Source organism: Simochromis diagramma, unplaced genomic scaffold, assembly GCF_900408965.1.
Source record: "Simochromis diagramma unplaced genomic scaffold, fSimDia1.1 OVJJ01000669.1, whole genome shotgun sequence".
Classification (NCBI taxonomy): Eukaryota; Metazoa; Chordata; class Actinopteri; order Cichliformes; family Cichlidae; genus Simochromis; species Simochromis diagramma.
Genome location: NW_024387458.1, coordinates 3635122 through 3705876, shown reverse-complemented (window position 1 = coordinate 3705876; position 70755 = coordinate 3635122). Strand labels below are relative to the sequence as shown.

General features: G+C 41.5%; 4 protein-coding genes across 29 annotated transcripts in view; 3 read left to right on the top strand and 1 right to left on the bottom strand.

Annotated features, from left to right (window-relative positions):
• The window catches only part of LOC120723014 (transmembrane protein 150A-like), a 26473-nt gene extending 11562 nt beyond the window's left edge, over positions 1-14911 (top strand). For both annotated transcript variants that reach the window (XM_040014248.1, XM_040014247.1), the window contains 5 exons: positions 154-240; positions 1777-1844; positions 4797-4924; positions 12044-12221; positions 13472-14911. In XM_040014248.1, coding sequence (XP_039870182.1) covers positions 154-240; positions 1777-1844; positions 4797-4924; positions 12044-12221; positions 13472-13716 — 706 coding nt within the window. In that variant the 3' untranslated portion in view covers positions 13717-14911. The remainder of the gene's footprint in view (positions 1-153; positions 241-1776; positions 1845-4796; positions 4925-12043; positions 12222-13471) is intronic.
• Positions 14912-14954: 43 nt separating this feature from the next.
• Positions 14955-20470, bottom strand: LOC120723013 (S-adenosylmethionine synthase-like). The gene is made up of 9 exons (XM_040014246.1): positions 20253-20470; positions 19034-19111; positions 18409-18531; positions 18181-18293; positions 17934-18077; positions 17381-17599; positions 16987-17169; positions 16406-16539; positions 14955-16308 (listed from the first exon to the last, which is right to left on the bottom strand). Exons 1-9 carry the CDS (start codon positions 20335-20337, stop codon positions 16206-16208), a joined length of 1182 nt encoding a protein of 393 aa, XP_039870180.1. The 5' UTR covers positions 20338-20470; the 3' UTR covers positions 14955-16205.
• A 5117-nt stretch (positions 20471-25587) lies between these two features.
• LOC120723050 (serine/threonine-protein kinase pim-2-like) lies at positions 25588-28654 on the top strand. Its single transcript, XM_040014334.1, has 9 exons — positions 25588-26096; positions 26200-26370; positions 26472-26630; positions 26816-26910; positions 27007-27054; positions 27151-27372; positions 27459-27645; positions 27744-27893; positions 28040-28654. The coding sequence occupies exons 1-9, from the start codon at positions 26033-26035 to the stop codon at positions 28129-28131; spliced, it is 1188 nt and encodes a 395-aa protein (XP_039870268.1). The 5' UTR covers positions 25588-26032; the 3' UTR covers positions 28132-28654.
• A 7969-nt stretch (positions 28655-36623) lies between these two features.
• On the top strand, positions 36624-70302 carry mapta (microtubule-associated protein tau a). 25 transcript variants are annotated; one of them, XM_040014312.1, is made up of 16 exons: positions 36624-36734; positions 46130-46262; positions 50850-50942; positions 51542-51613; positions 53432-53452; positions 57951-57979; positions 58857-58997; positions 59265-59325; positions 60502-60755; positions 62377-62469; positions 64267-64359; positions 66154-66246; positions 67389-67470; positions 67975-68081; positions 69326-69476; positions 69934-70048. In XM_040014312.1, exons 2-16 carry the CDS (start codon positions 46148-46150, stop codon positions 69936-69938), a joined length of 1410 nt encoding a protein of 469 aa, XP_039870246.1. In that variant the 5' UTR covers positions 36624-36734; positions 46130-46147; the 3' UTR covers positions 69939-70048. The 25 variants fall into 25 exon arrangements, with proteins under 25 accessions (XP_039870246.1, XP_039870245.1, XP_039870244.1 ...); XM_040014311.1 differs by lacking the exon at positions 69326-69476 and having other exon boundaries at positions 51545-51613; positions 53435-53452; positions 69934-70302; XM_040014310.1 differs by lacking the exon at positions 69326-69476 and having other exon boundaries at positions 51545-51613; positions 69934-70302.
• Positions 70303-70755: the final 453 nt, after the last annotated feature.

Sequence of the window (70755 nt, the reverse complement as noted above, 5' to 3'; positions counted from 1 at the left end):
AATCCTAAAAAAGGAGATGGGGCTGATAGTTGAAGGCCTCCCATCCTACTTTAAGAAATTCGAGCAACCGCAAGAAATTCGGCGCTCTGAGAGATAACGACTGAATCATGTTGAATAACTGAAATAAATGGATGCACATGTGTGTTTTTCTAGGGTTTACAATGAGTCCTGTGTGGAGCCGCTTCCATTACAGAGGGGACCTGTACTGTGTTGCACCCTGGACAACATACCACTCATCAGGTCAGTGAGCCCACCTCTGCGGGTGTTACAGGTGGACTTTAATTTCCATGCTAAGCTGCTGCTGCTGTTTGCTTACCTGCTAAACTCCTGGTTTCTTGTAACATTTGGGAACTTCAAAGAACAGAACAGCTGCACGTTGCAGTCATTCCTGCCCTATCCTTCATTAAACCACAAAGAGGAAGCAGACTGACGGTCCTAGTTCTGCTTTTGCAGTAATAACAATTTCACTGAAACACAAAAAAAGTTATGCTGTACACATGATCTGACCACAGATGTCAGATGATGTGACACAGCAAACCGCCCTGCTGTGGTCAGTGGTTTATTTTCGAGGTTGGCTGCTTTTGTTCAGTTGGAGCAAGCACGTGCTTGATTTTTGGTCCTTTTCTAAAAAAAGAAACAAAATTTTCCTGTTTTACTAAAGCTACTAATTGAAATAACACAAGAAAAGCTGCAAAAGTAAGAGGACAGTCTGAGACTCTTTGTGTTGTCATTTTTAAAACACACCAGCAGAAATGTGGAGCCACGGACATCAAACAAAGTCTTCAGAAAGTCGTTGAACTCACAGAATATATTTATGCAAGCCAAATATCAAAGTGTCAGAGCTGGAAAAACAAAGTTTCATCATGATAGATAAGGCAGAGGAAATGCTACTGCATGACTGTTTTAAAGTGCAGGTAAAGAGGCTTTAATAGGACATGAACCAATAAATCCAAGGTAGTTTTTTATTTTGGGGATTAAATTAAAGCAAACTCACACATCTAGCCCTCAGTGTAAGCTCACTGACCCAGTGTAAGCATCTGACATCCATGAATTAGGAACTAACAAGCTACGAAAGTTCAGAGTTTAAAAACCTGCCTGCTTCAACCTGTAAATCCTTGTGAACTGTCAGGAATCCACGAGATCTGCAGCTGTTCATGGGGCTGAAAATCAGTTTTTGTTTCCATGCAGCGTTACAAACAGCAGCTGAAACTGTTGCTTCAGGGTTTGCAAGTCTTACATGTAGCTCCAGAAAGTGATGTCGTCCGCTTCTTTAACTAATCCGGTTTCAGATAAACTGCAGTGATATTTGGCGAGCAGCTGCAGTGAAGATCGTGATCTTAGATAAGTTCGCACTTGCCCGAGCGAGGCTCCTCCTCACCTCTGCAGAAAGAAAGGCTTTTGTTAAGTGCTTCACAAGTCTTATTTCCCCCCCACAAAAACATCCAGGGTGCTGAATAAGTGTTGCTGACAAGATTAAAATCTAATTGGCTTATTGTGTCTAGATGGGAAAATGTTTTGGATGCTTTTGAGCTGGAGATACAGATGTGTGTCCTTCTTTCTGACCTCCTACAAAGACTCTATATTTATAGAAAAAATGCTGGCAGGTTTTTAGTATCGCAGAGCAGCTAAGCACACAAATATGGGTTTTCCAGTTGTGCACAGTAAAAAAAAAAAGTAAAATATGGAGAAGGGGGTATATGACAGCAAGCACAGGGGGTCGTAGTTTGAGTACAGCCCATACTAACCACCCTCCTCTCCTCTGTGTTTCCATTGTAGTAAATGTGGAACTCTGCCACCTGAAAGCTGCTTTTTCAGCCTCATATGCAGCACTGGATCCTTTATGGGTAAGAACCAGGATGGTTTCGGTCTACAAATATTCAGCTTTTATAGTATTTTTTCTTTTTTTACTCTCGTACATATTTACCCAACATCTTGGTTGAACAGGACTTGTTTTTTCAGCTGGAGAGGCTCCGGCCAACTTTCTGTTCCCCAGAATCCACGGCCAGCTCTGGCCTCAGCCCTCAATCTGAGAGAAAACTTCAATCTAGGCCATCGATACTGCTTTTTTCTGAATAAAATGACCCACAAGCATTCACCCTCTGACCATACGGACAGCTACTCCGTGTGCCAAAAGCATTGATTTTCTGTGGTTTGCTCAGGGTTCGTTGCCCGGTGTGCAGAGGGTATATTGGCTCTTTTTCTATATTTGCTTTAAAAATGTTTGCCAGGATTCTGATAATGTACACTCAGGGAATTCACCCTGATCAACTTTTTGGAAATGCATAAATGGAAGTTTGCCTCAAAGGAATGCAGTTCTTTCCAGATTTGAAAGCGACTGTAGGAGCCTCAGTCAGACACAATTTCCTGGTGTTGGGAGCTTCCTGTGATCCAACGTGAACTCACACACATTTTGCAGTATATTGTCAACCCTTTGACCCGAGTGTCCTGGACTGAAGCTGCCTATTTGCTCTCTATGCAGAGCCATTTATTTAAGGCGACCTCTCCCCTGTGAACACCAGGTTCGTGCTGCTTTTCTGAGAAAATGCTGGAATTTGGGCAAGTTTAAAAACCTGTTAACCCGTTCCAGCTCAGGCTTTTTCCCTGAACCAGATTTATCTCAGAACTTGGCTGTTAACACACAGTCGCTGTTTTTCCATCCATGGGGCACAAAAGTTTTTCAGGGCTTCATCTTGGTGTTTTTTCATTGTGGCAAAAGACACGAAAATCAGAGAAAATAGTCTGAAACAGCGACAAAGACTTGAGAAAAATAAGCTTTAGAGCTTAATAGAAAACTTTACTTCTCTTGTTTTTCGCTCTCTTGCTTTTGTCACTTTCTATTTCATTAGACCACAGATGCCGGATACGTAGCTCTCAAAATCTGTCTTAAATTGGCAAAAGCGCATCAAACATTTGTGCCCTGGTGTGTAACTTTGCGATCCTGGTCCGTGGTGTCCCGACCCCGGGCTGAGCAGTGCTCTTTCCAAGTCAAGGAATGACAACATCTTAATTTGACTTGAAGGATAATAGATAAATACTTAAAGGAAGGACCTCCTGTTCTCTTTGCAGGAATACAAACAAGTTCGTTCCTGTAATTACCATTTTTATGGATGATTTCGGTGAAGTCTGCAAAAATTAGGGTTTGTGAGCGAGCTCATTTCTCCCACATCAAAAGCTTTCCTTCTTTTTTTATTCCCCTTTCATAAACAATGCTCAGTTTATATTGGTGGGGGAGTTTGTTTAATTCAAAGGTGTTGTGTGAGGTTAGAAGAATGGTAAATGTCAAACTCTTGCTGTGCAGCAGCCCAAGAAACGCACGCCTAACCCAGAACCCAAAACACGGAGTCTTATCGTGGCGTGCACTCGATCGCCACAAACGGACCACTGTGCTCGCTGCTGGACAACCCACGGGAACATCAAAACAGTCGCTCTCTGCAGTTTGCAGGGAGATGAGTGCCAGATGTGAACGGCATGATCATCAGACAGGAGGGTGGGAGAGCCGTGTGAAACTGCTGCGAAGCTTTGAAGGCGACGTTTCATAAACAGACATCAGGAATCTGCTCACACAGGGATGTGCAGAATCATCGAGCTTTAGCTTTGAGCACGACTAAAGGTTTATTCTGTGCAGTTTGGGCATTGGAAGTCTTATAGTTGCAAAAATGATGGTGTGGCTAAAGCAGGGACCTGAGTTGGCACACACCTTGAAATTTGATTTGCCTTTGCATGTTCTTCCTGTGCTTGCATGGCGTTTCTCTTGGTACTCCAGTTTCCTCCCACAGTCCCAAAGATATGCATGTTAAATTAACTGGTGATCATTTCAATGTCGCAGGTGGAGATAGTAGCTTTATCTATAATCATACTGTAAGGATACTAGTACTGATTCCCCTGCACATCACACCTTCAGCAGCTACTTCGCCCTGGAAAGCCATGCCATGAAGCTCCTGGTGCACAGCTGTTGTGCTGATGTTACTGCCAGAGGAGGTTTGGAGCTCTGCATTTACTGATTCAGCAGAGCACTGGGGATTTTTCTAGATGCTTCAGCACTCTGTGTCCCCGCTCTGTAACTTTACATGGAGGATAACCCTTTAACCCTCAGATTAACCCTTTACATCACAAATGTTTGTCAAGGCAGACCGAATGGCTAAGTTCTTCAGTTTATACACCGGTGACAATGGCACTGAAAACACCTGAATTAAAAGATTAAGAGGTGTGGGCTAAAACCTTTGTCCGTACACTGCCTGTCAGTAAAATAAGAAGGAATTAATGTTTTAAAATAAACAGTGTGGAGTACAAAATGCAATATTTGCATCTTTAACGTAGTAGAATCGAGGCAAAAAGTAGCATAACATGGAAATACTTAGATAAGCTGCAAGTATGCTGAACTAGTACTTCAGTGAAGTACTTGAGGACATGTACTTTGTTATAAACTGTAATCCAGTGATGCTAGAATTTTGTAAGACTATCTGTGCTGTTAATCTGACTCTGTAGTGAATTGAATGGACCAGCAGCGTCACCCTTTTAGTACAAATGATGCAAGCCTTCTGTCTGCTGCCTCCAAGCAGCCTAAGCAAATCAGTTTCAGAGAGGACTAAGCTTCATGCTTGTTGCCCTGAGGTTATTTTTCTGCTCTGTAGAGATGGAGCTCATCCCGCTGGAGTAATCATAAACACCTCAGGTAGAGTTTGTAGTGTGGGCTTTGTTCCTGGAAGAGAAAAAAATGTGATTACATAACTTTTTGACCAACAAAAACGGTCCTTTCTTCCCGATTTGTCATTTCCTTTTTTCCTCGCCTCCTCCAGTGATGCTGATCGGCCTGCTGCGCTACGCTCACGTGATCGAGAAGCACCAGAACTGCATCCTCAACACCGCCGGCCTCTCCGCCGGGTGGCTCTGCGCGGCGGGGCTCATCATGGTGGGAAACTTCCAGGTAATTAATCCAGTCAGAGTCAATGAGATCAAAAAAGTCTGGATAATGTTTGTCAGCCCAGTTTTTCATAGACTCACAGCACACGAGCAGCAGTGACAGTAAATATCTGTTCACGCTGACCTTCGCCCACAGCTCTCATCCCTGCCTGTGTAATCATTCACTTCATGTAAATCAAGGGTGATAATAGTGGAAGTTTTTTATTCTTCTGCAAACTTTAACTCCTCTCTTTAGGAGAGATGCCTGTAAAAGAGTCGCACGTGGTTTTAGGCAGACTCTGTTCAGAGGATAGGATCCTGCAATTATTCCTAAACGACTTAATGTTTATCCTCACAGTTAAATTAACTCAAATTTTATGAACTTTGTTCCAGTTTCATTCAGAATCCTGCCAATTTTCCATCTGATCGACTTTACAGACATTACAGGGGAGAGAAACTGGGATAGTGGGCTTGACAGGCCCCAAATCATTCTTATGCAATCGTTCAACAACATCAATTGAGGGGTGATATTTATACGTGAAAGATACAAAAGCAAAAATCCTGCAAAAAAAGCTGCAAAAAGTAAGTTACATAATCAGAGATAGAAATCTCACTGTGTGTGATTCACGGCACCTCCGGCTATTGTGCAGCTGCTTTCTTTGAAACTGAGGTGGAAGCTTGTAATCCATGTGTAGCCTAAAAACAAACTAATCTGGGTGCACTGTTTTTTTTTCCTGCAACATAACACTTGCTGGTTTTAGAAAATGTATTAACACCTGGGTAACTTTGTGCTTTTCCACATTTACTGCAGTGAAGTAGGAGGTAGAACGGGCTTGATGCCATGTTCAGGCCACACAGCAGAGATAAGACTTCATGATTTATGGGTCAGTTGAAAGCAGAAGGCCTGAATGTAACAAACAGCATGGAGGTAATTTAAGTGATGACCATGAAGAAGGTCAGACTGACCTGCCTCCCCTCAGCCAGAACAGAAACTCAGCTAATGGGCAGCTAATCTCTGAGGGAAGAGGGAAGCACATACCAGTCTGTTGAATGAAACAACTTTCACCTGCATCCAGACTTTGAGATACCATTCAGGATCACCACTTTGTTCATTTAAGTCCACTGTAAACCAAACTATGATTTGAGGGACCGTATTTGTTTGGAATCAAACGCTCTTTTCAGGACAGATTTTTTATCCTGACGTGAGAAAAACAGAGTTACCAGGATAAAAGACCTAACCTGCATGCATTTTTTCTCTAACTCCTCCCCTTATGTTGCACCTGAAGTTGACTGAGACTCTTCTTTCATTTTTTCATTCATAAAGTTGATGTTAAAGCTCATATCTCATTAATTGTGTCTGTGCAAACACTGAGTTAGCAGTAACCTTTATTAAACAGTTTCTCCTCTGCAAGATCTGCCATGTATCAACTAAAGGCTCTCATGTAAATAGAGAAAACCTACAGTAGAGGCTCCAATGCATATTCCCAAGGACTGACTAATACCTGGGTGGTGGGATTATGGTGTGTTTATACATCCATGGGCTCCAATGTGGATTGAAGGCAGCTGTGAAAAGCCAGAGTGGGGAGAGGAGGCAGCGAGGGGAGCAAACAGGAGCGAGTGTTAAAAACTCAGAGCTGTGTGTAATTTTCACGCGTTGTTTATACAGTTAATGTTCCAAGAACATCAGTGCAGCTGACACGGTCACATCGTTGTGATGTAATTTATATTTAACAGCCGTGCCAGCTTCTATATAAAGCTCAGGGCAGATTTCCTGGCTTCAAATAAATCATTTTGGGTCCTTAAAAGTCCTTAGAAAGGTTGGTTTTCATAGTCAAGATTAGTAAAAATGTATCCATGTGTACATCGCTGTGTATCTGTCTATAAAAAACAGAAAATCCTTAGTAGATGTTAAGAAACCAGGAACTTTTCCATTATTTCATTTTTTCTTTAATCTATTAATCTATAATCTTACATCCATTACCTACCTTTTTGTAACATGGATACTCATGTGTGCAGCCTTTATCAGTAAACGTAAAGCTATAAAACTTTATAAAAATACAGTTAAAAGTCCAAAATTGACACCTTTGGGCTGGTTGTGGCTGAGGACATAGAGCAGGTCATCCGATGGTTCGATCCCTGGTATCCAAGTATCTTGGACAAGAGACTGAAGCTGCTGTTTGAGCAGAGAATAATTGTGTGTTAGATTGAAAGGACTTGGGTGTAGAAAAAGTTCTTGTAGGCGAATAAGTCGGTGAATGAGGCGTGCTGCGGTCCTTTTACTGTTCCTTCACATTTTTGAATGCTGTGCAGTGGATTGGAGAGTCTGCTGGTCCGATTTTGGCCCCTGGGCCTTATGTTTGACACCTCTTTCCTACAGCAACATTAACTTTCATAACTATTTTCACAAACCTGTTACCAAGCCCTTCTCCAGCTTCACACAGCCTCGTCAAGCATCAAAGACATGAAGTTACACAATGACCCAGTGTGCACCTCAGCCTGCGGTGCAGCCCATTGTTCAGCAAACGTGGCTACGTGCACGCACTGCAACTCTGTCTCTCATTCCCATTTCAATCGAGTCTTCGAAAAATCGAGTTACGACCTTACGAGCTGGATTATGTCCTTTTGCACCGCTGTGAATGTTGGATTGGCGTATACGGGGTTTCTGCTGCGTTGCGGTTGCAGAGCCTCTGATGATCCTCGCTCCTGCAGACTCGCAGCTCTTTGTAGAGCTTCCAAGCACATTTCCTTTTGATGTTCTGTTTGTTTTGTCTGGAAATTGTCTCGCTGTGGTATTGTGATCATAAAAACAAAATTTTGGCTGCGTGTTGTGCGTCTGTGTTTCTGCCCTCGGTACACTCGAGCGTGGTGTAATGTGAGGGCGCGCTCTCACGACAAAGCGCCCGTTCATTTTTCAGAAAAAAGCTCAATCTTTGGCTCACCTTTTCTTCTGATTCATAGAAGATGGCTTCATTACAGAGAAGAGCTGCAACACATGCACCAACGTGTAGGTTTTTACAGCAGATGCTCAGAACACACATGCATACATTAGGGTCGCAGCGCGAGCTCCTTTATTTCTTCGTGCTTCAAGTTCTGACTTGCACGAAATCTTCTGTTAAACCTGTGCTGATTTGGTTTTGCCAGGAATGCAGCACCGGTGCAGCGTCTGAATGTCACCGCGATAATAATGAATGTTTTTAGTTTGCAGATCAGAGGAAAGAAACGCATAAGAAGCAAAAGAAAACTACGTGCAGTCAACTGTGTCACTTGATTTCCATGTTGGACTTAACATTTGCGATTTACTGCAGAACATGTCACTGAGACATGTTGGACTTTTTAATCCAATACATTTATTTTACAGCTCTAGATGTATCCTATACACTCAATTTAATATGCAATACATGTGAGGTGTGTATGGTATATTAAGGATTGTTTAATATTACTTCACAGCACTTCAAAGACACAAATTACATGAAAGATTTTCCTTATAATTTCTGCATTCTTTGCCTTTCCTAATCTTCTTATCACATATTATGACTTGTCACTGCAGGCAAACACAGGTGCATTACATTAACTTTAATTTAAACCTGTAATCACTGATTCAGATACTTTAGGGGAGACAAAAGTCATGTTTGCAAATGTAAAGGCTCTGATGTGATCAGTGTGCTCTGGTCCATTTTGTACTTTGAAGGATTGTTGTCCTTGAGCTCAGAACCAGCTGATTCTTGCTGTGTGATTGCTGATTTAAATAAATATATATATATATATATATATATATATATATATATATCAGGCCCATTAGCTGCTAAATGCTCCACTGCACTACATGTAAACTGCACTGATGTAGCCTGATTTTAACATCATATTCACCCCTTTGTTTTTAAAATATTTGTTTTTAAAATAACAAACAGGGATTTAACTGACGGTTTTTACAACCACCATATAACAGTTTTACATATTTAAGTGGCCACTTTGGAGTGGAAACAAAACTGCATCATCTTTGTTGAAACGCGCTAACATGATGCACAAAATTGAGCACATCGTTAGTTCAGGCAGGAGGTGAAGCAGTCGGACACATCATGAACAGATCAGGTGGAGGAGGGTTGCAAAGTGGCTTGCAGAGACACAGCAGCTGTGGGCCGGCTAATATAGCAGGTCAAAGATTCACCAGTTGGATGAGCTGTGGTTTGATGATCAGCTGATCTGGGACTATAGCTGCACAACTAGTGATAGCATAATGAACTCACAGGGCAATGTGAGTGTGTGTCATCTTGTACTGGTTGTACGTAAACACAATGTCTGCACTGATTTTGAGACTAAATAAAGTACAGATCCAGCAACATTTGTGCAAATAAAGTCCCAATAGAATAAAGTAGACAAACTGTGGGCTGATTAAAAGATCAGGAGTACTTCAGCTTCTACTGTGCGTGTGCATGTGGCGGCCGTCTGAGCTGTTTTGACATAGAAGTGATAATATTCAGGCACGTGTGCACGCTGCCAGAGGTCACAGTAATGCAGGGAGGCTGGGGTCTCAGGTTACTGCTGCCCTGTCTCTGCACATGTGGGCCCCCTCAAATACATCTCAGAGTCACTGCACAGTGCAGCCTCAGTTCTTTTCATCCATTCGCCCACCATCGATTAAGGGCGACCCTCCCCTGCTCGCCGATTGGCCGTGGCGCCCTCCTCCCTCCCCCTCTATGCTCGGTCTTATATAATGAATCGCAGTGTTTCCCACAGTGTAAACATGGCAGACGTCTTGAGTGATATGGGCTCATATACTGTAGAAGCACGCATGGCTCTGACACAATGATAAACAGCTTCATCCAGTCTGTTTATGTCTCAGAGAAAGAAGGGTGAATGCTGAACTGGAGTTTCAGGAAATCACGAATGATGCGGCCAAGAGTCTGCGTGGAAAAGGAAAATTTCTGCAGCATTGTTCTGCATCATGCGTCGTTCCACAAAGAGCTTATTGTGGTCTCATTCATCGGTGGTATGTCTGCATTTTTAAACCTTTATCATCCCATGTCCCAGGTCTTATTCCACAGTGCCTGACACAGTAATTCATATATACATTTTCAAGATCACTTCAAGACCTCCAGGGAGTTATTTTAGCTTTGAAGGCTCTTTTTTATTAATCAGAAGAGATTTATGACCTTTATTCCAGTCGTCACAATCACCAGAAAAACCCAAAAAGTTAGCACCAACAATAAGGTTTAAATCACACATAGACACTGAATAAAGATGGACGTAGGAAACACCATCGAAATGTTTGCAGAGACTTGCTTCTGCGGCATGAAGCTGAGCAGATGACCTGAGCAAAGTGTGGATCTGACTGAGAAACCCGAGAACCCTGCAGGCCGATACAGTAGTGCAAAAACACGTGGGAATAATAAAGCACCATAATTCACAAAATAAAGATAAAGCTGTGTTAAACACATTTTGTAGTCCATGTTCTGGGTGTTGTAGTTTCTGTGCACAGTGCTCATCATTTCTCCTTCGCTCCTTTCCTTCGCTTCGTGATGTTTTCCGTCGAGGTCGAGGAAAAGTGGTTAGGAAAAGCAGGTAGGCGGTCCTTTTTTGGACTGTTCTCTTTACACTGTTGTCAGTTTTACTTCTTGTCTTTCTTCGTGACCCCTTCTTGGTAATTGTTTGTTTCTAATAAGTTTCCTCAGGACATAAACCTCCTGCTGCACAATTCCTCGTTTTCTCGGTATTTTTCCTTGTGTTTGTAGTTATTTCCTTCTGTGTGACCTGTTGCCTGGATTGTTTGGCCTCCCTGACTGCCCTTTGGTGTATGAACATGGCTTGTTTTTAGGATTTTACACAGCCTCAGCTTACCTGTCAACTGTCCTGCATTTGACTCCTCTTCCTCTGTTCGTATGTGAAGATTTATCTATCTTCCTGCTTGCCCTTCTCTTTGAATCAGTTTTATAATTAATGCTGAGATGAATATGAGAGGATACGACCCACATAAAAGTAGCTCATGAACAAAAAACTTTCAGATGCTTGGTGTAAGCACAATTATAACTCAAGCTGAATGAGTATTTGTTTGTTCTCTGGGTCTCTTCCCTGTGGTCAGACGGCTTAAACCGCTGCTTTTTCTCCATGATAAACCACAAGTCCAGGCTCAGGAGATGTGTCGTCATAAAATCAGCTGCTGTATTTGAAAACGTGCTCTCACAGACTGCAGGAGAAAATATTAAAAATGAACTTCCTCCGTCTGTGATGCTGAAACGAGATGAGCTCATGGCAGTGACGGGTAATCTTCCGGCTTGTTATGTGTGGAGTTCGAGCTGACACCGTGTCGCCTCCTCCAGTGCCAGAGATGATAATGGTGATGATCCAGCTTCCTTTGTAAATTAGTATCATTACAGCTTCCTGTGACAGATGATTTGGTAACAGTGCTGGGTCACAATGACCTCTGTTTGTATTTCTATCAGCTTTGTTTTGTCCTGATGTTCCCACAAGAAGACTGTGAGGTGTAAATGATATTCTGCTGAGTAAAGGACTTGTTTAAACTTCCATTTCAAGATTTGTACTAAAGTCTGAAGGCGTATTTGAGAGAAATACATCCAGTAATTGATTTATGTTACATTTGTTAATGTAACACAAATTTCCAAGAGTCGTTAAGATATTTTGGTTTACACAACAAATTTAAACCTCACCCAGTCAACAGGGTGGCAGTGTTCATCCTCCGGTTAACGTGATTTTCAGTGCAGAAAATCAAATAAAGCCTGGTGCTGAGCTCACATCAGTCAAACAGTGGCTGCTATATGATCATGTTGAGCATTATGAAAGACAGTTGGTGATATCACATGAATTTATTTTGTCCTAAACACAAAAGAGGAGGATTTTAGTTGCATTTAAAATAGTGCTGTCAGCGTTAAAATGACGTTAACGCCATAACTGCATTAATGCTGCAAATCACAGTTAGCGAGTTAGCGTGGATCGCCCCGTGCGTGGGGCTGGACGGCGTCAACGCGTTAGCGTGGGTAGCTCGTTAACGTGTTAGCGCCGTGCTCTCATAGTTCTCATAGCGGATGAGAAAGACCGACTATGTCTTTCTCTTCCGTGCCGTGTTTCTACTTCCAGATCCTCAGTGTAACAGTTTTTGTTTATCCGCCTGTTTTGTTTTCTTTTTTTTCAGGTGGATTTTGCTAAAGTCCTTCACTACGTGGGAGCTGGGGTCGCCTTCCCCTCCAGCATGCTGTTTGTGTGCCTTCAGTCGGCTCTGACCTACAGACTGGCCAAGACCCAGGAGGAATACTGGATAGGTCACATACGAGTGGGGATGGCCCTGCTGGCCCTCATCGCCCTGGTGCTCAGTATCCTTGAAGCTTATCTGTGTTTCTTCCAGCACTACAGTACATTTTTAGTGAAACACTTCCCTAACACATATGTTGCTTGCATTTATTTATTTGCTTGTTTAAAACCACATTCGGTGGCATAGATACCCTGCAGGGTTGTGTCAGAGCTGGATGAGAAAGATTTATTTCGAGACATGGCACCCTCTAGTGGCTGTAGGACCTATGGCAGCGTAAGTTGTAGATTTATGGAGCCACAGAGACAGGAACAAGGAGCTCAGGGTGAATGGATGGGTCAATATAAGATTTAATAACTATAGTTTTTCTTTCTCTTTCATGATGGTTAAATGAGCCAAAAAAGGTCATATATTATTGCACATTATTTGTTACTTTTCTTAAAAGTAATGAAAGTGACTTGTTACAGTACTGATTACATGACTTTTGCATTAAGAAGAGAACTTAAGACCTTTTTTAACATATTTAATGACATAATTGTAAGTGTGTTAGCACTTTAGTAGTTACTTAATGATCCATTATACTTAACACAGTTTGTTCCCCTAAATTTACTAAAAGATGCATTTGTAGCTAATCAAACCTTTAAAACAGCATGAATGGGCTGCAGGGATATATTAGGGAGAAAAGGGTCATTTTGCTTCACAATAACTGGCTTTGTTTGTGCATAAATCCTGAGAAACTCAGCTTTGTGCAATAAATCAGCACATTAGTATAAAACTAATTTCTTGTCTGTCTGCACACGTGACTTCATAGTGTTTAAAATCCAGCACATTTATAATGTATGGTATGTTGCATTGCCCCCTGCTGGAGAGCACACAGCCTTACAAACATGACTGAAACCAAATGCTCACTTGGAGTTTTTGGTCATGAAGATTATGTGTCTGATGAGTTTATTGCTGTCGAGTCTGTAAGGAAACATTTAGGGATAAAACATCTGCAATGCACCTTTAAAAGGCAGATCATCATGGTATTGATGGTATTGATTGGAGTCTATGTGAGGCTTGCATTCAGACACAGGAAACCTTTTACTGGCTGTTAATGGTAAAGGTAAACCATCACTTTTTTTTAAGGTGGGCCTTTGTGTTAGAGGGTCAGGTTTGACCACAGGTCAATGTGATGGTGAAGCCATCTTTATATTAACGGCACAGGACCGAATTCAAAGTAGCGACCAGTACGTCTCAGTACGTGAGCAATAAAAACAATGTCAAACTGAACCACTGTGCAGCCGTTGCTCGCCTTAACCCTCTGATCACCAGGTGGGGTTTTTTTCTGCCAGGAGAGCTATGCCCTGCAGCACGCCTCCGCCATCTTTGAGTGGATCTACTGCTCGATCATCATGTTCTTCTACGGGACTTTTGCCTTTGAGTTCGGGGGCATGTCGGGGGACACCCTGATGGTGCTCTCCAAAGGCGGGGCGATGCAGAGCTTTTCCACCTCTGACCACAAGACAGAGGTCGGCGGAGCCGGCCACCACCAGCCAGAGAGCTTATCGATCCTGTGACTTAACTACGGTGTGTTTGAGAAAAACTGGAGGTGAAAGAGTAACAGAGTCTAGAGCCTGGATGCTGCAACCTGCATATCACCACACTCACTACTACAAAGTGCCAAAGCTGCTCTCCTCAGCAGTGACCAAAGACTGACAGACTTCTGTCCTGCAAAGCGTTGCACAAAACCAACAATGCCTGTGCGAACACAAACACCAACAAAGAAACACACACGAGCACACCCACAGTCCTTAATGTTTGGTTTAATTGTCTCAGAGTAACAATCGGTCTCTGAAAGTGCCTCAGATGTCGCTCCTCGCTGCGCGCCGTCAGTCCTGGAGCCTTGCATTGTTTCTACTCAGGAAGTTTTGTTACACAATCAGGTTTCTCTCCATACCTCCGCCGCAAGATGAGGGTTTCCACAAACAGCAGACAGCAGGTGGGCTTCATGTGCGACAACTAGCCTCTCCTATCAAAGTAGCTTAAAGATGTAAATGTTATTCTAAGCTGAATTTCAACACTTGGTGCAGCTGCTTAAGGCAACATTGCCCATGTAGCTCTCTCATATTTCCCAGATAAGCTCAGTTTTGTTTTGTCTTTTGTTGTTTCTCATTTCAGCTCATTGCCAAAAAAAAATGCTGTATAATTTCTCTTTAATGGGACCAAACTATGAAGGTGAAACATTGATATGTTTAACATCTTTAATTTCATCATACGCGGAAATACTTTATTCAAATTGTATTTCTTAGAATGTACACTGAAAGTAAAACAATAAAACAGTTCATATGAAATGATGCAGTGTGTGCACACATAACGGGTTGTGGTTAGCTTTAGATATACAGGAATCCAGTGACTCAGGTTTATTGAACTTTAAACTGTAAAGATCCTCGAGGTCCGTTTAGAGCAAAGCTTCACTGCAAATCAGTACAAAGTTGTTCTGATTGAATAAACATTTCCATCCTGATGAAACTGAAAAGGCTCCCATGCAGAAGACATATTGGTTTGATGAGATGAATACCAGAAATTGTGAAATTTTGTATCAACACATATTATACGACCAAAATGATGACTGGCATTTAGAAGAACTGTTCCATCCCTCCTGCAGAGTTCTGAAGCAAAACCAACGCGCTCTTTTGGCGCCACATGGTGGCCAAAGTAACTTTTGATTCTTTTCCCTAATTTGTACCCATCTGTATCTAACAGAAAAACAAACGAACAAAAAAATTCTAAACTGATAGTAAAAAATATATATTTTGGTAAGCATGCAGGAAGAAAAATCTTAATTTTAAACTTTAATAAATGCTAACCTATGAAGCCTCTCTGGGACACTTGGATTTCATCTTTGGTCGTCTGCATCTCATTAAAAACCTCACGTTATCGTACTAAACTGCATGAAGCCTGAGGAAAAGTTTATACACCTGCAGAAAACCTCACAAAGTTCTAAGATTATTCAGCTTCTGTTCTTTTAACCTCAAACTCTCATCAAAATCATTTTGGTGTTTTCCATGCAATGTAACAGGAGCAGGATGCCACATCCAAGCCATGTAGGGGAAAGTTGGCTAAACCTTGGGAAGTGCCAAGGGCAGCAGATACTAGTACACCTTCCCACCCCTGATAGCAAGTTGATTAAAAAAATTGTTTTTATGTATGGTTTAAAGACGCTTCGGAGTCATTTTGACTTAGAAAGTTGTCTTTTAAAAACAAAAATCAGCTGATGTGAGGGTGTCATCAGCTGATGCAGTTCAGACTGTCTACTTCCATGTCCTCTGACGTCATCCGTCTTTGGTAGATGTGTGTTGTTGTTCATGTTAAATAAATTCCTTTACAGGGGAGCACGGTGGCCTCACAGCCCGAAGGTCTTGAGTTAAATCCACCATCTGGCTGTTTCACGTTCTCCCTGTGTCTGCGTGGGTTCTGTCTGCGTACTGCGGCGTTCTCCCACAGTCCAAAGACATGCAGGTAGTAGAGTTGGGTTACGTGGTGACTCTAAATTGTCTATAGATGTGAATGTGAGTTCAATGTGTTGTCTGTGCTTCTCGCCCTATAGTAGCTGGAAAAGGCTCCAGCCCCCCAGTGACCCTTAATTGGGTGGATGGAAGTTCATTTTTATCCAGGCAAAACTGAGACGCTTGTGATAAAAATTATTCTAAGAGGTTTAGCTGACTGTCAGAGTTTCTCACTGAAATAGTCATAAACGAGCGCGAGAAAACCTCAAACATGTGCAGAATCCCCACAGGCTCTTTAAAAACTCACTGAAACGCTTAAGACATGACCCATGCACGGTTTTTCTCCTTTAAAATTTGGTCATCCACTCAGTTTATTTTTTTCTTTAACAGTTTAGATTTAAAGTGTAAATATCTCTCATGCTTCAGAGTTGTCATTTAGGGACTTTGTCACCTACAGCTGGAACACCTCTGACCCACCCACACTCCAGACTCAGACCAATGAACAAAGGCCATATGGACTCCACCACACACACACACACACACACACACACACACACACACTAGAAGTTGAGGTTCTTCGGGACCTCCCAGGGAAACTCCTTCCTGCCAAAGTGTCCGTAGCATGCAGTCTTCTGGTAGATTGGTCTCTTTAGGTCCAGGTCTCTGCAGCAGCAAGCAGTCGAGATAAATTCAGTACAGTCTAACAGATTTGGACAGAGATAATCAAACACAGAGGCGGTGGTGTGGGTGCAACCCTGACCTGACTATGACTCCAGGTCTGAGGTCAAAGTTTTTATTGACGATCTGCAGAAGCTCCTTCTCGCTCTTTGGAGAGGAGCCGTAGGTGAACAGGGAGATGGAGAGCGGGTGGGCCACTCCAATCGCATACGCCACCTGGAAAAACACAGCATGTGATTAATGAACATGTTGTTTTATCACCACTGTGATGATGGTGATACCACTGGTGATAGTGCCACGTACTGCTGGGTTTTCCACAATTATTTTATTATTATTTATTTATAAAGTCCAAAAAAAGGAGAAACTAACTCCTCGATTCACAGTTTAAAACCATTCTAAATTACTTTTAATTGGACCTTCGTGCACCACCATCCCTCTCTATGTAAGCCTTTTGATTGTTTCCCCTCACAAGCAGAAGGTTTGAACCGCAAAGTAAGGAAAAGCATAACAGCTTCCACCTTAAATATGTAGAAAAATGAGTCCCACAAAAATCCAAAAGAATGATTTGCATAAAATGACTCAGAAAACAGACTTCTGAGCCTTTTCATCCTGCACACATCTCAGAAACCTTTTGGAGAAGATGAAACTGGAACGAGGTCTCACCTGCACCAGTACCCGCCTGCACAGCTGGGCCTTCACCAGAGATTTTGCCACCCAGCGTGCAGCGTAGGCGGCCGAGCGGTCCACCTTGGTGTAGTCCTTTCCAGAGAAAGCTCCGCCCCCGTGGGCCCCCCAACCACCGTACGTGTCCACAATGACTTTCCTGCCCGTCACTCCTGCATCACCCTGAGAGAAATCACAAAGATTTATATGCACACAGCACACAAGCAAGCAAGATCTTCACTACATTATTTGTTTTTACACTTTGAAACTATGAAATTAGATTTGAACCCCATCATATTTGAGCTGTGCACTAAAAGCCACTGCCAGCATCCTCATGCTGCGTGACATCAACGTAAACAGTATTCGGGGACTTCGAATGTTCTCGGCTCTTTACCTGCGGCCCTCCAATCACAAAGCGTCCGCTGGGCTGCAGGTGATAGATGGTGTCCTCGTCCAGGTAGCGTGAAGGCACCACGGCTTTGATGACCTTTTCCTTCAGCACCTTCTTCTGCTCCTCCACACACACGTTATCATCGTGCTGCACGGAGATCACCACAGTGTGCACTCTTTTGGGGATCACAGCGCCATTTTCCTGGGCATAATGAACTGTTACCTACGGAAAGGTGAACATTATGTTAATGTTATTGTAGCAAAACAATATGCATTTCCACTTTTAGTCCTTTTACTTTGATTTAACGAGACTCGGGTGTGTCACACGAGGGAGCTACTTCTACTGAATCTACTTCACAAATAACACTGTTAAAGCAGAGCCCAACAAAGCTGACATGAAGAGTTGAATGAAGGCTGCTGGACCTCATTCGTGGGGATTCATGGAAGCATGTTCAGCTTTCTTCTCCACAACAAACATGCCATTAAGTATGCCACCCTGAACCTGCCTCACACTGCAGGTTCAGGCATGTCTACCCTGTTTTCTACTCTGACCTCACCTGTGTCTTTGAGTCTGGGCGGAGCCAGGGGACCGTCCCATTTCGTCTCAGCTCGGCCATCTTAGCGTTGAGTTTGTGGGCGAGGACTATGGTGAGGGGCATGCACTCCTCTGTCTCATCTGTGGCGTATCCAAACATCAGACCCTGTCCACGCAGCACGAGTACAGTCAAAGAGCAGCACTTTATATTCTGAAGAAGAAAAAACTGGTGTTTCAGCCCAGAATTGAAATGTATGCGCTCAGATGACCTGGTCTCCAGCTCCGATTTCGCTCTCCATGCGATCGATATGAACTCCCTGAGCGATGTCAGGTGACTGCTGCTCCAGGGCTACCAGCACGTTACAGGTCTTATAATCAAATCCTTGGAAAAACAGAGGAAAAAGAAGAAAAGGGATGTTTTCGTTTGAAAGCATTTCTCCTCCCTGGAATCCCAGTGTAGATGAAGTTACAGCCAAAACGTTAAAAACTTCACTCACCTTTCTGCGAGTCATCGTAACCAATATGCTGGATGACTTCTCTCACCACTCTCTGGTAGTCCACGTTGGCTCGAGACGTGATCTCCCCACAGAGCAGCACCATGCCCGTCTTACACACCGTCTCTGTTTCATCCACACACAGGACATCACACTGCATATGTGTATTCATGCCATCAGATGTGAATGTCCTTCCTGACTATTGATGTAATACTGCTAGTGTCCTGGATTAAAGTGAATTGAATTGCTTGGGAAGTGATGTTCTTTTGTCAGGATCACTGCTGTTATTGAATATTTCACTGAGTTTTCCTGCAGCAGAACCAGCGATATCGTCTTTTTTATTCCATAAATTAAAAATAGACATATAATTTAAAGAAATACAAACAAAAGATGCTGAGGCGTGGGAAGCTTTATCTTATCACACCTGCATTTATTACATGACATATTCTGATGGGCGATTTGTTTCCCACTACAGTCAAAAGAAAATGCAAGCCTGTTTGCAACCCACCCTCCTTTTTTAATGTCTCACTTAACCAATGTCATGGACACTATTACCATTTGCATCCATCTTAAATGTCCCTCTTCCTTGTGTGTTGCTTCCCTCTGGTGGACAAAAACTCAAACTCACCACAAGCCACCTTAGCATCAGGGTCTTGCCTCAGGTGAGCGTCCAGCACAGCATCACTGATCTGGTCACATATCTTATCTGGAAAAAATAGAATAAGGAGAAGTCTAAAAGGCATAAATATCTGCATGTGTGCTGGTTCGGTCTGTCGTGCGATCGTTTTACTGCACATGCCAGATTCCTGATCTGGGCAGAGCCCGAAAATATCACCCCGTTCCCTCTGGCAGTTACAGGACTATGAATAGCCTTGATTTGGTGAATACACACCAGCGTGACACGGTACACTCTAACTCCATCATCAAAGCACTCCCAAACTGTATCAGCACTACGGCACTGAAGCTTCTGTAACTTCAATTTACTCTCCTGCTTTATGATGGACATTTTTTACATCACCCTTAAAAATGTAGAAATATTATATTATCGGCTTATTGTTGGTGAAACTTTCATGTTTGTTTGTTTTTTTTTAATTACAAACATGGATTTTCCCCATCTGTAAAGTTTGGCTTGCTGCTGTTTTAACTACACATTTACATTTAAAGCACATGTTTATGTGTAATTTTAAATGAATTATATTTGCTGACACTTTCACTGCACACGTCTTCAAAACTCACCTGATATAAGGGATTATCTGTGAACCAGCACCATTTTTACACATCAGCAAAAAATTTATAAAATCTAGCTGTTATCCTGATTATTTTACATGATGCTCACATGTTGCGTTCTGCAGAATTGTAACAATGCAAAGTGTGATGAGGTTAAATCTGCTCTTCAACCACTTCCTGGTGGGATTAAGCTAAACATCTGCAGTGCATTAAACATGCACTTGTTAGAAAATTAAAGAAAAGATGCAAAGCTGCACTATTTACTTTATAAATGACATAATTTATATTATGCCGAAGACACATTTTTCCTAACAGAACATACGTCACACGTCTGCACCACAAAAATGGCTCCAGCAGCAGCTGCAGATGTAAAAATTATTCATGACAAAAAAGTGACTCATCAGATGTTCAGCTTAAAACACAAGTTCTGCTTATATTGGAACTAAAGTGGAAGTTTTCTCAGTCCAGGATTCCTCCTCTGCAAATCAGCACCGTGTGGCTCCACGAAAGTAGACTTTATGCAGCACCGATCAGGCTTCTGCGCATTCCTCAAAACCATCAATGATCACTGAAGCGCTCAAAGCAGTTTCTCACATGATGAGCAGCACTCCTCTACTCACCAGGATGTCCCTCTCCCACAGATTCGGACGTAAACATGAAGTCATGAGGAGTACGCTCATCGCTCACATTCACTGTGCCATTCATTCTGAGGGCTGTGCAGACCGAAGGAGTGAAGTCTTTCTGATGAAAGCTGTTCCAGAAACACGCACAGGCCGGGTGCCATCCAACACCAGAGTCCTACGGCCGTGCAGCCGGATAACTCTGCGCTATATTAGGAAAAGACAACATACACATGGGGGGAGGGCACTCTGTGAACCATGTGGGTTAGGCCATTCAGACAGGAAGACGGGGAGGGTGGGAATGCTTTTTTTCAACATGGAGACCTTTTTTAAACCCTCCCTGTGCTGAATGGTCTCACTTTATCACACTCATCAAACTCGGGCTCAGAGAGCAGAGGAGGAATTCATTTCATCAGAGGGTTACTGTGTGGCTCCTCCACCTATTCATTCATGCCTGCCCTTTGTTTCTTTGTACCTGGGGGCCCCTGAGGTCTCTGATGGGGCGTCCGTGCCTGTGTACACATGAAGCTGTTGCTAATGAGACCTTTTCACTTCGCCGACTCCGAGTTCAGACAAACAGAGATGATGAAAAGAATGAAAATATGAATGAACTAGACTGCTAGCCCCCCCAAGAATAAAAATACACAAAGTTGCTATAAAACACACGATACTCATTAGTCTTTCTTTGCGTTTATGCAATCAATACAGTGTCATGTTTTTTTATTGCTGATCATTTGACAAATCTTGTTGTTGTGAAGATGCATTTTTGTAAAAAACAAAGTTACCTCTCGATTTAGAAATCAGTAAAACACTGCAGTAAAACCCTGAGACAACATGAAAAATGTAAATAGCTGACAACATATTTTAGGACTTTTTGGGTCGTTACCTGGAAGGAGCTTAAAACTAACTCCAGGTAGAGTCAAGGACCCACGGTGACGTGCTGAACACAACATGGTGAAGCCAAACAGGGATAAGGAGGCGAGTAGAGTGGACGAGTCTCCTACAGAGGGCAGCAGATCAGCAGGAGACAGATATAAAACACTCATGTTGGGGGGGGGGGGGGCTACAAAACAGATGTTAAGATAATCAATAACCCCATGTAACATGTACACACATATCTCACTTTGGTTCACGTGGGTGCTCTTCATCTTCTGAAAACTGATGCTGCTGATGTTCAGGAAGATCACAAAGTTTATCTGTGGCCCATAAAACAAAAGAAAGATAATCTGAACTTAATTCAGATAATTCAGGAACTTCATTTTAAGCTTGAACATAATCAGCACTTTAATGCTTTAATGCTGATCATAGTATGATTAATAATATTTGTGGTTGTTTACTCTTTAATCTTGTGTCTGACAAAGAAATTATTTAAAATGACCAAAATGACCCCAGCCAACATCCACAGCAGCTTCCTGGTTTGATTGAAGTTGAAGAGCAGCACAGTGTGCAGATACAGGCCCCTCACCAGCAACCAGCAAAAGTTAGACAACAGAAGTGAAGAAGTGAAGCAGGTCAGTGCTGCTTTGTACTGCAGCTGAAACACCTGGGAGACAGTGTAACCCAGGAAGTATTTTATAGACAGCTATAACGTTATTGTTTTGAGAAGAGGGCCGCTATAAGGGCACATTTTGAGCATGCTCAGACTATTTTTGCCCATAATGAGCAGGATGTGGGTTGCAGCCTTTGCTATGAACCTCTGCTCATCCAAACAACATGAGTCAATTAACCAAAGTCAATTATCAACAAGCATTAGCTTAAGTGTTTTTGTTTGTTTGTTTTTAATAGCTAACGCAAATGCCAAAAAGCTGCAGTTCCTCTAGTTGCCACTTGAAGCTGCCTCCAAAAGTGAGTCAATTCTCATACAGCTCTGTTTAAAACTCCAAATTTACAGCAGAAATAAAGTAAATATATATATATTACAATTACACTAACATGGAAACTCTCACAAGCATATTTAATGTTTTATTCTGACATTTCAATGTGGTCGTTCTCAGCCTTTAATGAAAAGGTTTCTGGTGTCAAAACCAACCTGAAACAGCAGAAAACCACAACAGCAATGAGGAGAGCAGTAAGAGATGCTCCATATCCAACACTCCACATCAACCTCAGAGTATCAAAGTAGTTTTTCTGGAGCAAGGCATGAAAGATTTATCACACGCAGGCACAAAGAAGTAAGTCTGCTTCTCCCTGCTGGCTAAATATATTTAAATTAGTGGAAACCCTTTGATGGAACTGAGCCGCTACAGTAAACCTGCATGCAGCCGTACCTCCTTCCCCAAATCTTCATCCTGCTCGTGAGCTTGATCAAAACAGGTTTTGTAATATTGCAGGTTTGTTTCGCTCCAGCCTCAGACTGTAGATCTACCAGTGATGAAAGCTATGGAGAAAATGTTTTTTAAACACTTTAAACACAGCTTAAAGTTTTTAAACTGCAGCTCTGCAGAAGAATTCAGAGCAACACAGATTTTTCTTTCTTTCTTTTATTCTCATCATTTTGTTAGACATGGCACAGTTGAGTAAAAAAAGAAGACCACTCTAATTTGTCACGTGTTGTCATATTTTGATGAGAAGTACTTTTTGTTGGGTATAAAATCACCTGGCGTTAGTGATGGTGTTACTACTTTTAGCGATAGTGTTCTAGGGTTAATGGTGAAATGACCAAGATTCCTCTGGAGGTGGCAAGGATCGGGTAGACCCGATTTGTATGGTCAGACTTTTCACATGCGCAGTAAGGATCGGGGAGTCCTGATCCGTAACTATCTTTTTATTTGTTATTTTTTGTCTACATTATATTGAAATGTTTCATTATTGGAAACATTTTAAGAGATACTTATTATTCTTAACATCTTAACAGATACTCTGTTCTATCGTAAAACGCTTCGACCGGAAGTAGACACCTTTTCGCGCATGCGGGGTACCGATCGGGTTTCTGGTACAGATCGGGTAGTGACAGGATCTCAGAACTGGATTATAGATGGCAGACAGTTGGTGTCGTAAACCACCGCCTCTGTTCAAAGATGGTCGCTCACAGTGGACATAGATGCTTCTTTCACTCCTCTTTCAAACCATCTGTCCTCTCTGTCCAAAATGTGAACATTGGCATCCTCGAAAGAGTGACCTTTGACCTTTAGATGCAGATGGACTGCTGAGTCTTGTCCTGTGGAGGTGGCTCTTCTATGTTGTGCCATGTGCTTGTGAAGTGGCTGCTTGGTCTCTTAAGTCTGTGTTTTGGCGTTTTGTCTTTCGGGTGAACCAGTTTCTGTCTGAGCGTGTTGCTGGGTCTGAAATGCACCGGGATGTCGTGCTTGGAGAAAACTCTCCTGAGTTTTTCTGATACACCGGCTACATAGGGGATGACAATGTTGTTGCGTCTGTCTTTCTTATCCTCCCTCGCTGGTGTCTCATCTTATTTCTGTGCATCTTTGCTGACTTTATGATCGCCCAGTTAGGATAACCACATGTTTTAAGTGCTTCCTTTACATGTGTGTGTTCCTTCTTTTTCCCTTCAGGCTTAGATGGTTCTGCCCGGTGGTGTAGGGTCCTGATTACTCCAAGTTTGTGTTCCAGAGGGTGATGGGAGTCAAAGAGGAGGTACTAGTCCGTGTGTGTGGGTTTCCGGTAAACTTCGATGTTGAGGTTGCCGTTCTCTTCAATGTGCACAGTGCAGTCCAGGAAAGGCAAACAGTTGTCCTTTGTGTCTTCCCTGGTGAACTTGATGTTTTTATCCACAGCGTTAATGTGCGCAGTGAAGGATTCCACTTCTTGTGTTTCGATTTTGACCCAGATGTCGTCTACATATCTGTACCAGTGGCCATGTTTTTGTCTGTAGAAACCCTCGTTGTATTTGAAATATGTAGTGGTAAGGCAGACAGACAACACTGAAGTGACTATTTTTTGAATTATAGTAAATGATCATCTGTAGACATGTATTTTTTTTTTGCAGCTGCTTTCAGAAAGAAGACCAGTAAATAAAAATCAAGCAGTGATGGAACACAAGAACCACACAATAAAAAGAGCAGGGCATCAAGCTCACAGGAGGACTCCAACAACTCCATCTATGAGACCGATGCCCGGCGTGGATTTTTCCATTTTATCACCGGATTGGTAAGAGATTGTTAAAATCTGCAACGAGAGAGCCCCTTCTAAGCTAAGACAATGTCAGCTTTACTAATCACGACCCCGTGTTTGTTTTGTCTCTCTGCAGAAGACTTTGAATAAAAATATGAAGGGGTGGATGCAGCAAGGTTTTGGCCTATCTTTAAAAAACCCAAGTATGGCTTCTTATTTGTTCACTTTACAGTTCTTCTAGTTCATCGATTTTGTACATGATTTTTCTAAAATACATTTTCTCTATAATGCAGGAGGTTGTTAAACATGTTACTCTGCAGTCGACTGCCAATGATGAGATTTGTCTTTTCCTGTTGTTTTTCCTGTAACATGTACATGTAATGTATGAACACTGACCAGAATGTTCTTAATGGGAAAAATGACCAACATTCCCCTGGTGGCAGGATTTAAAAAAAATGCAGTCAGTATGGAAAAGATATATATATATAAATCTTCTAAGGTTTGTATCTGTCTTGTGTGAAACTTGTATGAAAAGCATACAAGAGTGAAAACAGATGTAAGATCCCTTGAACATTTATATAAATGAAACTTGTATGTTTTGGATACTTACTAAAACAATATATGAAAGTAATGAGAAAGTGGCCACTTTCATGAGTAAATCATATTAAGCCTCATATGATTCACTAGCAAGCTAAAGCTGATGCAAGTCTTTTATAAGTTTTTTCTATTTCTTTGCCATATGGGTAGTTTTAATAGTTTGGGAAAAGGTTTACCCTAGAAATGCTAATTATTGGTGATTGGCACATAAAGGATGATTGTTACTAGCATCGGGATGTTAGGTAATGCTAATTACTAGCTTAAGGATAACAGTTAGTAGCTATGGGATACTAATCACCAAAAATATGCTTTCAGGACATTATTGTGCGTTGGGTGTTGGTCAGGGCTATCCAGAATGACAAGTGGGACATTGAATGACCAAATTTAAAAATGTGTGCAGTGATTTGTGTGTAATCTTTGAGGACTCAAAAACACGTGCTTCAGTCCACACACAAATACGAAGCAATTTAACCACATGTATAACAATTTTACAAATGCGTATATCCAAACCTAAACAAATTGTGCATAAATAATCACTATTTATTAAGCTCAGCTCCACGAATTGGATAATCTTCTCGTTCAAAAACCTTTCTGTGCGTAGAAATGTCTAAAACTTCACGTAACATCTCTCTCGCTGGTTTTTAGAACCTTACATGTATGTGCTTCACCGCATACACACAGATAGCATGGTGGGCTTTTGAGACAAATTTCTCACTGTCAACTTCCCTGAGCTGCTTTCATGTCCCATTGCAAAACTTGGACATCTGGGCTTTGTCTCTATTCCTGCATTCTTTTATTTTTATATTTATTGGTTTTCTTTTAACAAAGCAGGCGTTGATTTTTCTAAATGAACAGAACAGCTCACTTCACTTCTGTATGCTGACAAACATGTGACCTATACTGTAAGACTGCTCCTGCTTGTTACTCCTTTGTTGTGATTTAATTTGATGTTGTGTAGCCACGCAGAGACAGTTTGCATATATTAGAATGTTAAGTTCTGTGATGTCATCAAAACAGTTTTAAAAAGGGACCTTTCAAAGTTCCAACTACATACAAAATCAAACAGTTAAAAGTGAGTTTAGTCCAGGGAGAACAATTTTGAACCAGTTTCCGATATGTCGTCAAAATCTTGGCCGACCTTTGCTACGCCACGTGCTGTGGGTGTAAGTAAATATCTAGGTGAGTGAAGTCTCCTTTACCTGTCAATTCATCTTAAATTACAGGCTTTTACTTCAGGTGCTTTGATTCAGCAGTAACAAACAGATTTTTTTACAAACTGCAGAACGCCACACTGAGCCCTGGTCCTTCAGGATAGAGGACAGGACGTCAGATGGGCGAATCAAGAGCTCCAAAAGAAAAGATGGTTCCACAGAGAGATTGGAAAAAGCTTCCAAAACACGAAAGGACAGCGAAAGTCCAACCCCAGGCCCCAGCCATGTTTTCTTTGAGAAGTGTAAGTGAGACATTCACAGAGATTATTTTTTGTTTTATAGTTTCTGATCATCTGTAGGCCTGTGTGGAGTTCAGAGGTCTAATTGATTCTTGTTTATGCAGCTGCTTCCAGAAAGAAGAGCAGCAAACAAAAGAGCAGCGATGGAACAAAAGAACCACGCAGTAAAAAGAGGAGGACATCAAGCTCACAGGAGGAGTCTAACAACTCCATCTATGAGACAGATGATCCTTTACCTAGCACATACAACGGTCACACTACAGGTAAGAAAAAGTTCAAATCACACCTTAAACGAGAGCCTCTTTCCCAAGCTCTCAGAATTTAGCTGGCATCTGGTAATCACTAGAAAGTTTCCAACAGAGCCTGTACGAATGTGTAAAATGAGACTGATGTCAGCTTTCCTACATGCAACTAATCCCAACCCCGTGTTTGTTTTGTCTCTCTGTAGAGGACTTTGAAGAAAAATATGACGAGCAGGATATGCTGGGTGAAGGACAGTATGGGGAAGTGTTCTTTGGAAAACGTAGAGAAGACAACTTCCCAGTATGGCTTCTTATGTCTGCACTTTACGCATGTTTTCTTGTAGTTCATCCTGTTCTCTACGTGCTTTTTCTCAAACACATTTTCTCTTTAATGCAGGTGGTAATAAAACATGTTCCTCAGAAGTCGCTCTACCGCCAGCCAATGGTATGAGATGTTTGTCTTTTTCGGTTGTTTTTCGGGCAGCATGTACCTCAAACAGCCTAATGTTTGACAACTGACCCTGATGTTCTGTTTCTAAAGCTTCTTAATGGTAGAATGACCAAGATTCCTCTGGAGGTGGCATTGCTGATAAAAGTGGGGGCAGGACCAGAGGCTACAAGCAGCAATGTGACCCCAGTTTTACTCGACTGGTATGACTTAGAAAAAGAACTTATTATGGTCTTTGAAGGGGGCAAAAACAACATAGACTTGGACGTTTACCTGTCAAACAGAAGAGAAAGGATTTGTGAGAGCGACATTAAGGTCAGTGAGTAGCAAGAATAAAATATTTGTCTTTTATGAATAATTTAGATCTTATGGTTTTAACGTATCTTTCGTTTGTCTGTCAGGCCATAATGAGACAGTTGGTAGATGCAGCCACTGAAATGCACTCCAAGGGTGTTTTCCATCAAGACATTAAGACAGACAATATTATAATTGAAAACTCAGCTGAACGTTTAGCACGTCCGCGTGTCAAATACATTGATTTTGGCTGTGGAGTCTTTTTTACACCGGAAGCAGTCACTCGAAGAAATGGTAGGTCATCAGCCTCATTGTTTACATGTTCTTGCCTGCCCACACGCCTTGTGTCCACATTCATTTCTTACCATTAATAATTTCTCTTTGGATTTTAGGGAGAAAATCACCGGCTCTAAACTTGCTGCTTAACGCCACCAAAGCCGATTGCATCACAGTTTTGCAGCTGGGCAGAGTGATGGACAGGGTGTTACACAACATCATCTCTTCCAAGAACATGTATTCGAAGCGTACCGATATTTCAGAAAGTAAGCCAGATGTTAATTCTTTAACCTGTCATGATTTGCATTACAAAACAGAAAATTCTGTTTAATGTGTTATCTGTATCGGTAATGCACATATCGATTTTTGTATGACAAACGTGAACCCCACCCTCTATTATATTTCCAAACAGACTGCGAGAGTTTTCTGTTAGGTTGCCTGGCAGCCAAAAATGAAGACCGCCTCACCCTAGAGGAACTTCGAAATCATCCCTGGTTCAAATGACCTATCGACTCCAAGCACAACAGGGTTACAGAGCATAAGCTCTAACAGAGAAGTATTTGGTCAAATTCTGAAGCCATGTCACATATCTGTGTACGTTTTTAACAATTATCTCATTTTTACAGTCCTGCCCCTGTAGAGGCACCCCACAAAAACCACGAGATCGAAGTGGAACTTCCATGTATTGTCTTTTCCATACATGGTTTCTGTCCATAAATGGAAAATACCCCACCCACCCCCAGCAATCCGTGGAAAGGGGATCTCTCTTTGAATTGCCTTTCCCGAGGTTTCTTCTCAAGTTTTTGAGGAGTTTTTCCTCGTCTTCTTAGAGAGCTTGTGCTGGGTTAAAAAGAGTTGCTACTATGAACCTGAGTTATAAATACAGGTGCATAGTAGCAACCTGTATTGCTGCACTGATCAATAATTAATTGATCAGTGATCAATTAATTATTCATGAATCAATTTAACCAAAAAATTGGACAAATCTAAAGAAATGTATTAATCAGGGAATTAGCAGCAACAGTAATTGGACAATCTAAATGTATCAGTTAATTAATAAATAAATCTGAATAATTCATCCTGCATCGCCTGTCTGCTTATATCACATAAACCTTTCACTGAAATTGATTTAATTTGTTATAATTATAATAATTATTTGTTTGTACTAATGCATCACAATTTCTTTGAAAGTTAAAGTGTGTGAATTTCCCGTCTTAAACACGTCAGTGTGATCATCCTGTCCTGTCATGCTAAGAAATGCAGTTGTGAGTTTTCATTGCTTCACTTGGACGAAACGCCCAAACACAAAAATGGTCCAGTGCTGTTTCTGACCGGAACACTGCAGGTTTAATGTCTTATAAAACATAAATCTGTGTAATCCAAACATACAATTCACCATGATGGGAGGACAGCGTACCTCACCATCCTTATCTCAAAAGTTGACCCTAATGTGACCGCTAAGCAACTTGTGAACTCTGCAGTCTGCATTGAAGGTCATGCTCTGGTTCATCTCTCTACCATCAGGTCTTGGAGTGTCTCATTTTACTGCATTAGCTCAAGTTCAATCGTGACAGCAACAACTGCTGTGAGTGCCTTCTGAAGTCTGCGAACTGGTTCACTTGACAATGTTTGTGCGTTTTTTGCTCTTTACAGCATTTTAGTGCAATTATCTAACAAATGAAATGGATTTATGCTTAATCGACGAGACCATCCAAGAAGGTTTTGTTTCAGCTGATGTGTAAAATTCTATTATATTACATGTGTATGCTACACACCACAGGTTATACACAAAGCCTGTCCTTTGTTTAGCTTTAGAATGGCTACACAAGACAAAAACATTAAATGCACTCATCTGCAATCTTTGCTATTTGCCACTCAGTGTCCGAGCAAGGTGTCAATTAGGGATGTGCTGATCATGTTTTTTTGCCCTCGAGTCTGAGTCATTTGATTTTGAGTATCTACCGATACCGAGTCCCGATCCGATACTTCAATAATACATAAAAAAAGAATGAAGCAGAACGAAGAAACAGATCCTGGATGTTCCTCTTTTTTTTATTTAATTTACTTTATTTTAACGTTCAACAACTCTGTTAACAAACAAAGCACTTTTGTGAGGTAGCTTGAACAATCAAGTAATAAATAACATAAATTCTTCACTTATGGACTTTAGTGCAACAGTAAATATAAAAAAAGACTAATATAACAACAAATAGCACCTCAACTTAAATATCCGGCAGGCATGTAAACAAATAAAAAAATAAAAGTGCCACAGTGTTTGCAAAGCTAGTAATGTGGTTTTAGAAACTGCACTCCTAACTCTTACTGTCATCATAGCAGTAAGTTTCACAGAAGGAAATGTGTGTTTTCTCTTAATGAAAACTAACATCTCTATCTTGTCAGGTTTGAGCCTGTTTCTGTTCTCATCAAGGACGTTTGCAACGGCACTAAAGTCTCTCACTGTCCACAGAGCTACAGGGGGCACTGAGATATTGGGTTGCAGCCATAGAGGGAAACTGGTTAGCATGTTCTTTCCAGTACTGAAGTGGGTCGCTTTTCCAAGTTTACATATCTCACAGTTTGCTATGGCAATGTTGTTATCATCAACTTTATAATACCTCCAGACTGCAGATGTTGGAACACTGAGCTACTAGTTGTTTCGCCGTCATTGTGGATGTTGGATATCGAAGAATCCATAGGTCTCTCATCCTATTCATGTAACCCTTTCCGCCAGGGTTACTTGCGTAGTAGCATTCCAACAACGCCTTGTTTTCGTCTCTTGCCCACCGATGCCTTCTTGTTCCAGTAGCCCACTTCTCGTCAGGGAGCCCTGGTTCCTCAACACCTGATGCGGACCTTGTTGACCCGAGCGACGTCCGAGCCGGCATGCCTTCATATTTATCTGTCTCGCTCATGTCTGCGGTAGGCTTGCTTAGCATAGGGGGTCTATAGTTTTTTGGGTTTGGATATACCTATTTGTTAAATAGTTTTACATGTGGTCAGACTGCTTTGTGTTTGTGTGGATTGGACCATGCTTTTGTGAGTCCTCAAAAATGACACACAAGTAAATGTACACGTTTCTAAATCTTAGTTTATGCTTTTGGATCATATTGTATGCATTTGAAACACTTTTGAGTATTGAGACACATTTCTCTCCATGCAGCTATAACACCTTCTAGTTAGTTGTAGTGAATTACATGGCTGACTGAATGGGTAATGTAAGTTACTGGAAAGTAATCTAAAGGAATTATCACAGCTTGCGGGTCTGATTTGGGTAAACCCGTTACACAACCTTTTTCCCTCAGAGTGATGGAGGCAGATGGTCTTCATGGATTTAAGATTTTTCCAGACAGTCCTGAGGACAACCCAAACACTCTTTGAAGGGTAAACTCTGGTCTAAATGCACTGACACAGTCAGCGCTGAAATATTTCAGCAATCTAATGTTGTTCCATTATTTTTCCTCTGCTTTGAAAAGCAGACCACAGCCTCTGTTGGCGTCTGCTGTGACTGCCATGGTCAAAGACGTGATTACATAAGGTACAAAATGTTTTCCTGCAAGAGTCTAAACATAAACAAATATGGAGGAACTCTGACAAAATTCAATTGTGATGCCAAAACAGGCCAGTAAATACGCCAGTCAGTTACAAATAATGTGGTGAATAACATGTGTTCACTTCACGTATAGGACAGTGGCTGGAAAATAGTGGCTGCAGCTATAGTTGATTTAAGGACCACATATGTCATTTTTCATATTTAGGCAAAGCATCAAGCGCAGTGTTATTTTTCTTAATCATTGTCTTTATTTTATTTTAAAATTTAATTTCTATCTGGAAAAAACAAACAAACATTCTTTCTGTTTTCAGTTCTACTCGTCATATGGATCTTACCTTTTTTCTTATTTTTTGTTACATATATTAAACTGAACATATGTGGACCAAATGTTCAGGCTTCACAATGGTCTAATATTTACTTTTCTGAAGGATCAGTACAGTTCAAAAACACTCAGTGCTGCCCCTCAGTAAGCTTCCAGAAGTCTGCTAATCATAAAACAGAGGACTTTTAAGGAGGGGGGTCTTAAAGAGACAAAAGCTGAAAGGTCTTGTTTAAGAAGGATGATGAGCTAAAAGACTACAAACATGGATCGTATAAGATAACTATACAAAAGGTCATGCAAAGCTACTGTGGAGTCCCAGAACTGAAACATAAAGAAATTAGTGTAATATGCAAGAAACTGTATACCTCTACTATTTTTACAGAATCAAATTCATAGTGTCTTTCCACATTACTTTTATCTACAGAATATATGTGTAAAAATGTGCTTTTACTTCCTTTTTAAGCTTTGCATGCTGACAAAAATCTATACCTTATAATTGGCGGATAAGCAGCTTGTGAAATTGATGTAAATCAAAGTGTTTTGGAAGAAAAAAATTGGAAATTGTGTATTTTCTGTATAGAAAATACAGAAAATATAATTCCAATGTTTCTTGGAATTATATTAATTTATTATGGAAATATTTCTTAATTAAAGAGAACTTGTACTTCTCTTTGACCATTGTTGTGTAGGTAGGGTTGCCAACTGCCCGTTTTAGCTGGGACATCCTGTATAATGAGCAAAAATGGTTCGTCTCTTATTCTACCTCAGATGTCCTGTATATATTGACCATTACCTGTAATGCCACTTAAATCTGATTTGACTGCAGTTGTATCAGATGATTGTTTCTGTCCAGTCACAACATTCAGTGATGGCCCATTATGCACATTAGATGTGAAGAGTAATACGTGATTTGTAAAAATAAGGTGATGTTTTGTCTGTGTAGCATAATAAACTGGGTGATTGAAGTCCCTATTTACAGTATTTTATTTGAATATTTTTTTTCATTTTACACTATGCCCAGCTGGCTGTGCACTGTGCTTCTGGTACACCAGAGTGCCCCTTATTTTATAGTTAAAAAGTTGAAAACCCTATGGGTAGCTTAACTTAGTTCTGCTAGTTTCTAGCTTAGAGATACTCGCTTAGAAATATAGGCCTGGTTCTATTAATTAATGCTAGCCTTTAGTTTAATATTGTCACTCATTTGCCTAGGAGTGTTAATTGGGAGCTTAAGGGATGATAACTTAGTGATGCTAGGTAGTAACCTAGCAATGCTAGTTACTAGTGCAGGGATGCTAGTTAATAATAGTCACCAACTTAGGGATCCTATTTATCATTCTAGGAATGTTAGTCAGTATTATAAGGATGCGAGGTAATAATAATTACTAGCTTAAACATGCTAGTTGCTGGCCTAGAAATTCTAGTCAGTAGTGTAGGTTGGTTGTTAATAGTAGCTATCTTAGGAATGCTAGTTGCTAGCCTAGGAAGGCAAGTTTGTAGGCTGGGTATGCTAGTTAATGCTAATGCTAGAAACTATTATATTAACTTGTTAACATATTAACTAATTAATGCTAGTTCCCAGCTGAGGATAATGAATCCCTTTCATAGGAACGCTTGTAAATACTCCAGGGATGCTAGTTATTAAGAGCTGCTAGCTTACTGATGATTGTTGCTAGTAAGTTGATGCAAAAGGAGAAATCTTATTTTTTTCCCAGAGTAACGGAGAAAGTTATAAGCTTTAGTCGGAATACCTGATTAATCTGGATGCCTGAAGTTAGCATCATGTTTTTTAAAGTATGGAAAGAATGATTATACGGCCAATCAGTAAAAGTTATCCCCCAGCTTAATATTAAAACCATCTTTTATCTGAGATAAAAACCTGTAACTTCAAATATTTATCTTACACCATTTCTTTATTTGAACTGTATTTATTTGGAATGCTTGGAAAGAAAAGGGAAAGTCCCTGAGCCTGTGAAGCAGCTCCTTCAGGCCGGTGCCCACATGAGGCTTTAAACGGTAGGGAAGGGTCTTGTGGCAGCACCTGGCTCACAGAGAACTCCTACCACAGGATAATAACCAAATCATCTTAACCCACACAGCTAGTGCCAGCTGTTGCACTGGGCACAATTCCAGAAAGGCAAAACAGAGAGGCGGAGAGGAAAAAGAAAGAAAGCACTTGTCTTGCCAACACATCATGGCCCCAGCATGAATTCGAACGTCAATAATTCCACTGCTGCTTTTTCGACTCAGTGTAAAAGTTGGCACTCAGTGTGTGATACCGAGGGGCCACAGGGAGGGCAGTGAAAGAGGAGTGACACAAGGGTGCACTGTTTAGTCTGGCAGGTCTCAGCTGCTTTATGAGCCAACACTCGACCTTTGTGAGCCCACCGCATCCATCTGTTACTGTAGCTACTGTCCAGTCTGGAAGCCCCTCTCACAAATGGATAAAAACAAAAAAATCAATTTATAACTTTCCTTTTGTAGACTCGTAAAATTCCACCTTTCTACCTTCATTAAAACTTTATTATAGTTACAGTCAGTAACATATTCAAACCCGAAAATGTGTCCTTAATGCTGCGCTATTCTGTCAAGTTTTTTTTACTTAATTTACTCTGACCACAGTTGTTATCCAGATATATCCAGTTACGAAATGCATGCTTAAGCTCTACTGCAACTTCCAATGAAAATGAAAATCCAGAGAATGATAATGGAGTTAAGTGCAGCAGTGCTATCAGGAGCCTGTTTGCTTTGTGTAAGATACCAGTAGCACGTTGTTCTGGACTGAGTGGTGTAGCTTGAATACAAGTTCACAGTTACTGATGTGTTACTGAAGATCTTGCCACTCCTGCATCTCATCTTTTATTAGGAGGCTGACATAAAAAGTGCTAAAAATGAATGGAGAAAGGTTATTTAAAGAGCATCAGATGAGAATTTATTGTAACTATATTTGGATTAAAATATATTTTTTATTTTTACAACTCATAGAAAATTATTGATTCTTCGGAATTTAATTGACTTTGAAATATGTAAGCAAAATAAAAAGCAGTGAAAGGGGAGGATTTTTAGAAATATTTGACTTAACTAACGTATATGTGCTCACTCCCTTATATAATATTGGCAAAACATCTACAACAAAGCTAGATATAGTGACTGTAAAGACTATTGACTGTCTGAGCCTGATTGGCAGAGGGTAATTTAATTAACTTTAAGCCATTTAAAACAAGTTCAAGTTCTAATTTGACCTGTCCCCATGACCCACAGTCCTTATATCAGCCTGCAGCTTCTTAAAGGACCTAATCAATTCACATAAAACTGATCTATGTTAATAAAATGATCAAAGACCTTTTTATACACGTAAAATACACAAATGCATAAATCCTAATTTAAACAACTGTATATTGTAGAAATAACAGATTAACAGAATAACAAAGTATTTAGGGAGGTTATACTGAAAACTGTACAAAGGCTTACAAAGAAAACAATGATCCACGCACATTTGAACTTATATGAACAAAATTATGCTGCCGTTGATAATGTGGAAAATAATAATGTTTAATGTTACAGACTGACTCGATACATTTGATATTTCGGCAAATATACTAATAATATAGTATTGTACTAACATAACATGTATCATATGTCATATGGACAGCTAAGCATTTTGCCCATATCCCTTCAACGCCTAGTGTACCATATTTGATACATGAGGTTTTTTGGAGTTTTTGAGCCTTCAACATCATCTGTGTGTTTTTTTTCCTCCTGAAAAAATCGAAATAAATTGCACAATAAGTTTTTAAGCATTTTTTTAATCCCAGATGTAGCAAATATGAAATGTAATGTAATTATTTTTTTAAGCACATTTGTCAGATGGTTCAGTAAAATCTTCATTTTAAAAATGGCTTTTTAAAATTTCTTAGTTGAGGCTTTAAAGAGATATTTGTGTAACAGCTTCTGTTTTTCTGGTTTCAGCCTTTTTAACAGGTGTTGACCCTCCTGCGACTATTTGCTCTGATTTAACAACAGTAAGGTCCAAGGGTATGTCAGATGGTGTTTAAAATTCTTGTTTTTTCTGAAATTGTCTTGAAAATATCTATTATTTTTTAAACTGCTTATCCAGTTTGGGGTCATATCCATGGGGTCTATCCATCTGTCATGGCTAACACACAGGAGGTGGTTTATCTAGGCTCGCATTAACAGGGTGAGTTTAGAATCACCAATTCTTGTCTTTGGACTGTGGGGGGAAGAAAGACAGAAAGACCCCAGCTGGTAGATTCAAACTCAGGACCTTCTTTCTATGAGGCTGCAAAAGATCAAATGATGTCCTCAGTAGTGATTGGATACTGTGCAGATGTTACTGGCCTGGAAGTGGTCACACGTGGACGCACAACTGGCAACTGCCCTTCCACGAGCCTGGTCCTCCATGCTCGATGAAAGGGAGTTTTTTGATTGTTGGAGTTTTTCTGTATTATTGTAGGATCATTACCTTAACCTCCTAGGACCTGGTGTCCACATATGTGGACATCACATTTTGGGTTATTTACACCAAAATACTCAATTTTGCTCTACAAGGGCCTGATATCCACTTACGAGGACATTATACTGCTACTGTTCAAAATTTTAAACAAATATGCTCATATGTGGCTCTCATGTTTCTTAAAAACAAAAATAAGGTAAAAAAAATAATAAAATCTGGTAATTTCTTTGTTTTTACATTCATCGGGCCCCAATATGTCCAAATATCAAAGAGGAATTAAAAATGCATGCCGTGGAAGAGTTCGGGTCTTAGGAGGTTAAAATATAAAGCACCTTGAGGCAACTGTTTGACAGTTGAATTGCCAAAGATTTAAAAAAAAAAAAGGATCCTTTGATTTTTTTTGCAGTTACAATTACTATTTACCAGTCAGTTAGTTTGACTGAGACATTTTAAAACCTTCAAATTCCTTTTAAAATGCCCTTATTTGTGTGTGTAGATAGCTGTGTATATAACTGTGCAGGGCTGTTTCTGCATAAACAGAAGAACTGAGAGCAAAACATCCGTCTTTGCACCTCTTTGTTTACACCCTAGATGAAAGCAAATGGGCTGGAGGCTGCTGCGCGCAGACAGGTTGCATTTCATGACATGCAGTCATCGCCGCTCCACAGCGCCCCGCTCCGGCTTGCGCCTGCACTGCGACGAGAAGCCGTGCGCGCCCGGTGAGCGACTGCCGCTGAAGAGACGAGACCGCTGTCTGCACTCAGGTAAGAAAACCCAGACATATTTGGTTTATTTAACCGATCCGGTGTGGCTGCAATCACACCGAAACATCAGGAGAGCGGGCGACGTGCGGCTCAAACCCCGCGTCGTAATTCTGCGTCGGCATTCGTCCTGTCACTTGATATTTTATTTGCATGAGGTGGGAGAGGTTGGGCCTGTGCGCGTTTTACGTATAGAAATTTCGTGCACTTGAACACGAGGCGTATTTTTTCTCTTATATCTCATGACAGCACAGATTCTCCTGCAGCAGCTTCATTTTGCGTGTTTTCGGGGCTCACGCTTTTCATTGTGCGCGATCTGCTCCTCCATCGACCTACAATAAACAGAGAAACGTGTTTTTGTTGCAGCCATCATCGCACCAGCCCTGGAGGTGCAGTCACCTCCCTACAAACACGATACATTCAGCGTTTTTCTTCCTCCTCAAGAGGAAAAAAAATGTCTCCATCATCCTCCGGAGCAGGTCCTGTTTTCGTTACTGCCACTCTGCTGCTGGCGCGCAGTAACGAGACTAATCCTCCAGAGTATTTATAATCTCATTAATAAAGAATCCCATGGGGGCAACAAAGCGGTGTTATTTCTCTAAGATTTACTGTAATTTAATAACACTTGTGTTCTTTGTGTCGTCGGCTTTGAGTGTGAATTTATGGCTGTATGCACCCCCCTCCCCTCCCGTTATTCTGGATCTTTCGCTTCTTTCTTGCATCTGAGGCCTAAATGCTTTCCAGACCAGCTGCCTCACAAACCAGCTCCTTTGATTTTAACATGTGAGATTCTGACATGTAAATAGACGCAAAAACGAGAAGCCCCTGGTGTATTTAATTGATTTCCGTGCGTCTCTGTATTGTTTCGCGAGCGGATAGTGTTGGAAATCGGGATGAAGCAGCGCTTGTGCGCAAATGCCAAGCCCATTTTTTTTCGCCTTTTTTTCATATTATAAACAGAGGAGAGCGCCCATGTCTCCGTGTGCTGTCACACAGCCAGTGCAGTGAACCAGGCTGCTTATCTGACACATATGGGCTCTTGGGTAATCCTCCCAGGGTCAGCGGACGCGATCTGACCCACAGTAGGTGCATGAAAGCCTTTTAACGCGAACCCTTTATGCCCGCCACATGAACAATATGTGATTTTTTTCCTCTTTGGTTTGGTGGAGGGATGTTGGAGTGAGAATCTCTCGTCTCCTTCCTCGGACACACCTCTCTCCCACCCTCACTGGTTCTCACTCATTGCATCGATTTCTGTAACAATTACAGTGAAGAGGAGCGGGCATGTTGTAGTCAGTAACCGCAGCTGGGAGCCATTCCAACTGATGCGCAGAAAGCAGTGAAACACATCTCAGTGCCATCTTTTTGTTTTTTTGTTAAACTCAGACATCCTTCTGCAAGTTTCTGCAGCACTTGGGCACGACTGGAGAGACACGCTGGTATGTGCACAGGGAGGTCTGAGAGGGGCTCCTCCCCCCAAAAAACACTGCTGGACATGTTCAGATCAGCCTTCAGGCATCTATCCTCTAAAACCTTTAGACTATAGCTGATTCTCTGCTTTCGATTTGGGCATCCAAACCTGTCTAGTTGGATTAGCAGCACAACAAAGCTGGCAACTGAGTGCACACATCTCCAGCCAGGGGTCCCAGGTCCACTTCTTACTGTATGCATAATTAATTGAATGCTGGCAATATGAAGCACAATTTCAACTGCAGACAAGCCAGACGACGGTGCAGAGTTGTTGAAAACTGTCAATAAAAATAGGAAAGTTTCATATTTCCATTATAGCAGAACTTAAAAGACATTGTCAGTGAGTGTTGTTATATTTGAAAAATCACTGTGCAGCATATTTGGTACGATTGCTTTTATGCATGTAGATGAAATAATGTTTGATATCAGTTAAGTTGCCACCTGGTTTGTCAGGGACCAGAAATATGTTGGGTCCAGATTTTAGCTTTGAGATATGTGATTGTAAGCTTGATAATTCTACATGATATATTTTTGGGAAGGTTATTTTTACATACTGACGCATGTACACTGGCTGTATTTTGGGTTTCTGGAGCACAGCACACAAAGTTTGTGAGCATCAAAATCAACATAGAAGAAGTCGAGACATCCCTACTTTTAGTCGCTTAACATGTCAAGCTTTTTACTCTGGAACATGTATTACTCTGACATTTTTCCACAAAAAAGACCAGCTTGCCCAGCCTGTGTCTCACCATAGTTGTGGTTTCTTGTTTTCACCAAAGAGACATTTCTGCTCCAGACCACTCAGATGTTTTCATTTAAGTAGCTGTTTGAGGAACAAAGAAGTAAAATCATCCGAGGCTTCATAAGACAGGGAACTATATGCAGATTTGTTCAGAAGCACTCACTCATCAATCATCCGACCACCCATGAGACTTATTCTGTGATCCTTTACATTCTGATTTTGACTGTATTTTTACCTGTTATGATGTATTTTTACATTGCTCTATTAGCAGTTTATAAGTGAAAAAAGGTGTGGTTAAAAAGCCAAAGGTCTCAAACTGACCCGACCTCCTTTTTGGGGAATCATCAGCGGCGATGAGACCAAACAGCGTCTAAGCCTGAAAGCGATGCATCAGGTCAGGAGTGTAGCTAGGAGCAGTCTCATCATTTAACAAAGAATGAGGTCGTGCAGGATTATTACAGTCCCAAGCATTAGACACGTCATCACTTGGCTAGAAAACATCAAGCCTGAACTGTCAAGTCAGAATTGGATGTCCACCTAAAACAGTAGCAGCAGTGCATAAGGAGAAGATCCCGAAGGGGAGATTGGCTAAATGCGGTTTGAGTCCAGAACTTTATGATGGCACTTTTACTTTTAAAGCCTTTTCCTTGTACACACGACACTTGTTCTGGTATGCAGGTGTGTATGCTGTACAAACGGAGCAAATCCAAAAGAACTGGCGACGAAGCTGAAAGAAAACCTAAAGAACTGAAAACGCAGACGTGTGTAATGTAGTTAAAGATGCAGGCTGATGTGAGCAGTGCAGCTCTTTTGAAATAAATCAATCACTCTCCTTAATGTGACTGCTGACTCCATCATGGCCTCAAGCGTCGGGCATTATGAAATGAGTCCGCACTGAAGTGCTCCATTTAGCAAAGACTGACAGCCTGTTGGCCCCCGTCGGCTCGAGTCCAAAGGCGACCGCATCCAGCCGGCCGGCTTCAGTTTGGACGGACCCGCCTGCAGAGCTTAGGCTGGCAGAATAAACAGCACCACAGCAATTAAGTCTCCAGAGTGGAGCTTTTCTAAAAGTTACTCAGATTTACTGTATTTGGCTTCAGAGCTCAAACAGGCAGCTGAGCTACTGATTTCAGGAAATATTCTTTTAAGTTACTTTATTATTTTTAAAAAGGCTCAAACTCCTCAAAAATGTCCGTGTGCTGCTCTTTCCCCGTTTTAAATTATTTGAACATTGCAAGAAGTTTGAGCACGTCTTCAAGAGAGTTTGAAAGTTGTAACCCACATTTATATACTCTTGATTTAAAAGATATCTTTTTGATATCACTTTATGCATTGATTCTAGTTTACTGAACACATAAAGGACAAGATAAACCTCACAGACGTGTAATGTTTCACACAACAGGCCTTTTTCTGGATGCGTTGCCTCATTAAATAGAAGAAGAAATGCCACAGCGGGATTTCAGCTGCATTCTTGTACACACTTAATTGGCACCATGCTGACTGAGGACTGGCTCATTGCATTGGGAAACCTGTGTGTGTGTGTTCATTGTGAACATACAGCAGCAGCTGGAGTCCCTGATTATTTAACAGTCTGCGCCGTGCAAACATGAGAAGAATTCCTCATATCTTGAATTCCATACTGCAACATTGTGGCCTCAGAAATGTCGCGGTTTGTCTTTTACTTCTTTGGAACCTAGAAGTACAAGTCTGGCATTGATTATGTGCCAGTTATTTGAATGTGAACTGAAAGGAGGATGCGTGTGAAGATAGCAGAGCAGGGCGTGGCTGAAATCCTGAAGGTGAAATATTGCAAACATTAGCTGCTTGTAGATGCGGGACGTCAGGGTGGTGCCGTGTGCAGACCGGCCCTGCAAGATGTTTCCCCTCCAGCGCTTAGATGGAGGGGAAAATGGAAACGGGCTCCACCTTCAGCTCCTCCGCTGCAGGGCTGGGCCCACATTAGGAAGGTAGAGTCAGAGTGTGCTGGCTGCCGGAGGCTGGGCCAGAGCACAGAGAGAGGGAGAGAGCGAGTGGTGAGCAAAGTAGGTCAGAGATACAGAGGCAATCAAGCATGAGAGCAGCATCCTCGTCTCTCAGCTGAGCTACACGCAGGGCTGGTGAGGCGGCAGGCCCGTACACGGCATCAGACGAATGCCTTTGTTTCTCAGTGTGAGCCATTTTACCTCTAAAACTGTCACACACTCAATGAATTGGTCAATAACATTAGATTGGTTGAGAGTTGTTGGGATTTGTCGAGTATAAATGCTAAATATAATCTGGTTTCAGCTTCTCAGATGTGAAGTTGCTGCTTGTTTTTACTTTTATGTCAGTGTAAATGAAATATCTTTGTTTTTGCACACTAAAAACAGAAAATCTGCCCAGGTTTCTTCTGCAATACATAGCAGCTGAGGCCGTGACTCGATCAATCCGGAGATAAAACTTCATTAATCTGTAAAAATGCTAAGGACTGAACTGCATTTGTCTTATTATGGTTTCAAAATAAGACTGTATATAAAAGATGGACATAGCCTGGTTTGTGAGGTTCTGTTATGAAGACCATATTTGGACAAGAAGATGGAGTGCTAATATAAAAGCTAACGCTGGCAAACGCTGCTCAAAAGCTGTATCTGTGCATCATACTGAAAGAGATAGTGTTAATTAGTGCAAAGTAACATACAAAAAGAGAAGAAAGTCATTAAAACTGGAGCAAAGACTTCTGATAATTCCACTAAAATGCTCCAGAAAGCACAAACACAGTTAAGAGGCACAGCTCAGTTACTCAAATTAGCAGAGATGATCCGTAACGGGCAGCTAAGGACCCGTGCTGGCACTCCTCCACTTATACAGACAGTAACCCTCATTATTATTTGTCAATAAAGGATAATTAGCAACTAAAACCTTTTACATTTTTCTGTTTTTTGGGCCAGCTTTAAGAATAATGCAATTTCATAATTTTCATTATTCAAGGGTCCCCAGATTGCTGCATATTTGTAATTCTACATGTTCAGATTATAAAGGAAGCTGCACAAACTGTTTGTAAAGTCAAATCTGAGTCCACTTAACTCTGGATCATTATGACTTGCAGGTTTGGAGTTCTTCTAGTAGCCAACTTTATATCAGAAATAAACATTTGCAGCCTGTTACAGATATAACAGCTGACAGGGTAACCTTTTTATAACTCGTCTCTCTGGATTCTGCAGTTATGGGCGTGGTTTCTTTGATTGGCAGGTGTCCTCACCACTCGATTGTGTTTAAGCTGTTGGTGCTGCTAAAGTGTTTAATGGGAAATAATACATGGCGCAGCACATCTAAGTAGTTTGTGTTTCACTTTTGATTAATGAAATTCTTCAGTTTTATTGTTTGGTTAGTTGGAAGCACTTAACAGATACCTGTGTCTACTGCTAGCTGCTGACTTAGCACTCCATTCATGTTTAAATATGGTCCCTTCTTGGCCCTAAAAGCCAACATGACAGTGGCCAAAGTGCGGCTGCAGCTTTATATACAATTTATGGTTAATCTTTATGAGCAACATATCAGGAATTCTGCAGGGATTCAAACTTATCTTAATTGTGGCACTAGGGGAAACAGCAGAAACACAGGAAATAAAGTGCATCTTGCTCTAAATTTGAGCTAAACACACACACACACACACACACACACACACACACACACACACACACACACACACACACACACACACGCACACACACCTAATTTCAGACTGCTTGTCTCACTGAGTGCTCAGAGCTCTTGGAGCTGTGTCAACATCCCTGTTGACCGAGCTCCTTGCAGAGGCACGGTCTGTGCCAAGATCACATTTTCACACGCCCCTGAGAGGAACAAGCTGCATCAGCAGCCCTCTGAGGCTTTTCCCCCTCATGAAGCTGCGACAAAGACTGCTGTCACGTTCCCTTTCTGCAGCAGGTGAAATGTGTGTGTGTGTTTTTGTCCCAGTTCAAATCATTAAGGAGGTGCTGCTCCCGTCTAAAGTGTTTCTGTTGTAAAGTTTGCAGAGGACCGAAATTAGTGAAATGCTCTTGGGAAGGAGAGTTTACAGGACTGCTTCCGCCCGAGCATTTCTGATAACGGGTTTAAGATCGCCTCTATTTTTAAAATTAGATGTGGTGAATCTGTTATGTATTTGAGCTATAGATTCTTTATTCTGGCCTTACTGTCTCAGGCAGAGGATATGATTCACACTAACGTACAGTGCTCGTGTACACATGATTATCTGAAGGATCTGCTCCTTATCAGACTCGAGTTTGTTTGCTCTCCAACTGTCTGAGCTCCCGGATGCAGAGTGAACGACCTCTCGGAGGGATTGTCTTTGCTGGCACGAGTGCTGCCTTCTCCTTGTTGTTTGGATTCTGTCATGTGTACAATGAAGGGTTTTGTTGGGGAACTGTGTGTGAGGACCGGGAGAGTGCACTATTCATTAGAGCTCCTATGGGATACACACTTATATAATGTATTAGGACCTCCTCCTGTGTTAATGAGTTTTTTTGTCAGAATAAAACTGCTTTTAATCCATGTAGTTGTTGTTTAATCCATGTAGTTGTTGTTATCATTAAAGTACAAATAAACAGGCTGGCGCTTTTCTATTCAATTTGACTACTCAAAGTAGCTGTAGCTGAGAAACCAGCTTATCCACTGTACAGCTGAGTGAAATGGCAACAACTTGGCTAATGTTGACATGAAAAATTAAGGTGTGCTTCTCCAGACAGTGTGCGAGTCTGTGTTTAATGCTGAGACAGGTGGAGTCCTGTGATTGGCCCATTAGAGTTTGCCCTCTTTGGATTGGGCCTTTGGATGGCTCCAGCTGACATCCACCTTTTCTCTCTCCTGGCAGTGAGCTACAACAGTTTAAGTAGCCCTTCAGTGTTAAACTGTAAACACCAAGCATACTGTGTGTACATCACACACATTAGTGACTCTTTTTGTTGAACCATCTCTCCTGTTTTTGTCCTATAACAAGGTTTATCCTAGTCATTCGGTAATGAACATAACAGCTACGTCGTGGGTGTATAAATGACTTATCTGGGTAGCTCAGCTCCACATGGCCGAGTTTTTAATAACTTAAAGAAAGCCCAAGCTTCTTCAGTTCTAAGAGCAAATGTGGAGAGTCCCAGATTTTAAGCCCTATGGGAGTGTCCCCAAGAGGGTCATGGACCCCGTATTGATCCTCTGTCTAATCACATGAGCCAAGGTGTGAAATCTGGTGTGGGTGAACCCTGTGTGGAACCTAGCCCCACTCTATCATGTGATTTACTGAGGTCAAATGGCCCAGGATTGACCTCAGTAAATTGTGACCCGTGCCTGTTTTCACACCTTGGGCTTAAAATTGGGGACTCTTAGAATTGAAGAAGCTTCCCGGTTGAGAGGTGAAACGTCTACAAGAAACTTAAAGAAGTTCAGATGCTTTTCTTTCCAAGCTCCTTAGACCTGATAGATCTTATTCCTCTATAGAAGTGAGTGCCACACTTTATTTTGCCTCACTTTTTCTGCTGGAAATACTCACTATTCACAAGTAACTACGATGACCTGGATGACTGAGAACCTTTACAGACAATATCTATCAGGCTTTGACTCACAGCAGGTGATTGGATGAATTCTCTGTGTAATTGGACTATGAGGAGAATCGAGCTTCTTTGTGAAAACGAGCCTCTCTGTGGTGCTTAAGCCTGATCTTGTTTCCACCTTGTCCCTTTTCTGTCATCTGTGCTGAATGTGGAGCGCTGTTTAAACACCCAAGGTCAGGAGACATGAAGGTACACAGAGGGAAGGTCGCATAGCTGGGCTGAGCGTGCCTTTAGGGTGGGTTTTATAGGGTGGGTAACTATAGCAACAGTTCAGGCGCTGCTGCTCTTAAGACGACGTTTGCATCAGGTGGCGTCACAGGAATTCGTGAGATTTGTGTTCAGTAAAAGCAGAGAGTTCAGGTGTTTCCGTATGCGGCTGGCATGCTCCTGAACAACTCTTGGGTGATGTGTTTAGATGAGGAGGAGGCCCAGCAGCAGATCCAGGGCATAGAGACACTCTGTCTCTCAGCTAACTTACATCTGTGGGGAGAACCTCCCAGAAAGAAGTGGGGGAGGTGGTTAGTGTGAGCGAGGTCTGGACATTTCGGTAGCATCGAGCTAAAGTAAGGGCAGCAGAAGATGGAGCAGGTTTTTCTTTTTTAATAAGCGTTCATGAGGTTATTACGATTTTATAAGCTGCTCATAGTATTTTCATGTATAAATCTTAATCCGTAAAGTAACGAGTAACTGTATCGGCTGAATAAATGCAGTAACAGAGAAAAGCCCAGAAGGATAAAGCATTAAATGGGCCAAACTTTCACTTTCATTCTTGAGGAAATCCACTTTCCCTCACTGAGTTAGAAGCAGCAGTTTTTGCACTTGCTGTTTTATTTCCGTGACTACTTTGACAATTTTATGTGCTACTATAATAGCCGCTTTAAGCTGTATTGTACATCTCAGAGATTAAAGTGTCATGTTTATGTGCCAAAGTAGACATGAGGGCGAAACCGAAGGCCAGAAGCTGCCAAATCTGCATCACCAAACAAACTCGGGGCATGCAGTTTGGATGCACAGACTGATTACGGCATAAGCTGTCCACACTGTCTGCGTGTGTGTGTTTGTGTCAGAGGAGAGGGAAAAAATATGATTCAAGCTGAAAAGCGCTGATGTAACCAGAGGCTCGGGTTTAATCTGACATGTAATCCTCTTTTTATGAGATTGGACGCAATTCACATCTCGGCGGTTGAAGGAGCGTCAGTGTTGTGTTGTACAGTGGGGAGCGTTTGCATCCTGATGACCTGCCTGCCACGGCTGAGACGTGGCTGCACTTGTTGTTGCAGTTAGTCAGTGGGTGTTTAGGAAGTGCAGCCCTGTCACAGCGAGGACAGCGTGCACATGGGCAGAGGGCACTATTTTTGTCTGTGAGGCTGTAACCTGAAGCGCTGACCCCACGTCAGGATGTATAAATAACAAGGTTCTCACAGGCACAGTGTCTGTTTACATTCTGTGGTGACGGGCTTGTTCTGCAGGCCGGAAGACAAAGTGTCTGTTAAGTGCGCCATCATTACAGCCATTTTCTTGCTTGTCAGCTGCTTTCAGCTGACATGTGTAACGTGACACACCCTGGACCTTCAGTACTTCATTAATTTGCTTTTTTCTTCCTGCAGCCCGACCCGCGACTGGCAATGGAGTACGTGAACAACGCGAACAGCTACAGTTCTGGAGACACCATGAGCAGCTCCTTAGCCAACATGACCATCAAGGATCAGCACCACCAGGAGAACGGCGTCAAAATGAAAGGTCAGACATTAGAAATACAGTCTGGAAGCAAAATAGGACCCAACACACAAATGCAAACTCACTAAAAATGACAAGAAAGTGTCTTTAATGAGATCTTTTTCCAGCTTCAGCTCACCTTGTGAATCCTCTGAGCTCCACTGGTGGGTCTGAAATCAGTCTGATGACAGAGAGCTGTGAGATGTTGCTGCACTTTGGTTGGCAGATGATTCGGATTAAACAATGAGCAGCTTTCTTTTCTTCTGTCTGCAAACCATTATTTCTCACAGCACGAGTAGAGATGATGCTATTTTTGTGCTGTTAGACCTACGCATGTTCAGTTTCCAAGGATACGAGAGATTATCTGATGGTGCACGTCCAAAGAATCTGTCAATTCCACGCTTCTCATTGATCGTAGCTAGCCGCCCCTCTAGTAGAGGGAAGACAGGAAATTACATGACCCCACTCTTCATCAGTATAAAAGCATAGAGCGGGTTTATGCAATCAGGGGGATCCAATGTGATACAACACCTCTGGAAATTCTTGGAAAAGTATTATTTTTAAGGAAAAAATTGAGACAACGGCAACTTTTTTGTATAAATGTGGTTTTTGTAGTATGAGGAAAAACTGTGCAAGTGAGCCATCGTGTTGGTTTTGGTTTAATATCCGGGATCAGCTCGTGTGAGGGCTTTATATGTTCAGCTCAGACTGTAGGAACAGGAGAGGCCTATCGATGATCTATCGCCACCTTTTTATCACTTACTTCTATTACCACAAATAATTAACTGTAAAAACTTAACTAAGTTGAACTTTAAGTAAAAATCAGTGTAATATGAATCATTTTAATATCATTCCATATTTTCCCTCCGTTGTCCTCCTGCACTGAGGCTCACAGTCGAGTGTCCAGTGCTGGTGTGTACCACACGTTCTCTGACAGCCCGTTCTCACTCCCGAGGCGTAACATGCCGACGTTTTGTCACGACGTTTTGACCTTCGGCGTTCTTATGGTACGCGGCGGGTTATGGCCGAAATCCAGTGCAATGACGCTCCCACAGTAATAGACGTTCCAGCCCTGTATTCCAGCCCTAAACCTAACCTTTTTCCTGACCTTAACCAGGACTGTAATGATGTTAAATAGCGTGTTTCTAAGCGATTTGAAGAAAAAGAGCGAACATGTGTAGATTGAGTCCATACGGTTCTCATATTTCCTCATTTTTCTGAGGTCGTCATTTAGGAACGTGGTGGGTAGCCGAAAACGTAATATGTTGACGATTTGTCACCTAGCGTAAAATGTTACGCTTTGGGAGTGAGAACGTGTTGTCTCTGAATGTACCCGAAGACTTATGTATTATTAGTCTGATGAAAACTGACCTACAGAAGTACAAACTCATTTTGTACACCAGCAACAAAAATCCGTCTGATTATGAAATGTGAAAAATGCTAAATTCGTACTTGTTGTCAACTGCTCTTCATCTGCAGTCAAGCTCTAAAGGTTTGTGAGGTGCCCACAACAATAAAACCTCTGAGGTATTATCTTCCTTGTGTTAATAACAGCTTCCTGAAAAGGGATCAACGATGGACGTAGCCACCATGATCCCACCCGGTAATAAAACTGACTGATTGATCACTGCGTCACTGCTAACACTGAGGCTAAATGTTACATGTGGATAAATAGGAGGAGAGCCGTTAGCAGGCTGTAATCAAACTCTATGATCACATCACATAGACTGAGCTAGCTGCTAATTATAGCGAACTGTAAAAATGTCTCTGAAATTACAGCATGTTTGAGTGGAAGTTATGTAAAATATTTTAATATTTAAATATAAATGAAACTTTGTGCTAAAGAATAAACAGATTTGCTCTTTTGTGCAATAAACACTTTTATTATTAAGTTTCTTACCTATTTAGCATTTATAAGCATATAAAAGCCTGGAGTAAATGATTTGTCGTTTTCCTTTGTAGCACTGATGGAAAGAGGCTGTTATGTAAACAGATTATGACATCTTAATTAAACACAGTTGCCAAATTGTAAAATCCAGTTTGTCTTCATTAGAGGATTTAAATGCTTTATATTAATTATTACATTAAACTACAATTTAATGTGTTTTAACAACGTATGAAATGCATGTATTAGCTGTGTGTGGGGCTCACAGGTAAAGGGTTTCTAATTAAAGCTTTAATCCTAGAATAGACATCAAAGAATGTCAAAGAGAAGAATTTAAATGTAGAGTTAAACCAAATTTCACTGTCGTCTGGGTGGAGGCCGAGCTCCTGAGTTTCTACAGAGCTTTGTTTTAATCTCTTACATAATGGATAGAAGACATGCTCGACTGCAGCTGCACTGTGCTCTGTAATCCGGGCATCTGGGTCAGACCCCTGAGAAAGAGCCCCGTCTCCATCCAGCTCCACTGTTCGCTCGCAATTCAGTCCATAAACAATCGGGCCTTTAACGCAGCACAGAAAGCATTTTCAGAAAGCTCCATTTGATGACTGAAACGTAAACGAAGAGCAGATAAATGGCTAAAGATGCATCGTGTTTGCTTCACTGTGTTTGGACAGATTTATTCGTCACAGAGCGAATAATCAGTGTCAGACCTCTCAGCAATGTGTTCTCCCCTTTTTTTCTAATCTACCCAAATCAACCACATGGCTAATTAGTACGTAGCCTAGCTTTCCCCAGTTTACAGCCCTCACTAGTGCATTCGTTCTCCCCGTTTCCATTTCCCATCATCTTATGTGCTAACAGGAAGCAGTGCACAGAGTCAGGTCCATCTGCAGGGGTAAACAACACATGTATCAGCAGTGAAACACAAAGTGAGTATCCCTTTAAGCAGCAGATGTGGTGTGTGGAAAGTGACGTATTTGTAAAGTGAGATTAGTTCGTTTAGGATATTTTAGAGCTTTTAGCCATCTGATGCTTTAGAGGTGCTTTGCTTAGTTCTTTGGAGTGATGCATACAAAATTAGAGCTTTCAAAACTGTATCTATTGATCTGCAAGGAAGTGCGATACAAACAAGAGATAATTTAGTGTTTTAATTTTGTTTTCAACTGTAATCTCATAGTTATGGGTTTAAAATGTCATAATTAAGAGAGTTAGAGACTTTCCTGATCTAATGCCTCATAAATATTATTGTAATAACAATTATAAAATTAGATGATTAAGAGATTATAAACAGAGTTTCATAATTAATCCCATAATGTTGATTTATTACAGAATTACAGAATTACAGCAGCATGACATAAATAACAGTTAAGAGAAATCATAAAGAGTTCATTATTCTGATAAAGCTCTAGTGATAAAATCACAAGAGCCTGTCCTGTAATTTATTGTCTCATAAAAATGAGTTAAAATCTCATAATGTGGATATTTAGAGGCTTTTTTAAGTTACATTACTGGATGTCAGTATCACAAAGTTGTTACAGATCTGGAGGTTTTTGTAGATCTTATTATAAACAGGGAAGATTGTTAATCTCTACATTAAATTATTGTTTCATAATTGGTAAATATTTAGATATTTAGAGTCAGTCTCCATTTATCCCCTCATTATTATTAAAAACATCTCATCATGACAAGAGAAGACATTCTCATAAAAACCAACTCCAGGATAGAATTTAGTAAAATACAATAGAGTTGTGCTTCTGATTATGATTTTCTAGACTCGGGTGTGTTGATTCACGTCGACGTACACAGCGTGAAGATTTTCCTTTTTGGTTGCAGCTCGTAGCAGAGACGCCGTCCGAGTCCATAACGGGACAGATTTTAACATTTTGGCGGTGTCATCAAAGACGTGGTACGCCTCCAGGTGTTTTTTGGTTGCCTTGGTGACACATCCCCACTGTGTCTGGATGCTGCAGACACGAAACAACCTTCCCGTTAAAATTTGTTAGTGTCAAAATCTGAAAAACATAATTATCTAATTAAATTATCTAATTAATTTAAGATAGTTTGATATCCTGTAAGTGGTGTACAGCAAAACAAGAGCACCAAATACGACCTAAACCGACTGCCAGACTTTTAGTTATTAAAAATAATTCATTAATAAAACACAGAAATTTTAGGCTATTGTTTTTATCTGCTCCCCCAACACTGCTGATACTTGTGACTAACAAAATGGGGTAAACGTCTAGGCTGTCTGGATTTTTGTTGATTTGCTGAAGTCTTTACATGAAGCAGATTGTATGTGAGGATGACCTGATGAACACACAACAGTATAATCCAGGAAATATATGTCTAGTTTTCTAAACCGGACCTTAATATAATCCAAATCTGCCGTGTAGCCCTCAGTCAAGCTGAGGCTGGCGATGCTGTCTAAATGCGTCATTCCAGAAATAGTCTTGCTTTTTGGAAAATCGAGGCAGTAGCTCTGCTGTAGTTCAGTATTTATTGTTTTAAGGTGAGTAGACTGTGAATAAATGTGTTACCTCCTTAAACAGAGCCGACTGAAGACTTTTCATGGTTCTGGGTTTAAATGTCAGACTGCCGCTGATGCCTTTTAACCATTTTGAATTCTGCTTCACAGTTGACCTCTAAGCAGCGTGTGTGGTTGGTTTTTTCCAAGTTTCTGTCACGATTACCTCGGCTTTGACCTCCCGTTTACCTTTGATTTGCAGAGGATGAAGCAGCACTCAGTGAGAATGGGGTGAATTCTGTGTCTGAGCTCTCTCAGCCAGACAGCAGCCACTGTGATGACGAGGCGCAGCCCGGTACGCCCGCCTGCACTTCTGACATGAAGCCCGAGCTGCAGCTTAACCCGTGTTTTAGCTCTTATTTAGCATGGTTCAGTTTGTGTGCAAATCATCACTTGATTTATCTTCTTCATTTAGAGCTCTATTGAGAGAAACGCTCGTCTTGGTTTGCTGGTTTTCTTTTGCTCCCTAACTCTAAACTTTTATGATTCAAGTTTGAGTTTTCTTGCTAAAACCTTTTGATTTGCCTGATTCTACAGCGAGTTGTGTTGTTACCACACAGAGTGCAATAAGAGCCAGCGAACATGAACAGATCAGTGACTAACATGGAAAACAATGCCCCTCTGTGCCTGTACGATGTGGCCACAGTAGCGTCACTCCAGCCCGGGTCGAGCAGGCTTTGATCATAAATACTGAGACTGACAGCTTTTCCAAAGCGAAGCGAGGTGGGAAGTCATCGGGCTGAAAAACCTCCTTGATCTCTTTAACAGCTTCTGAAGCTGCTGACGTGTGGTAGTAAACACAACATTAGCCTGAGCTGTGTGAACCTGATGAAGTGTCAGATTAGACTTTAACAATTCCTGTTGATGTTTGACTGAGATCCATTTATCCAACAGCAGAGGCGCCTGCAGAGAAAGCAGGAGCTGAAGATACAGAGAGCACCGTGAGCAAAGACGAGGGGCAACTCGGTACGCCTCCAGACGCTGAGCTGCTGCCTCTTTTCTGCTGCTCGTGCTTCCTTTTGTTTCCCCAGCATCGTTAAAAGAATAGCAGGACATTTTGAGAAATACACTTACTCGATGAGATGTGCAGCTACAGCTGTTAGTTTAGCTTAGCTTAGCATGAGACTCCACTTGTTTACGTGGGTTATGTATGTAGTGGAAGCAGGAGGCCCCCTGACATGTCCTGTAACACTCAGAGTTATTTATTAAAAGAAGGTTTTCTCATGTGAACTACAATTCAATTCAGTTTTATTTATATAGCACCAAATCACAACAACAGTCGCCTCAAGGCGCTTTATATTGTAAGGTAGACCCTAAAATAATACATTCAGAGACCCCCTATGACAAGCACTTTGGTGACAGTGGGAAGGAAAAACTCCCTTTTAACAGGAAGAAACCTCCGGCTGAACCAGGCTTAGGGAGGGGCGGGGCCATCTGCCGGTTGAGACTACAGAAGAGGTCGACTTCATTCACATTTGAAATGCTCACAAAATTTGAGGTTGAGTGCATGCAGGAGACCAAAGTTGGTATCCCATTTTGGGAAGAGGAAGAAAAAGGAAAATTCCATCGGAAATAGATACCAAATTGAAAATTCGGGGAGTTCTAATGAATTTATTAGTGGACTGACCTTCTGTCTCCACAGATATGCATTAAGAGACACGGCAGTAAAGCAAAGTTAAAATTATATGATTTTGCATCTATAACTATCATGTCAGCTAGTTGTCTCTGTTACCCATTATAACATAGCTCATTATATGCTAAGCTGGTTGACTGTAGCTAATATTGTCTTTATTTTGCGTGTACAGACGTGAGAACAGTGTTAGTGTTTCAGCCCGTTCTTCCCAGACCATTAAACACTCTGGTTATTCTCAGAAATTCCTCCAATGTTGTTAAGATTGTTGCAAGCTTCACTTTTTTCTGTGGATTTTGTTGTTCATATCCATTTTCTTTCGCTTTCACACATTGTTTGGTTAGTTGGTTAGTTTTAGGCACAAAAACTACTTGGTGAGGTTTAGAGAAGGGTAATGATTTTGGATAAAAGTCGCCCTGCTCAACCCTGCACGCTGTAAAATGATATAAAAGCTGATGGTGAGTCGTCACTGATGCCAGAGGAACCTTTATGACTTCTTATTCTTAGATAACTCTCACAGAAGAAAGTTGATAAGTGTATTTTTCAAAGTGACCAAAGCTTCCTGCTGCTGCTCTGTATGTTTGTGCGTTTCTTTCAGCATCTTCACTGGAAAACAGAGTTTCTGGGTTTCTGTTTTGGCTTTGCTTTTTTCTTCCAATGCTTACTTTCAGACGGTTATATATGCGGCCCCTTCCAGAACTGCAACATGATCGTAAGCAGGCTCGAGAGGCAAACATGTCCCCCTTTTTTTAAACAAAAAGATGGTTACATCCTGGCTATTTCAGAATGAAAGGAACGTCCAGACCACAGGCAGATTTAAGAGTCCTGTGATCTGTTAAACAGATGCACGGTTGCGGGGAAAGCCAGGGTAATGTTAAAAACAGCTCAAGTACCACACAGAGCAGCGTTCAGTGTGGTACTGCTGCACGAAGCAAGAAAATAAAAGCCTGCTTATCCATCTTTATGATTTTGAATGATGTCTTTATCTAACCTGTATTTGCTGTGGGCTTTCTGCTTTGACTGAAGACATGCTGTATGCAAGCTTTTATTGATTCGTTTGCACCGGGTGGGTGTATTAATCACACACGAGTGACAGAGAGCCATTACTGACTGAGCTCTCTATCTTTTCCATCTGTCTCATTATGTTCCATCAGCAGCAGGAGCGTCTTCAACAGGTAGGCTGTTGTATGTTTTATTGATTGCACGTAGACAGTATTTATTTACTGCAGGAGATAGATATGAATGAGCCTAGGTGCAGTGAAAGCAACCTCAGAGAGGAAGCAGCTGATCACTCTGTTGTGTTTTAGTATGTTCCATATAGTGTTAAATTAAACGGATCCTCTATTCTATACAGTTGTTGTCAGAAGTTTACAGACACGCATGAATATTGTGGTAATTTTGGGCTTTTAATGATTCCTTCAAACTGTTTTTTCTCCAGGGTTCAATGATTGTGCAACATACATCTTTGTTGACTTTAAAAAACAAAAACAAATAAAGTTTTTTTGATTTTCTCTAAGCCACACATGGTCAAAATGATGGGTTCACTCCCACTAATATCAGTTTAAAAGTCCCTTAGCGAGTTGCAACTCGGCCGGATGTTTTTTGTATCCATCAACAAGCCTGTTGGCATAATTCTGTCTGGACATTTGCCCGCTGTTCATGGCAGAATCAGTGGAATTAATTTAAAGTGGTTGGTTTCCTGGCACATACTCGACTTTTAATCGTAATCCACAAATTTTCACATCAAAGCGTCGAGGTCGGTGCTTTGGGGAGGCCATTAGTTTCTACATGTATAGTCTTTATTGTAGGGTTTTTACCTTACAGTATAAATCACCTTGAGACAACCTTGTTTGTGATTTGGTGCTATATAAATACAATTGAACTGAATAGTCCTTCTTCTTCATTATTCCATCCACTTTGTTTGATGGCACCACCACCATGACAGACCTGACCCACATGACTCACCTGTGCTCCAAACATCATGGTGACCAAACAATCTTTGTCTCGCCTGGTCATCAGGCTTTTCTCCAGAAGGCATTTGGCTTGTCCGTAAAGGGGAAGTCTCAAATTTCAGTCAAGCTTGAAGGTGTTGGTGTTGGAGCATTGGATTTTGGATTTTTGGAGGGCTTTCTTGTTTTGGCATCTTCTCAATCCCTGAAGATGTAAACCTTGCTTCACTGTGATCAGCCATGCTGGTGTTCAGGCAGTTTCATGGCAGGCTTGAGCCTTGGTGGTTGTTCCTGAACATCCTAACCGGTTTACTCTCATCTGACGATGACAGTTTGGGTCTTCCTCGGCAAAGCAGTGACAGAATAACTTTTACTTTCATGCAGTTGTTCAAACTGCTGATCTTAAAACTGCAGTTTTTTAGAAATGGCTCCAAGGACCTTTCTAACTTCCAAATGCTGCAAAGAAGAACTACCAGCTCTAATCAATCACAGTCACTAATGAGAAGTTAATGGACCTCTGCTTTGCCAAGTTAGAACCTTCAACACCATTAATTCAAAGATTTAAGTGGATGTATGTATATATCTGAGCCTGTGTCTACAATTTCATATTTTTAATATATTCAAACTCGTGTTACCCAAGTCCTTAAACATGTATGTTGTACAATCATTCCACCTCTGGAAAAAAAACAGTTCAAGGAAATAATTATAAGGCTGAAATCACCACAGCATCCATGTCTGCATATGTAAACCTCTGACCACAGTTTCTGATTTTCCTGCTACTATATTAAAGAGTCTGGAGTTTTCCACCTGAATTCAGATGTAATCAGTCACTTCAGTTTATTTAAATGGTAAAACACGCACATCTTTAAAATTTCTGCATCAGTTTCCTTTAATGATGCGTTTATGGATTAAAGGTTAAAAACACCACCTTCTCCTTTCAGCTGATTCCCGTAAGGGTCGGCAGATCATCCGCCTCCATCTAAACCTTACACCAAGCATCATTTAAAAGTTCAAAACAACAAACTTGCGCAATATGTAAATATAATAATTTAGTACAAGTTATTATTTTTTCATTATTTTATTTTTAGAGTATTTCTATAGTTTTAAAACGGCACTAACCCTCACCCATAACGGTAACAATAAGAAACAATAAAGCACTTTTTTATAATTATTATTCAGTTTTTACATTTTTTGTATTTTCTATTTTTTTTTTTTAGATTTCAGCATCTGCAGTTTTCAATTCGAGATTCCTGGAATTGAACATTATTTTCAGTTTAAAGGGAAAATGTGTTATAATGAATAGTTTTTCTAATATTGACCGTTTGACCAGATACTGTAAACGTAGTCCTGACACGTCGGTGTACACGGATAGCCTCCGTATTGCATCAAAGTCGAAGGAATTTATGACGTTTTTGGCTAATTCAGCTGAAGGACTGATGACCTCGTGCCACGGCAAGGTGTCCAGTTTCTTCTAGGCTCAGAGTATTCGTCACGAAACTTGCGCACAGTGATCGCCTCGTGCGTCTTCCCTCAAACTGTCCTCGGGCTCAAGGTCACTGTGAAGGTTGACCGACTGGTGGAGGCAGAAATAAATATTTATTCCTTTCTTCACAACCGTGGCTCAGTGTGTTGGATGCAGTGCAGGCAACTAAAGAAAAATCAAACTAGAAAAAGAAAAATGACAAATCTTCAACTTAAACATGATCCTGTAAATGAAACTGAATAGAAACAGCTCTGCACTAGGGCTAAACCTGCTTTAACAACGGTCCCTGATAATAAAGACTCTGTGGTCCGCTCTGCATCATGACCTGGCATCCCTGAATCCAGTGGCTCATACTACTACTTAAAATAACAATTAAATATAAATCAAATAAGTTAATTGATAATTCTATATGTTTAAGGAAAAATAAATTTATTGATTAATAATACATGTATTTAACTACATAACTGTTCAAGGTTTTTATCATTTAATGTCAGAATGTGGAAATTTGCTTCTTTGTGTGATCATTTAATTATTCGTTTTTGCATAACTGTACGATATTAATGTCCAAATATATTCTTGTGAAACACTCCAGACTCGTGTGTGTACTTAGAGGTCCGTTGCGGGGTGGGATACGTTATTTTTGCACTGCTAGAGTCGGCTCAGAAAGGCTTTACATCACATTTTAATCACGTATCTGTAACAGCATAAATCACTGGTCTGTGTGTCGTGTTCACTGGAATGCATCATCTCTCCGTCTGACACCCAACTGTGATGCATTATTTTTTATTTTGTTTTCATGTGAACTCACACTTTTCCACCTTTAATCACTTCTGGGTTTGTTGTGTTGCATCATCACCGCTCACAGCTCTCTGAGTGTCTGGTGTTTGTTCTGGGTAATCAAACAGTCTTTTATTTTCCTTCATCACTTCTCCACTTTCTTTTTTTTTTGTTTCATTGGGGAGATGGATAACAAGTGCTGCTGTGAATGTCACCATTAATCTGCTTTCCAAACAAATTAGCGAGGCCTGGTTCTGGAGTCCGTGGTGAGTTTGGATTTGCAGAGTCCGATCTGCACGGAGACGCTGGGAAGGGCGTTGACTTCATGGGAGCTTCCTGCTCTCTGGACCCAGGAAGCAAAGCAGTAGGAGAGTGTGGGAAGAGGCTAAGTGAGTCTTCGTGGGTCTCTGAAGACCTCAGCTGCGGGGCAGAGATTAAACGGGACATGCAGGCCAGCAGGGGGAGCCCTGAGTGGGCGGGAGCTGCAGATCCTCAGAGGGCCATCAGTCTCGACGCCTCCGAGTGCCTCAGTGAAATGAGCAACCTCTCTGGAATGTCTTTAGTCCGCAGCACAGCTTTGGAGGATTTGACATCCATTGGGGACAGAAACTTGTGTGTTCCTCAGGGCGAGGAGCTCATTTCCGAAGAAACAAACGATGGACTGACTGCTGAAGGAGCAGCTCCGAAGCCCCTCGGTGACTCCGGAAGCAAAAATATCACATCAGAAACACCCCGGGCTCCTCATACGCAAAGTGCGCTCCAGTCTAGCTCCGATTCTCATTGTGAAGACCTTTCCAAGAAGCAGCGCCTTTTTAACAAATTGCCATCTGACACGGCAGCTGAAAACAGCGGTGACTCATCGTTACATACAGCCAGCTATTCAAAGCCTGACATTTCTAATGACTCAGAGATGAGGAGCGGTGTGGCTCAGACCACCGGCACCGCCGAGCTCCAGAAAACGCCCCCCCAAAGCACCCGAGCCAGAAAGTCTTTGGTGCCGGTCGCTGTTTTCAAAGGTCTGTGTGCTGTCATGTTCACCAGTTCAGAACCAGTCCTCTTCAGTTCACTCCTTCCACTCCTTTGATTTCCAACGCAGCTTCTGCTCTGTGTTATGCAGCACTCTCCCTCCGAAGTGTTTCTATGGACGTTAACTTTGACCCGAGGAGAAGCTTGTCGTCCTCCCTCCCCCCACTTTAGCTTTTTTCTTTCATCTCTCCATCTCTGCTCACTTTGCTGGTTATGCAGCCCTAAAAAAAAGCCACCTTTTTGTTTTATGTGTTTTCTTGCATGCTGCATACCCAACATCACTCATTTCACTTTCCATGAGAATGCATTCTGGCACGCTCATGGAAGCAAAAGTCTTAACTTATTGCACTTGGGTGGATATGAAAAAAATAATATAGATATTAAGCTTTTAAAAAAAGGTGCCAAAAGCTAAAGTTTGCTTCTATTTCTTTTCTATAGCTCAAGGAGTGATGGATAACGGAGATAAGGTACGTCACCAACGGCATTTTTTAGGTTCAGTCGCTCATTTCTTTACGGCTTTTAGTTGTTGTGAAATATTCTGGTTTATTAAAACCTTTGGTTTTATTTTCTTTAGTTAACAAACACGACATATTATTACCCATGTCTATCACATATATTCAGCATTTAACTGAACTCCTTCCAGCGACAGTGTTGAGCTCTCAGTAATTACTGTTTTATTATCAGACTAAGAAAATACTGCAGTTTAGCTCAAACTGGAGCACAAACACTGCAAACTATAATATTTATATATTATATAATCCCATCAAAATGCTGCAAAAGCACCAATATCAAAAACCTGCTGGACTCCAATTAGTGGAGGTGATTCGTAATAAGCAGCTAGCAGCTACACCTGCTTGTGTTGGACATTTTAACATGCAAGTCTATGGAGATTCACTCACATTTGGAGCAAGTCTCAAGTGGCCACAGGAGGAATTGCAGTTTTTAGGCACTGGCCTCATTTCCCAGGATGATGCCTCTCGACTTGAACCAACGACTCTATAAAAGCTGGTTCATGCACCTGCCTGATTTGCCCAATAGCACACCCCCTTGAACTTCCAAGTATAATAATAAGAATAAATTGGATTGGACGCCCTATTTAAACAGCAGGGAGGTGGGGCTTCTGTGCCTGAGATGACCATATTAGGACTATCCCCTCTCTTGGCACTACACGTGTTTGTGTAAAAACAAGATCCAAGTTATAATAAACCAGAACATTTTATTCATGTCATAAAAAAAATCCTTTATTTTTATCATCTTTCAGTTATTTTTAATCATTCTTTTATTTTGTGGTCATTGTCATTGGACCTTTTGTTTTTCATTCATTTCTTCCTCTTCATGAAAAAGACTCAAACTGCCACCACACCGACCTCTTCCCCTCAAAGACCGTCCATAACCGCCAAGGGCGCCAAATCACCCGCATCCTCCCGAAATGGCCACAGCTCGATCCCCATTAAAGTCAGCAGCACAGGGCCCAGGCAGCCTGGAGTAAGTACAGGTCTGAATGCAGCTTAGAGCTCAGACGTGAGCCGACTGACTCGCTTAGTTTTCTTCACACTCGCTGACTGAATCTTGTTTGAAACAGTCAAAGAAAAACATGGACTGGAACCTGATTCCTCCCTCTATTATCACCAAACATTATATGAAGAAACGACTCATCAATTCCTCACTGATTAGTGTGCAATGTTACTGCATTCAACCATCTCCAAGACGTCTCTTTGCTGGAAACTAAAATAGTGTTGTGGTGACTTTCAGAGCGGTGCGAAGTCTCAGACTCCAGGGGCCAAAACTTCTGCCAGAACTGCAGCTCAACCAGGTACGAGCCGAGGACTTTGTGCTAAACTCAACTTTTATTTTACTGATTTTAGTATGGAAGCCTAAAGCGGACTGTATTAGCCATATGATTTAAACCTGAAACACGCTCATTTTTACAGCAAATGGGTTTGGCTGTAAATTTACTTTTAGTTTGCAGACTGTGATTGCCCTTTTCAGTTAAATATTTCGGTAATTTCTTTATGCAGAGAGTCAATATTCACAGTGTTGACCCTTCTTATTCACACCTTCTGTAATTCTCTGCTGGATATCAGCTTCTGGGCCAAATCCTGATTGATCGAGATCCATCCATCTGGAAAATATGTGTTCGCCGACTGGCTGGGAGTGGTTGTTAGAGGTTCCTAGTGGTAGTTGCTTTGGTTGCTTGCAGATTGCTGCAGTCACTTGTAGTCCCTGATAGACACCGAGCTGTCTGCAACGCAGGCTGTAGTGCTTGTGCCTCACCATCTCAGAAGGTACAAGCAGGTTGTAAGTACCTCACAACTCCCTGCAACCTCCAGCAACCACATGCAAACCAGCTGGTAGAGGTCGCTGACCAGTCTCTGTGTGACTGGATCTGTGGTTAGGAAACTGCCCACATCTAACCAAGAATCAGTGGACTCTTTGCATAAATGTGATTTATGTACCAGTAGAAATGTCATTATTCTTTACTAAATCACAGAAACAGGCATGAAATAATCTCCCCCCAAAATCCAAAAGCAACAAAGTGAATGAAAAACAGAAATTGTGTCGGTGGCTAAACAGCTGTGCAGAGAAACTCTTCAAAGAAAGAATGGCGCCTAACGGGTAAAATAATGATTTAGTCTGCTCTTAAAGCTCATTTTTAAATTTTTACTTTAATATAGGCTTCCGTATTTTTGGAGTACGCGGTAATGATGTGTTATATTTTCTGTGATCTAGCTCGTGCCGACAAATCCCTCACTCCAAAAAATGAAAAAGGTAAAAAAATCAAATCAAATAAAGCAAATGATTAGAAATCGCTTCCAGCCTTGCATGGCCACAATAACACGGTCTGATCCGTGTTTCTGGATCAGACTCGGTCAGCTTTTAGCCAGTAGAGCTCCTAGTATGCTTTATTTTTTATTATTTTTTAATGATTTCTTCTACATGCATGACTCATCACACTCCTCCTAACTTATAATTTCTCTGGATCCTCTAGATGCCAGGAGTGGACAGAGCAGCCCCGGCACTCCCAAATCCCCCGGTAGCCAATCAAATTCTGCAAAGTCAGGGGCCGATGCCAACAAAGTGAAGAAGGTGGCTGTGGTTCGCTCCACCCCCAAATCCCCGGGCTCGCTGAAGAGTCGTCCACCGGCTCCTCTGGCCGCCGCGGCGCCGCTGCCAGACCTGAAGAACGTCAGGTCCAAGATCGGCTCCACAGAAAACATCAAGCATCAGCCCGGAGGGGGAAAGGTAACCCGGGAAATACTCTGAATACACCCCCTCACAGAACACTGCCCACTGAGTTTGCAGATCAGAGTTTTAACAGTCACGTGACCGAGTGGAGTCGTCTACGATCCAGGCGTATATTTCTATGTGCCATTGTGGGTTTTTAATCATAAAACCTTTTCCTGCCACAAATGTGTCCCTCTGTTTCTGCAGCGTTTCATTTTGGCCTATTGGTGAATCGCGGATAGCCACAAAGCTGTTTTTAACATCATTTCTTCCTCTTTTAATCGCTGCATTGTGATTAAACGTGATGTTTTGCAGTGAACCGTGGCTAACAGACCGAGAGCCTCGAGAGTCGTTCCAGTTATAAAAACGATCAAATCTGAGACAAAGTTCCTCAGAATCAGCTGATATTTCTGCACAATAACGTGATGAGACCAGGCAGGAAGTTCAGGTTTTGTCCAGGTTTCAGGTCTGAGAAGCACCTCTTAAAAACTGCAAATCAGTTTTGTGTAACATCTGATGACCCCACTCGGTCATTTTACATGCTTGAGTTTTAATACCAACACAGAAGGCCCTGAACCCTTTGTTGTTCCTTCCACCTACCATTTCCCTGTCATGTCTGTTTCCAGAGTGGATTTGCTCATTTAGTTTTTTACTTGCTCCATTGTTACTTTTATTATTACATATAGGGCATTATTTCAGGGGCCGGCAGATATGAAGAGAATGAAGAGCACACAGATTAACTAGTTAGTTTAACTTGAAGAGAAGAGCACAGACAGGTGAGGGAGACAGGTGTAACAGTGAAGATGTAAGGAGGATGTAGTGAAGGTAAGTGGGAAAAGAGGATGCTGGGATGTGTGGTGACCCTAAAAAGAGGAACCGAAAGAAGAAGACTAGATGATGACTATTTGTCAGGGTGAGATTTCAGAAGTTCAGGTGTTACTATACAAACACAAGTCAGGCAGCTGACTCACAATAATCCGCACACCTCAGGTCTCAACAGACAAATACACTAAAGATTATTTTAATCAAGTTAGTTTTGATAAGGACACAATGTAACTTTTTTTTAAAAATAGATCTTTTATTATTATTGTTATTTTTTTTATTTCAATATTATTTAGCTCTAATCTTCCCGGGGCAGCCGTGTCTCTAAGAAATGTTTGTGGAAGTAAAACTCCAGTCTGCAGCTCAGTGTGTTGAGTGTAGTCTGCAGTGTAATGTCGGTGTGTGTGTGTGTGTGTGACGCTAGAGGTTTATTTTAGCTAAAGCCATGCAGGTCGTTGGTCTAATTTTATTCAGGGTGCAGTCACGTGTCCGATGTTTTACTGATGAAACTCAAAAGTATCACGTGTTGTGATATTTATGGATCAAAATAAGTAATTCAGCTCCATTCAGAGTTCAAACTAGAAAGTTTTTATTCTGGTAGATGATAGAAGAGCTGAAAAATCGGTCTTTGGTTCCTGCCAGTGTTGGACAAGTAAAGAAATGAGAAGAAGTGAAGACCAATGCACACTTTGAATTATCGACTCTCACCAACCCCGCATGCGGTCACACTCCCGCACGAGTTTCTTCCCACTTCTTTAATCAAATCAAGCCATCGTCTAAACTCTAAATCTAAAAGCTGACATTTTCACTTTTCCAGGTACAAATCCTTGATCAGAAGTTGGACTTTAGTAATGTGCTGTCTAAGTGTGGCTCCAAAGACAATATCAAACATGTACCCGGTGGCGGCAATGTGAGTAACTGGGGGATGAACTCAACTCCAGACTCTTGAGTATCTCTGCAGTTATGACCATCAGAAACTAACTCCTGGTAAAAGCAAAGTGCTCTCCTCTAATGATCTGATCAGAAGGTGGACTGGATGTGGAAACACAATCTGCTCAATAATACGTAATTGGCATGGACTGCATATAAAAGATGGATGTAGCCACTGTGGCATCACTCACCCTGGTAGGCTGAGTCCCGTTTAACAGCTTGCAGCTGTTTGTTTTGGTCTTTGACGCCTTAGTTTTGGCTGAGAAACTGCGGTATGCAACGCAGCAGCGTCTTCCAGATCACAGGGAAGGACAGCCCTAGACGTAGCCACCAGTATAATCACGAGCTTTCTCTTCCAGTAACCGCTACTGGACTTTGTTGACAGTCCCAGAGGTATATGGTGCTGCACTGGAAACCACCTTTTTATTGCTTTGGCCATTAACAGATTGTCACCCGTAGTTAGCATGAAAGACGGCAACTTGTCTGCACCAACCAGAAATGTTTTACCTTCAGAGTAAAAGTTGTCCTGCTGCTGCAACCAGCGCGTTTCAAAAGGCACAACTTTTATTTTGAAACGGTTTGTGATGCAATTTTTCAAGTTTAGCGATGGCTCCACAAACAGACAAGTTGGCTTCTACTGTGCAAACTGTGGGTGACTGCGGCGGTCTGCTAGCAACTAAAGCAATAACAAGGAGGTTGTGGGTGCAGAACCTTTTTTGCATCAGCCAGCAACCAGTTGGTGAATACACAGTTTTCTGTAACAACCAGGTGGTTGCCGGGTGGTTGCCAACTAGTCTCTACGCCTGTAAGACAGACCTAACAGACCAATCAGACTGCATTAGCAGACTGACGATGCTTTATGGCAAAATAAGCTCAAATCTAAGAAAAAATAAAAATAACACAAAAAAAATACGAAAAATAGTCGTTGAGTCCATTCAGTCGTAAGAATTGAGTTGCTACCACGTGATTGGCTAATTAGTTATTGCATTATGAGCAGAAGGACAGGTGTACCTAACAAAAACTGCTTTTGGCTACTACAGGAGTCGCCCTCTGCTGGACACAGAAAGAATGCAGGTTTAATTCAGCTCACTGTTCAGACCCAGAAGCTACGTCCATCATTTATATACAGTCTATGCACATAAGACTGAAGTTTTTATACGATTTTAATTCTTTCACTGAAAACTGGTGATGTACTGAGCTAAAGCTGGCATCTTTAACATTAAACTGATTATTGATTTGCTTTTAACACAGAAAAAAAAACACTGTTATATTGATCTGATATTTAACAAATAGCTCTGTCTCTCCCAGTTAACATTAACACAGCTAGAGCCTCCTCGAGTTGGTAATGTTAACAAATTTGAGCAATTTTTAAAAAAAAATTAATAAAATTTTTAGTATTTCTTTTTCATTTAAGTAATTTTGTGAGTGCAGCGTATTTCCTTAGTTGCTTTTTGTTTTTTATTCATGTTTCTGTTTCTAAAGAGATTTTTTTTTACACTTAATTAAGTTTTAATTAACTTTAATATCCCTGCTAAAACATCTGTTTGAAACTCTGCAGCTGCATTAAAACATCGCTATTTTTGCAATCTGCTCCACTAAAGTCGTCAGAAAACTGACGACTTCCTCGAAACGTGACAAATATGCAGAGTTACAGATGGCAGCTTTAACGCCGAGATCTCTTTCACCATCTCACTTCCTCCTTTCGGGCTGATTCTCTCCCCCCAGCTGTTCTCCTTTTATTTCCTGAAGAATTTACTTGTTTTCTGTCTTGTTGCAGGTCAAAATCCTCGAGAAGAAGCTGGACTTAAGTAACGTCCAAGCTCGCTGCGGTTCTAAAGACAACCTAAAGCACACGCCTGGTGGAGGCAAGGTGAGAGAGACTGTAGCTTTAAAAGAAGTCCCACTAATTCCACAAAGGCACAAGCAAAGGGATTATTCACAAAGCCTGTTGCATCATTTACAAGTGCAGTTCAGCTTGTTTTACAAAAAAAAAAAAGCAACTTCCTGTCATTACGGTAGCGCCATTCTATGAAAATCAGCAGGTACCTCACACCTGACCTCATCAGAATCAACTGATTATGCACTGAAAATGTCACATGGACCCAAATACGCCAGGCTCCCCCTGCAGCCTCGCTGCTCTGTGACTCAAAGGGTTAACAGTCTCCCCCTCACCTGTGCACTTCTCCATCCAGACTGAAGGATTTCAGAGGTTTTCAGAGTCTGACGCGAATAAATCTACAACTTTATCAGTTCAAGTTCAAATTCAAGCACATCCTCTCAATAAAAAGAGGAAATGTTGAATCCATTTTTACAAATTCTGTAAAAAGAGCCGTCGTGGTAAATAATCTCGATCTTTTCCAAAGTACCTGTGATTATGATGCTAGAGATGGTGAGCGACATCCTCCACACCGTTACACCACCTCGTCCATCCTCAACCGTTCATGAGAGGCAGGATGGATCCGTGCTTTCGTGGGGTTTATGCCACATTCTGACCCCAACCATCTGAATGTCGCAGCAGAGACTTCGGTCTTTTCTCTTGTCTAATTACTGTCCATCTGCCTCAAGGTTGGACGTGTTGTGCATTTAGAGTTCTCTGTGAACCCACAGATGGATGTGTGGGGAAAAGATGAACAGATTCTCAAATACTCCGCTAGCACCAACAACCACACCATGTTCAAAGTCCCTTAAATCACCTTTATTCCCCCCCAGTCTGATGGCCTTTAGCGGGTCTTTCACCATGTCTACATGCCTCAATGCATCGGGTTGCTGTCATGTGATTGGTTTTACTTCCTCCCTGTCTCGTTATGTCGGATTAGTCCCAGCTGTGTTTCCCTCCTGTTTCCCATTCCCTTGTTACTCCCTTGTGTATTTAAGCCCTGTGTTGTCCTCTCTTTGCTGTGTGTTTCCTCCGTGCTCCTGGTTTTCTAGCCTCCCAGTGTTGACGGCTTAGTTTCCAGTTTCTATCTTCAAGTTTGGGTTTGTTTTCCGTTTATTTTATGGATTATTTTTCCCAGAAAATAAAGCTGCTGCTTTGAGTCCGGTTTTCCGTCTGAGAGTCGTTTGATTCTAACCGAGCCTGCCACACAGCATCAAACCATGACGGATACCTGCAGTGAGGAGCAGTTGAAGAAGATTTATCTAAAAAAGTATCTGATGAGTGTTTAATGTCATATTCTTGCATTTATAACTGGTGCTGTCATCTCTCTGTGTATTTATCGATCTCTAATGAAAAGTCTCAACCCTGTACGGTCAAAGTCATCACAGGATTACCTTCAACTTTTTTCTGATTGTTTCATTTTTTCCCCGATTGTCAAAAATGTGGAAAACAGTTAAGTGAAAATAAAATTAAAACCAGTTTTACTGCAGGTTAGAGTTGGAGTCATCTCCGATGATGACTTGGCCCTCAGAGGTCTAACTTGATGGTTGCCCCTGTACAGTTTGAAAACCTCTGAAATGCTTCACCTGATTGTAATGGCTTCGAAGCACCAGTGCGGCGATGTGGGGACATCTCCTCACGAGGGTTTCAGTCAGCTCTCACTCCCCCGAGCCTCAAACTCGTCCCTCCGACATCTAATCTTCCTCTCCAGTAATCGTCTTCATTCGCAGCTCTTTGCTTTCGCCGCCATAACTGTGTTTTTTTCACCCCCATGTATCAACTTTCCAGGTGCAAATTCTCGATAAGAAGTTGGACTTGAGCAGTGTGCAGTCCCGGTGTGGCTCCAAAGATAATATAAAACATGTACCCGGTGGTGGCAATGTGAGTAGAGGTGTGCTTCCACTGAACGCATCCTCAGAAAGGAGCACAGATCCTCCCGTCTGTGTCCAGCCCTTCTGACCTCCCAAACGCTGACCTGCCAACTTCTCCCATTAACAGTTTTACTGAACTCGTGAACAGATCTGAGCATTTCATACTAGAACAGCACTAAACCGCCCCCCCAGTGCTTTTCTTTCACTGGTTTAGATGCTCCGTAGTTTCTAAATCAGTCTTCTTAGTTTAGTGGATCTACCGTGTTATGCAATGCTCTGCGTCTCACGTAAGCCCGATAACTCTGAGTTTTTGCCCTCAAATCTGTCCCTGAAGCCACACGCATGAATCCTGTTTGTGGACGTTTTTATTTCCTAAAACCTTGATGTGAAGTGAACTAATTGTCCCCTCAAAGTGTCCCGATCGGGTAACAAAGAGCCCCGCTGTCCTCGGCTTCTCCACCAAACAGTGCCTGTTGTCATCCACGCTGAGGTGACCTCAGCTCGCAGAGAGACTGAGCGCTCTGTGTTTGCAGACAAACAGCCAAGAGTGACATCATCTATCCATGCATGGTGATGCATGGCTGCTGAAATCTGGCTTTTATCAGTTAGTGCAGAAGATGGTCGCTCGTTTTTCTGCACTGGGGTAAGGTCGCACCGCTCAGATTAAAACTTTGACTGTTAATCCAGTGTGTTAGTCAGTGCTGTTAATCTGTGTTTCCTTCCATAACCCGGTTCCAGAAAGCAGGTTTTTATAGTCAAGTCTGTCGTAAATGTAAGGAGAAAGACGGAAATCACAGATTTATTATTAATACATATTTAAAAAATGATTGGTCATCGTGCAACAAGTGAAACCTTAAATTTAAAGACTCCACACAATCCCCCATAAATCACCATCTGATTTCATTGACTGACTGAGTCGCTCTTATCTAAAAACAAAGGTGTTGATTCACTAAAAGCTCCCACGTTTAGAGACAGAGCTCCAACGCGACTTTAAAGTACGACTCAGAGACCGTTAAACCTGCTTTCAGGAACAGTTTCACTAACAGGCCGGTTTTATAGGATCAGTTCCTCTGTGGCTGCATGCAGGGCGACTTCAGAGCTGCTGACTCTGCTGGTCTGCATTCAAACTCTGTGCTGTTTTTTTCCTCTCAGATTCAAATCGTGCACAAGAAGATCGATCTGAGCAACGTTACATCTAAGTGTGGCTCGAAGGACAACATTCGTCACAAGCCGGGTAAAACATTATTCCAACTTTCTGCTTAATTTTAGGTGACGAGCTTTTGTGAACAGAGTACATAACGACAATATAATTATTAGTAGAAGTCTCCTCCACCTTCAGTGTAAATGCAATACCACACGTAGTAATTTATGTCCATGCCTCTGCTCTGAATACCTTGAAAAGCATTAACCTAAGAAGCTGGGGTGGAGGTGGGTTGCAAAGCGGCTTGGAGAGCCGAACGGCAAACACTCAGTCTGCCTTTTTTATTTTCGGATGGGTGGGAACAGTCAGCTGGTCCCTGCTTGAAGGTCTCAGGCAGCTGTGATTAGTTCAGTAAAACATTTTTTAATGATGGTTTTCTTAATATTAACAAAAACTGGTTAAACTTCTGTAGCTCTGATTGTTTGATTTTAAAAGCAGGAAATGTACTGATGCTGGTTCTTACACTAAGAACCAGTACAAGTTCTTCCACTTCTGTAATAATGGTGCTGCACTCAGATTATAATTTTTTTTTTTTAGGTGGTGGAAACATTGAGATCAAAAACGAGAAGCTGGAGTTTAAAGTTCAGTCCAAAGTGGGCTCTCTGGGCAACATCAGCCACATTCCTGGAGGCGGGCAGAAGAAGGTGAAGTGAAAATCCACCGACGCGCTCTCTGCAGGCTAAAAGCAAAACGCTCAGGGCACCGTGGCGCTTCGTCACAGTTCTGTATGGAGACCAATCCGTGCCAAGAAAAAAAATCGGAAAACAAACATTTTGATCTTCACTACATTCAAATTTCTACAAGCTTTTCCTCTTATTCCTCTTAAAAGTTAAACATCAGATTTTTTGTATTTATTTGTTTACTGCTAATGCAGTTTAAGAGTAAGATAAAAAAAAAATGAGACATAAAATTTGCAGCTAAAAACTTCAAAAGCATCATATTTACTAATGAAAAAATAAATAAATAAAAATTCTAGAAATGAAAGTACATAGACAATATACACATATAATTAAAATTCAATTTAAATTAACTAAAGTTTGGCACCATTTGGCCTCAAGCATGTTTCAGTGCTCGGCTCTCTTCTTCGGAAAACCAGCTTTCAGCTCTTCTGCGTCTCTGTGGGTGAAACACACTCAGCAACACAGAAACAGCAAAACTAAAACCAGCGAGAACATTTCAGCTGATCTCGAACAGCCACGCTGACGTTCGTGAGGGTGTCACACACACAGCAGCTTTTAGAGCTTTTTTTTTTCTTGGTTTTTCTGCTTTTTCCCTCCTTTGTTCAAGCTTCCATTTTCTTCATCCTGCTGATTTTCCCTTCATTTTAAAGTTTTCGCTGTCGTTCTTGTCAAATTTCACTGTTGTGACAGCGTTTCGGGGTCACTGGAACTAAAAGTTTACAGGGGAAAAAAGGCAATTTAAAGAGATAAAGTTAGCAAAATTTATGTGAAAAAACTGGCAATGTATGAGAAAAACAGTGAATAATTTAATAATAATAAATCTGTTTGTTTCTTTCTTGTAATTTTATCACAATTTTCTCATATATTCATCAGATTTTTCTAATAAATTTCACAGTTTTTCTAATTTTACCAATTTTCTCCTTTAAAATGTCTTTTTTATCTCAGAAATTTTGTCTTTTTCTTGTAAAATAATTTAAAATTCTTCAAACTTTAAAATTCTGATTATATTCTCTGAATTTGACTCCTCCCCCAAGCTCCTCCCATTTTTTATTTGTATTTTTTTTTTACTTTCAGCGGCCCTGAGACGCTGTGCTACATTTTCTCATCAATTGTTTTGCTTTATTTTATTTATTTTTCATTTCTGTTGAAACCATCACGTGTATTTTTGTTGCATGCCTTTTTATTTCCTTGCTGGGGCTCCTCTGTAGAGGGAGAAGGGGAAAGACGGAGAGGGGAGCACCTCAGACAGCCCCTCGGTCCTCTCCCCCGCTGTCACCCCCCCTCAGTCACCTCCGACTGTCCCTTCAGCACCCATCACACCCATCCTGACGAACCCTCTCATAAAGATTGAGGACTCTTGTAAGTACCTACAAGCTGCTTCATCTCAGACTCTCAGACATGAGACATGACGTGGATAGTGCTGATTATGAGTTTTCAGGATCTGAGGCCTGTGCTGTGAAGCTAACCTAACATATCAGTCAGGCCAAGAGGTCATTCACACAGCCAGAAACCTCCTGCAACCGCTCTGCAACCATCGACCGGAGGTGGCTCGCTGGTTGCAGACCGGTTTCCTTTAACATTTAAAGAAATATTATGAACATGGAAGCTGTAAACGTCTTTATTTCTGTTGCATGCATGCAAACAGTACCTCATGTGCACACAGTTTTGATGGTTTTGAGTAAACAGCTGAGGGCGAATCATAACGCAGGAAATTAAAAGATTACGTAGTGCAGGACTATCATTAGTCCTTAAAAATCAGAAAAATCCAGGCCATGGCTGATCTGATGTCTGACCTTCACCTCCGATCTCGCCACAGATTGAGAGCCACAAACTGAACTTCCGCGAGACAGCCAAGGCCCGCACTGACCACGGCGCCGAGATCGTCTCCTTGGAAGACTCCCCTCACCAGCTCAGCACCGTGTCCTCCTCTGGCAGCATCAACATGACCGACTCTCCACAGCTCTCCACGCTGGCTGACCAGGTGTCCGCCTCCCTGGCCAAACAAGGCTTGTGAACGCGCTCGCCGCACTCCCCGCCTCGACCGCACGACCACGTAGAGGAGTTGTGATGCCTTCCTCGTTACTTTCACAGGACTTTTATTTGATTTTTTTAGCTGCCCGTCACTGTTTATCCTCCACTAACCTTTGAATCTCGTCGAGGCGTTGCTATTAGAGGTCTTAAAAAAGAAAACAGATTAACCAGTAGGCCAACATGTATTGAATATCTCTCTGTGGTCTTTGATCTCTACACTTAATTTGAACCTTTTGTAAGTGTCCCTTTAAGAGTTAAAGCACCCCAGCAGAGCGAAATCCTCCCTCTGAGGATCTCCGTACATATCCCGCTAAATCGTCTAAGACTCGGTTTCCCGTCACATTGACTGTGAACCCTTTTAGAAGTGTATCTTATCAGCGTCACCTTTGACGGGTGTCCCCTGATTCTTTTTTTATTTATTTATTTTTTGATAAAAAAAAACAGAACCTTGAAGATGGAGGTTAATGCAGACTGTTTGTGGGACGGGGGTGGGGGTCCGTTTGCGCTAAAGCAGAGGGATCAGATACAGGGTCCGGTGAAGTGGGCGGAGGAACAGTTAGAAGAAAAAGTAGCAAATATTTCTCGTCAAGGCAGAAAAGAAAAAGCT

Coding starts and splice junctions, on each gene's coding strand:
- LOC120723013 (XM_040014246.1), bottom strand. CDS start 20,337: ATGAATGGCACAGTGAATGTGAGCGATGAGCGTACTCCTCATGACTTC. Junction 18,078..18,180: donor AAATCGGAGCTGGAGACCAG/GTCATCTGAGCG, acceptor CTGCGTGGACAG/GGTCTGATGTTTGGATACGC. Junction 17,170..17,380: donor TTGTGATTGGAGGGCCGCAG/GTAAAGAGCCGA, acceptor GATTTCTCTCAG/GGTGATGCAGGAGTGACGGG.
- LOC120723050 (XM_040014334.1), top strand. CDS start 26,033: ATGTCGTCAAAATCTTGGCCGACCTTTGCTACGCCACGTGCTGTGGGT. Junction 26,631..26,815: donor ATACAACGGTCACACTACAG/GTAAGAAAAAGT, acceptor GTCTCTCTGTAG/AGGACTTTGAAGAAAAATAT. Junction 26,911..27,006: donor GTAGAGAAGACAACTTCCCA/GTATGGCTTCTT, acceptor TCTTTAATGCAG/GTGGTAATAAAACATGTTCC.
- mapta (XM_040014307.1), top strand. CDS start 46,148: ATGGAGTACGTGAACAACGCGAACAGCTACAGTTCTGGAGACACCATG. Junction 58,998..59,264: donor CAGGGCCCAGGCAGCCTGGA/GTAAGTACAGGT, acceptor GGTGACTTTCAG/AGCGGTGCGAAGTCTCAGAC. Junction 59,326..60,501: donor CAGAACTGCAGCTCAACCAG/GTACGAGCCGAG, acceptor TGGATCCTCTAG/ATGCCAGGAGTGGACAGAGC.